We start from the raw sequence: 72089 nt of genomic DNA, 5'->3' as shown, positions 1-72089 counted from the left end.
TCCAGAAACGAAGGAGTTGCGCGTAAATTATGTGTGATGGTGGTGTATAGTCAGACAGGTGTATTTTACAGTTTCTGACGTGCGTATAATGTGTGATGTTTGTGTATAAAATCATAAAATACGTATAGGTTTACTATGTACAAAATTTAAGTAATTAAAGATAAAAAAGTTGCGACAGACTGTCATTTTATACATTAATGTAAACTTTATTTTATTCATTCATTGGTAACACATGAAAAGTAGACACAATCAGAAAAAAAAATACAGCATGAAATGGATTCAGAAACAAGTTTTTTAAAAACTTATATTAATCCGTCTCCGTTATTGACTCATCAAATTAGCATGGTAACAAAGTGGGAGAATGAATATGAATATTGAAATAACTCTATATTGGAAGGAGACAGGTAGTGGGAAATGATAAGATGAGAAGGGAAAGAGAAAGAGGGAGACTGCCGATACCATTGTTCATTTAAAAAGAACTGCATGCTGATACAACTGTGAAAACGATAAATACAGAGTTGAAACGTGGAATTAATCGAATCTCTTGGAGCTGATAATGAATTGTTGCACACATTTAAAAATCAAGGAATTTTCGTCAAAAGTTAAGTTGTTGCTGCCAAAAAGTAATATTTCTGTCGAAATAGGATGATTTAGGGCAAAGAGGGAACGATTTCGAAGGTCGGAAAAAAGTCTACAATGTAATAAAAAATGTTCGTTAGTTTCATCAACTTGACAGTAGGAGCAAAGTGGACTATTTACCAGATTCCTACGAAACAAATAATATTTTAGTGAACTGCACTCCATCCTCAATCTTGCATGGTGAATCTGACCCAATCTACTGCCGATAAGGAAAATGTACGATCACAATATAATCATTTATTGCATTTTTGCAAGTGAAATATAGAAAATTATCAAACTGATAAAACTGCAGCGATGAGCAGTGAAAATATAAGATTTTGCAGTGAAAATATAAGTTTTGCAGTGAAAATATAAGTTTTCCGTTTTTGACAAATCAGAGCGGATCTTTGTATTCACCTCGTTGAAACTTGCCGATTTTTCCAATCGAAGCGGAGATAGATAAATTGGTTATTTTGATGTATTTATGAAATTTTCAGACTAGTTTTTGACAAAAAAACTCACTAGACGTTAGCTTTTCGAACACAGATTATCCTATAACAGCAGAAAACGCTTACATTGCGTTTATCAGTCCTTTCAAAATGGCGTCGTCAAGTTGACGTGGGTAACGTCACATAGAGATGATGTCATTACTGATTCCCGCACTTTTTGACTATTAATTTTTCGATATTTTTTATTTTGTTTTTAAGTTTATGAAATGCAATAAGAAGAAAATTGAATGGTTTCCCGTTAAATATAACATATATTTCACTCGTATGACACAATATTTCGATATTTTTCACTCGTGCTTCGCTCTCGTGAAAATATCGATATTGTGTCATACTCGTGAAATATATGTTATATTAAACGGGAAACCATTCAATATCCTCTATTTACTTCATTTAAATCTCGTGCGTACATTCAGATCTTGGAACATAAAAACCTGACGTTGCAGCATTACGCGTCCTTTCTTATTAAGATAGTCATTAAACAGTATATATCAAATGTTGGTAGTTTTATTAAAGATGCGAGGACGTTCACAACGAAAAGTTACATCTTCATTTTTGTAAAAGTTACATCTTCTTTTGTGTAAAAGAATAGCTTATTGAAAAGTCACATAAATAGGACCTTTCTGTCTTTTCTACCGCCATTACTGTATGATAATTCAATGTTGGTTTTAATTACTTGTAATGATAAAGTACATTTAGAGTTATATATAATACATGTTTACAGGTTTTGCTTAGCAAACATTTAATTGATTTTAACAAAGCTAGTTTTGTTCAGACGGGACATTTTCCATCCCTGTACTGTTTTCAGCGAGTCTTACATCTCTCTCAAATGACTTAAGTTGACAACAATCCAATACCGCGTCTCACATCTTCTTGTGTGTAGAACATTTCACTGATTTGTTAGATGTCGTAACATCATCATATCATAACCAACTGATAATAATGATAAAAACTATGTTTCTGTGTGTACCCGTACGGTAGATCCGTGATACTCCCGATAACGATTTTACCATATTAATAAAAACTATGTTTTAACATATTAATAAAAACTATGTTTCTGTGTGTACCCGTACGGTAGATCCGTGATACTCCCGATGACGATTTTACCATAGTAATAAAAACTATGTTTCTGTGTGTACCCGTACCGATAGATCCGTGATACTCCCGATGACGATTTTACCATATTAATAAAAACTATGTTTTCTGTGTGTATCAAGGTGGGATAATGATGCCCTGGTTTAAGAACTATATTCTTGAATAAATCAATTAAGTTAGGAACCAGTCTATGATGCAGTAGTGTAAGAATATATAAAATTTCGTTATTTTTGTCTATATCGGTTGTCTGGTAAGGCATAACAAAAAACGTGTTAACACTAAGGATGAAAGAGTGTAGATAATTAGAATTAAACTGATTTTTTACATTTAACACCAGTAGAGGGAGCTTTTTAAATGTTACATATCTTATTTCAAAAGCATAAAGGATTAGGTACAAGTTATTACATTATTACTAGGGCTCTCTCCACAATACATACTATAGAAATTGAGAAATAACATAATATGATCAAAATGAATACCATTTGTATACAAATAATTCAACAAACAAACAAAAAAACCAAAAAAAAACCCGATGTATATCATACTGTATTGCCAAAACCTTTGCCTGGATTTGATACAATTTTGCACACTTCTTAAAATGTCACAGGGACGTGACACAAAATTCGTGGTCCGTAATTTATATAATATATACTACATATATGTGGGTCCTACATTCCAGTCCTGATTGACAAGGCAAGGTTAGACATTACATACTGGTAAAACATACACATTTAAACGAACAAATAGCACGTGCTTGTCATTTAATACGGCAAAATAAACACATCTACAGTATCAAAAATCGACAATTTAATAAGTTTAAGATATAAAAGTTACAGTACATCTAGACCTAAACGCCACCTGTGTATAACTTACACCTTTCTATAAAGACCACTTGTAGGGCAATTTATCTCAATAGGCCACCTGAATGTTTATTGAACAAATAAACATATTGATAACCATGGAAATACGCCCAATTAACGACACATCACACAGGCGCATGAAAATATACGATACTTACATATTTAAAATGTGTGACACTTAAATAAAATATATCTTATCTTATATTATCTTATCTTATTTCAATTATATTAATCAGTTAGGGAAATTAAAATAGCTATTCTGACTTCAGTTGTTACTTTCTCAATAAAAGGGAAACAAATGCGCTAATTAAGCTATACACAAATGCCATGTTACGAATACTTTATATCAATGTATTGAAATCCTGGTTAATTATGCTGTAATTTCACGGATAAACAAGCGTTGTCACAATTTGTAATGAATATTTATTTTGAGAGTTGAATTTCCTCCTCAATTTAAATATTAGATTACTTTAAAAGACATTCGACTTGATGTAGATTTGTTAAAATTTTCAAAGAGCATGATATATACTTTCATTTCAATTTGAGACCAAATATATGCAAAGACATGTATACCAATCGATCTGGTTAAGACCTTACTTTGTATTATAAATCTGACTCCGTCTCATACTCACTGGACATCGCGGTTATTTAATGTACAATTAGGTGTATGTATGTTGATTTGTTAAGTCAAAAAGAAATAAAAAAAATGTATAGTTATAATCGAACTTTTATAGTATTGTCGTACATATAGGTATGTCATTATCTATTTTTGAAACATTTTGTTAAGTAGACAGGAATATTGAATTGTGGTGATATATTTGAATTAATACGATATTTAATATAAATTTTCCATGATTTCTTCGTATTGAAAGTAGTTTTATTCCTTAAAAGTATACCGTCCCAGTTTTGTGTTTTGTTTGTTTTTGTGATCTACCTGAATGTTGATCATGGTGTCATTGTCTGTGTGGATCAGAGAACACCATGTATCTGTGTAAACACGAGAAAGCTGGAGATGATCTGACGGGCAATGATTACCAATCGATATCACTCACAATGACATCACGTGAAACCATGCCAATGTGACAGGGTCTGCACACAAAATTGTTTGTTTGTTTACCCGATTAAAATCCAGAAAAGTTGCATTGTAACAACATTGTAGATGGTCACAGTGTGACTGACACCTACTACCCGACTCCCGTATACGACTCCCTAATCAACACTCGTTTCTGATTGGCCGAACTCGCTCTGTACTGACTAGTGTTCACAAGCATGTTTTCTTTATCACGACTGAACACTTTTCTCAATTAAGACGATAAAATCACCGGTAGTCTTGGAAATTTCATCAGTGGTCGGAAAATAATCGAAAGCGTCGGGTTACTGTATTATTGTGTAATAGGTGTAACGGCTACACTTGGAACTGTACCACTCTACGACAACGCCTGATTTGCATATTAAGTTAAAGATGAGACTGACGGACTCGAGTTTTGAGTACGAGGACGAGGAGTATAAGTATATTACTGTGTTCGATGATGATGAAGATGAATCCAGCGAGTTCAAAACAAAGTACCTCAGGATGATCAAGGTAAGTTGACAAAACCCTATTTACCGTTAGACAGAACTTATATTATCTATCTATTTTCAAAACATTTTGATTTGTTATATAGGTTGTTATATGTTTTTTTTTTTATTTATGTCTATGAAGCAAAAAACTTTTACTAATTAATAGATTTATTTAGTAGAATTTCATTTTACATATTTCGATAGTTTTAATGGTTAAATATATAAAACAACGTTTACTGGTATCAATAAAAAAAAATATATAAAAAACCCCAACAAAATAGACAAATATAAATACTTCGTGATAATATCGCGATCTTTTGGAAAGAAAACTTCTGAAGTTTTCAATATAATTTATTAATATCCCATTTTTTATTCTCGGCGAGTTGATAATGTTACATTACCAGGGAACCTGCAAGCCGAAATCTCCCTTTAGAATTTATTTATTAACATATCAACATCAAAGTACGATATCAGAAACTATGTACATACTTCATAATTAAATACTACATAGATATCATTTCACATGTTTTTATTTTCAAATGTATGTCAACTTACGACATGTCCATTTCAATCACAAAAAAACATATATCTAAAACGCGCGTGAAATATAAAAAACCGATTTAAGAATTTCAGGTAAATATTTTTGACGTATTGTAGAATATACAGTACTTAAATCTGCATATTTATATTTAACTAAACAATGCTTCATTTTTAAGAGAATATACAGTTTATTTCAGTACATTCGTATTTTTTTTAATTTTAACAAAACATACTGTCAGTGTGTGTGACTATATTAAAAAAATTGATACTAATTGCATGTTAAACCATACTAAAAATATTAAAATTGATCCTACAAGATTCCTTACTCCAGATATGCCTAGACCGCAATCTGGAAACACGAGCAGAAACCGCATCTGAGCTCTATAAATGACGCGCCTGTAGTTAAACATTACTAATTCAATATAAGGAGATTCTGGATGAGGGATAAAAACGGTGACAAATTACATTACGGGTCTGTCCATCATCTTTTGTTGGAGGATTCAGAAATGGGAAATTCATTTTTTATCGAAAGTCAGAAATGCGTTCCAGTCTTTTGTGCCACGTGAGAGAATATTACGATTCCTGAAAAGGAGATAATTCTTAAAGACATCAGCATACGACGTGTATGCATACCATATTGGTGTTTCATAGGAGATATGATTCAACCTTTTAAGAAAATCGCATCCCCAACCCTTTTAGTAACAACGACTTATAACAGTGTTTTATATTTTACGGATCGGTTAAAGTAAGGAAAATGCGTGTAGGTTCATCATTGTAGTGGTGTTGATATTGAGACTAGAAAGAAATGTATTATCTAGTGAAAGACATGTCCGTTTTTACGTTGAAATTCCATTTCTGCCTCGTGCAAAGTCTTCTTGGTGCTCCATTAAAACGCCAACTTTGGGTCGGCGACTGAAGCTTGGCGGAAGTGCGTTACCCCGAACTCTTTTGATCCGCACTCGCTTTCCACTTAGATATTCCATCTGGCTGGCTTCCTAACTCCTGGGCGAGCCGTCACCAGCGTCCGTCCATTAATAGGACGACTACTAAACCATTTAAAGGTATTTTACCAGTGTTTCTGTCACGACAACTACAAAATGAAAATCCATTTGTTTTTGTAAAAACACTGCATTATTATTTGAGATATGAAACCATTATAGCTAATGTCTCGTTGTCATAATGGATATTTTCTCATTTTTTTCCTTAAGCATTTTACTCCGAAAAATAATCAGCCTACCTGTACTACATGTAAATGATAGTAAGATAACAGGCTTATGTAGGAAGGTAAGGTTTTCTTGTTAAACAACAACAGGTAAAACTAGTGTATTTTTGTTACTAAAGTTACACACTAAATTTTACATCCATAGCTGCGATGTTAGGTATTCAACATGTTTATATAAATCCTGCAAAATTATAATTTAATGTTAGAAATATAAGGTACTACGTCATTATATTTAAATAATTAATAATAAAATCAAACACGTAATAATGGAAAATAATACAGAGGCGCGGAAAAGATTGTTATTATGTTGTTTTAAAAGATAACGTCAATTTCTCCACGGTATAAAACATTCTCTGTTATATATGGTATTTACGCCTTTCCATGACTGGGGTCAACATTCCTAATCCCCTTGTATACCGACTCGTGTCGTACTATAAGAATGCACCCCATCATTGTACATGGATACGTATTACTATATAGTTACACAACAATAGGCGGCGTCTGTGGACGAGCAGTGATCACTTATCACCGCCGTCCCACCACCAGGGGATCACCTCCCGGGGCGTGTCCATACAATGTCCTGCTTGTCCCGACCCGTATGGGGCGAGGTCACTGAGGCAATATAGATGTCAGGGATTAGAGGATTTTAAGTGAAAACAGTCTTGTTTTTTTAGTCCAACACATTAAGTCATAAGTATGTTTATATATACTTAAAATGAAATGTTTTGTCGGTGGAATTAGTCAATAAAGCCGATCATATATGCTGTATTTATAAACAGAAACGAAACCGCATATATTACGTGTCAAAATCAGATAGGATCATTTAAAGTACAACAAAAATTTCCGCTTATTTGAAAGTATTTATAACTTTGATATCTTATACATTTTGTATTGTATAGAATGATTATAATTTTAGATGAAAATAAAGATTACATACACCTAAACCATTAAAATATAGAACACCATAGCTATACACACATTCTATGCGTTATAATTGTTCACAACTGGAAACAAAATTCAACATCCTTGTATAATTTCCGTCGTTTTCTTGAAATTTTTATTGAACTAGGAACTTAGCTACAGATTACGGCAATTTCTGATCGATGAAATTTTTATAGATGCCCTTTAATTACATAATCTGAAAATAATGTCCCAGAAATGTTAGGGAATTAATGACTTGTTGAGTATTCAATACATCCACTGTCCAGGCCATCAACTCCTCCGGACAAGTCCTGGTCAGTTGTATGTCATTTTAATGTTCGATTTATGAAAGCGATAAAGGACACAGACTTCGATTCAGCCGCAGAAGCATTTCTCCAGATGTTCAAAAAAAAATCTACAGTTTTGTCAACTTAACGCGATTCTGGACGTTCTTATTTGACATTAATTTCTATAAATTAATTTAACCGATGATAACACCGAACACTGAAATTATTTCGTACCTATATATATATATTTTTTTTGCCTGTGATAAATAAATAAAATAGATACTAGATAATTAAAAATCGGACTAATACCAAAGTAAGCTGATCCGTGTAGACCTCTCCAGATGTGTTACGACGCTCGGCTTCTGACACGAGTTTTGACACACTGTTAAAACATTAGGACTGGGGTTTACTTAAATGCAATAAATACTAAGTGTGTTCTCAACAAGCCACTTAAGTGTAGGAGCCGTGGGGGATTTTACTACTCGGCCGGGAACAACTTGACTGTTTTGTTTTACTGGATTAATTAACGTTGCATTGATTAGCACTTATCACTTAATAGAAAATCTGGGATGTCGTGAAGATGACGCTGGGGGAGCTCGAACTAAGGGGAGGGCGGTATTAAATAGATTATACTTCTGATGCAGCTAGGGAATATTTAGTAGTCAATGTCATGTTCATTTCAATTTACGATTATGTATTTCGGAGAAGAAATTAAAATATATATATATATTTGTGATACGAATTTCTATTTGAAGAAATATCTACTAATGTTTATTTCAATGCAGCCATCTGTTCACAATATTTCATTAAAGCATACTTTGGAATAAAATAAAAATCACAACAATGCAATACAGTTTTATATACTTGTATTAGCAATTTGTTAGAGATTTTGATATATGATCCGTTAGTTTCTGCGATAGACGATCTACATTGTATTATTACTATTTCAGCCTGACAGTGAGAATGGTGACCTCTGTTTCGGGTGTGGGGATGTGATCGCCGATCGGTTCCTGCTGAGGGTGGATGGTCAGTCTTGGCATATGTCATGTCTACGTTGCTGTGTGTGTCAGACCAATCTGGAGCGCCAGACCTCGTGCTACATAAAGGAGGGACACATCTACTGCCGGACAGACTACACAAGGTCAGGGTCAGTCATATTTTGGGGTTTTACAATATTTCTTCCCCCCCCCCCTCCCCAGCCGGCCCCTCACCCCCATCCCTCCTCCATTCCTTTTCACTATATTATTACCATTCGTCACCGATCTCCCGGCCCATACTCATTCCCAATGTTCTCTTTCCATATGTTCTTCCCGTTTACTAATTCCAGAGACGTATCACATATATACGTCTCTGCTTATTCCTATTTCTCGACCTCCCTTTCCATCCCCGCCCCGCGCACGCTTGTTCATTTCCAGCTCCCATCCCCAATCCCGCTTACTCTTCCCCAATGTCGCCCTTCTTCCTCCCTCCATAAATGTCTGTCATTCTACAAAACAGTAAGCAATATAATAACATGGACCGGTGTTGATCCATTACCATAATTCGGAACTATTATTTGTCTGTTTAATTTTGGTTCGTTTTGGAAAAGCTAATATCTTAGAGAGTGATGTACCAAATTAATTCGTCATCAAAACGAAAACATGTGAAAATGTCAGCGGATATTATGTTAAACGAATGACAGTTCAACATTATGACAATTTACCGGATAAATTGAGCGAATAAAGAGAATCTCTGTAAAGATGCCCAAACTTCATTGTTATGTCCTGTCGACTTTGGATCAAATCAAACAGAATACATGATCCCGGCTCGTCTGGAAGATCGTGAATGCCAGAAATGAGCCATCCTCTGTCGCACGAGACAAATCGCGTCAAGACGTAGCTGTACGGACCGGGCTTTCGTTTATAGGCCAAATTAGCATCAATTGAAAAGGTTGAACATCGCAACATCGTACGTTCGTTTGATGAATACAAATTTATTGTATTGATTGAGTGTAATTAGGCAGAAAATGATGGCAGATCGGGAAATATCGACATTCAGGGTGTTCCCGGAAACACAAAATTAGTGTGATTTCCGAGGCACTAGTGTGTTTGGTTAGCTTGATGCTGTAGCAGTAACTTGATGCTGTAGCAGTAACTTGCAGTAACTTGATGCTGTAGCAGTAACTTGATGCTGATAACTAAAGTCTGATTGGGAGTGTAAACCACATTATCAAATGTCCGATTAAATAGGGAATGTAAAATGCATTATTAAATGAAATAAAACGGAACTTGATATCAACTGTATTGTGTCAACTTAGTTGATAAACAATTTCGATTTGTATACTCACTTTTACATCACATCCTCTAAAAGTATTGATAGCATGATGGATTTCTATTGTCAACATTTATTTGCCTTCTTGCTTATTGGTGTAGGTTTTATTCCTAAATTGAACATAATAATAAATTCATTTATTTTCTTTTTTTACAGAGAGTTCGGAGTGAAATGTGCCAAGTGTTTCCGGTCAATTCAAGCCAACGACTGGGTGAGACGAGCACGTGACCATGTATTTCATCTCGCATGTTTTGCGTGCGACAATTGCAAACGCCAGCTGTCGACGGGTGAAGAATTTGCTCTACAGGAGGGGAAAGTACTCTGCAAGACACATTATATAGAAACTCTCGAAGGGGGTCCGAGAAAAGGTGAGATGTTTGGCACTACGCATAGCGAACATTGTTAGGTTGTCGGGACTGCATTGTTCACGTATTCACAGTTTTTACACGAAGGCGGTGGCCGTCAAGGTAGACCTTGAACAGGACAATTATCACGAGAAAGAACGTGTAAATGATAGACATAGAATTTATTGTTTGTTTATTATTCACCACAAGTATTTTTTGCCAAAGAAATCAGGCCAAGACTTTGAAGATCAAAAACATATAGACAAAGAAAATACAATCGAGAGTGTGAAGTGTGATATCCCCACCCCATGTCCGAGTACGCCGCCCGGCGGATCACCAGTTCTATTGCTAATTAGCTGTTGCTTCATCTTGTACGTGTTGTTAGTGGTGAACGTTTGATTACATTGATCTTTATAGACATCTATTCTAAGTCATCATTTCAATTTTTAGATTCTGAAGGAAGCCAGAAGTCAAAGACGAAACGAGTCCGTACGACATTTACAGAAGATCAGGTGCAGGTTTTGCAGGCAAATTTCCATCTCGACAGCAACCCAGATGGACAAGATCTCGAGAGAATTGCCCAGATCACGGGGCTCTCTAAGCGCGTGACGCAAGTGTGGTTCCAGAATTCAAGAGCGAGACAAAAGAAACAACAGCAACAACAGACACAGAGCGGAAATACAAGTCCGTCCTCACTCTCCTCGCCATCTAAACTGTCTAGTGAGTATCTAATCATAACTCTTCCATGGAGATTTAAAATAATATTTCGAGACAAGCTTTATGTGTATCACATATATGTGTAATTCCATGTATGGAAATAGTCCACGACCTATCTCTGAACCAATGTCACGTATCCATTCATGGACAAGTATATATTTAATTATCAAATTGTACTTAAATGTTTATGTTTATTTATTTCCAGGTCCCTCGAATTGGTATATTGGATCCGAGAGCCCCATGAGCGAAGACAGTCCGTCGTTTTCAGACTAACATAAACTTTTGTGATTCGCGCAGATATGGAACAAACAATTTCATTGGATAGTTCTGGTAATCACGTGATGTGTTATATCAGTGTCGTAACCAATGTTGTGTGACCATTTGTGACATTTAAATGTGCTATTTAAAGACTAACTTGGACATAATTGCTCTATGCTCATGCTCACGTTGAACAAATATATATATGTGTTAGTGTTCATCACCTGTGTGTGTTACCAACTCCCTGATACACACCGCGTCCTTCGTGTTCGTACGGTGCAGTCTCGGACTTGGACAGTTGAACACTATCGAAGATTTGAACATTAATTAAACTAAAAACACCAGCAATTTGGTGCATGTGTGGAGTTGGTTATCAAAGATTTTACAGAATATGATTATGTACAGTATATTTTATTGTATAACTACCGGTTTTTGTTGTTTGTTTTTAATGTAAAGTTATACACGATGAAATATAAGTATGATTATAACCACGTGTTCGTTTTCTTTACCTTTGCATGTCAAAATGATGAGTTTTGTGTTACTTTTATGCTTGAAAGGCATTTCGTCTTAGTGCTGTTAATGTCAAAGTTATATTAGTTATAATAGCAATGATTTAAAAAAGATCACGTGCGTGTTTCAAAGTCTTTCTAAAATCATCAATGAATATTTGATGTAAAATCATAAACACACATTTCATGTAAAAAAACTTTACATATTTGATAAAAAATTATAAAGAAACATTTGGTTACAACAATTATAATAAATACTCATTTGATGTAAAAAAAAAAAAAAAATACTCATTTGATGTACAAGAATAAATACACATTTGATATCAAACAATAAATACACATTTAATGTAAAAAGATAAATACACATTTGATGTAAAAAATTAATATACATTTTATGTAAAATATTGAATACATATTTGTTGTCAACTTGTAATGCATATTTGATGTATAACAATAAACATAAATATCATGTAAAACAAAAAAATAATATTTGATATAAAATCATTGCACACATTTGATGTAAATTAATGAATACACATTTGATGTACAATGATAAAATATACATTTGATGTAAAACTTATGTATTTGATATAAAATCATAATACATATTTGGTTACACCAAAAATAAATACTCATTTGATGTACAAGAATAAATACACATTTGATGTCAAACAATGAATACACTTTTAATGTAAAAAGATAAATACACCTTTGATGTAAAAAATAGCATACATTTGATGTAAAATAATAAATACCATTCGATGTTAAATATTAAATACACATTTCAGGTAAAATTATAAACACATTTTTGATGTAAAATTAAATCATTAAACATACTGTATTTGATGTAAACATAAATAACATTTGATGACTAACATTCAATACCATTTGATGAAAAGTATGATTACACACACTCGATGTAAAATGATAAGCACACATTTGATATGAAGTCATAATACATATCTAATGTTAAATCATAAAAACACATTTTATGTAAAATATTAAATACATATTTGTTGTCAACTAGTAATGCATATTTGATGTATAACAATAAACATAAATATCATGTAAAACAAAAAAATAATATTTGATATAAAATCATTACACACATTTGATGTAAAATACTGAATACACATTTGATGTACAATGATAAAATATACATTTGATGTAAAACTTATGTATTTGATATAAAATCATAATACATATTTGGTTACACCAAAAATAAATACTCATTTGATGTACAAGAATAAATACACATTTGATATCAAACAATAAATACACATTTAATATAAAATGATAATACACATTTGATGTAAAAAGATAAATACTCATTTAATGTAAAAAGATAAATACAAATTTAATGTAAAAAGATAAATACACATTTGATGTAAAAAGATAAATACACATTTGATGTAAAAAGATAAATACACATTTGATGTAAAAAGATAAATACACATTTAATGTAAAACGATAAATACACATTTAATGTAAAAAGATAAATACACATTTGATGTAAAAAGATAAATACACATTTAATGTAAAAAGATAAATACACATTTGATGTAAAATAATAAATATATATTTGATGGTTGATATCAAATACACATATCAGGTAAAATCATAAAAACATATTTAATGTAAAATGAAATCATTACACATGTTCGATGTGCAAAATAAATAACATTTGATAACTAACATTCAATACCATTTGATGAAAAGTATGATTACACACACTTGATGTAAAATGATAAGCACACATTTGATGTGAAATCAACACATACTTAATGTGAAATCTTACATGCACATTTTATGTAAAATATTGAATACACATTGGAAGTAAAAACAAAAAATACACATTTGATGTACATTGATAAAATACACATTTGCTGTAAAACTCATAAGACATATTTGATATAAAATCATTACACATACTTTATGTAAAATCATCAATAAACATTTTATGTAAATATTTGATACACATTTCATGTAAAATTACAAACATAGATTTGATTAAATAATAATCACATATATTTTATGTAAAATAAATTCACATTTGATATAAATCATAACACACATTTGATATACAATCATAACACACATTTGATATACAATCATAACACACATTTGATATACAATCATAACACACATTTTATATACAATCATAACACACATTTGATATACAATCATAACACACATTTGATATACAATCATAACACACATTTGATATACAATCATAACACACATTTTATATACAATCATAACACACATTTTATATACAATCATAACACACATTTGATATACAATCATAACACACATTTTATATACAATCATAACACACATTTGATATACAATCATAACACACATTTGATATACAATCATAACACACATTTGATATAAAATCATAACACACATTTTATATACAATCATTACACACATTTGATGTAAAATAATAGATAGAGGTTACACAACTAGAGGTTTTTGCCTATAGTATTTCTTTCATTCGAGTTATTATTTTTCATTTAGTTATTTTTCAAAAGTTACAAAAACACTTTAGATTTAGCGAGTGTTTTTAGTAACTTTGGAAATACAATGTATAACTAACGAGAGTGGAAGAAATACCATATACAACAACCATGGATTTTTGTGACCTGTTTCTACCACAATAGAAAAGCTATTTAGAGGATGAATTTGTGGTGGAAATACACATTTGATATAATATCATAGCACACAATTGGTTACACCAATAATAAATACAAATTTGATATAAGATAATAACACGTATTTGGTTCCACCAATACTAAATACACATTTGATATAAGATAATAACACGTATTTGGTTCCACCAATAATAAATACACATTTGATATAAATAATAAATACACATTTGATATAAGATAATAACACGTATTTGGTTCCACCAATAATAAATACACATTTGATATAAAATAATAAATACACATTTGATATAAGATAATAACACGTATTTGGTTTCACCAATAATAAATACACATTTGATATAAAATAATAAATACACATTTGATATAGAATGATAACACGTATTTGGTTCCACCAATAATAAATACACATTTGATATAGAATCATAAATACACATTTGATATAAGATAATAACACGTATTTGGTTCCACCAATTATAAACATAAAACATTAATAAGTCATTATTAACCAAGTAATACACAATCGTTCGTAAAGTCCTTGTTAAATGATAAATACACAGCCATTGTTATATCATTAGATATATTCCGTACAAAGTAAGATTTCTTTTGGCGATTATTATAGGATTTGCAGCAGAGCATCTTCTTATGTTCTCATGGAAGTCGCCTCTATTTACTATATATGCAAATATGATAAGTATTTAAGGTTTAAGATCGGTTTACAAACATTTAAGCTGTTTAAATCCAAGGATGGGGTGGTTTCTCTGATTTGTTTTGGAATGTCGAGAATAAATCTGTTATATGCTACTCCTTATATAGGAGGCGACTATACAAGCGAGCCCGCTGCAGAATGGGTGCCGTTTTTTGTCAATTTGATCAATTGGTTTTCTTTCTTTCTTGCATGTTTTATGTGCTTTATTTTCTTCTTCTCTGGGATCCTCACAGCGTACTAATCTAGATACATAGACAAAGGTAAACTGACAGTGGTATGTGAGTGTGTGGAGACCGGTGGTACACTGTTATACCAGGATAAGTGGCTTTTCTTATAGACGACATATTTCTGGTGTTCATGATAATCCATTCCGCATTTGGAATTATAATAACAAATGAAACACATTTTCTTGAATCATATTACTGAAATGAAGAAGACAACAATGGTCTTTGTAAAGGTGAACAATGTCGTCAAATTAGCAGTAACTAATGTGGAACACATCATCCTACCGTCTGTGTAGCTTACAAATCAGTTATTACTCCTTCGAGAAATATGTAAATCCTCACAGAAGTGCAGTTCAATTAGAGCCGTGCTTTAATTGCACAATTCAATTAACAATAGAATGCATGGCACGTTGTCTGAACTACTTGTAATGTATGGGGAGTATAGTTTACCAACATTTCAACACCAAACCGCGTCCATGTATAGAGCAATATAATAGACACTCAGTATAGACGATTCAATTAGTAATGATTCGGTTTTCTTAAAGGCATTTCTCTAATAGGGGAAGTTTAATTAAAATTGATACGCCTAGTTTACATCTAGACATATAGTATATGACGGGTTTCACCGATATCAAGATAAATCGTAGGTATTTTGCCAATGTATATGACAATGGTTTATATGAGGGTAATCAGAAAAGCCACTCCTCAAATCAGTTAGTTCAATAACCAGCGCTTGCCTTTAATTTTAGTCATCTACGGTAGTCATATGGTTTTTGTTAACCCTAGTCAACGTGTATGGACTCTGTCTTTAAAAGTCAGGGAGTATGTCGAGGTAGTATTGTGCACAATCTACACCTAATGATGACAACTAACACAGAAGTGTGGCATATGTAAGTATGTTTCAACTCGGTAAATAAACCTAAGACTCGAAAAAGAGATTTTCCAACTCGGCAAATAAATATAAGACTCGATAAAGTGATGTTTCAACTCGGCAAATAAATCTAAGACTCGAAAAGTGATGTTCAAACTCGGCAAATAAATCTAAGACTCGAATTAGTAATAACAAATAGTGAACATGTGATGCATATTCATTTAAGCTGTCGATGTTTATAAACAATGCACACTGTTTCAATAAGAAATAAAGGAATCAGAGAGCAGTGTGATTAGGAAGGTGGTCATTTAAACCGGAAGTAGGTTGGCTACACCAATCAGGAGACTGACCACGGAGCGGACTACACAATGTCACTCGACAAACAAGCCTTAGCTTTACATTACAAACATCTCGACGTCCAGGGAATCTCTGGTTATTACCATTGTATCGATTTCAAATGTTCAAATTGGACGTTATTCGAAACAAGTCTTTTATTGTTGGAGCACGTGGATTTGCCTTTGTGTTATAAACTTTGGTCGTTAAACTCCGTGTTTAGGACGCACAGAACAAACTGGAATTTGTTCCTTGGGATAATCAGCTTTTTATTAAATCTTATCTTTGATGATGAACTTTAATTCCCGGATTTGTTTGTTAGATTTGCTGGTAACACGGCTGAGCTGATGACTACTTGTTTTCTCATCACAGATCGATATCAGTATCGGAGCTTCTCATCGTCAGAAGGCACAACAGATATATGTACAGACTACCCTCAATCGTATCTGGTCACATATCAATAACAATTTTAACTAATGATGTGCGAGTTCACGTCTGTTTCAGGGCAAACTACCCTTACTCATGTTTAAAGGTATAACATATGAATGCTCATTACCGTAACAAGCGTCAAGTAAAATATTTACTTACTAAATTCTAATTGACACAAATATATTTGCATAAAAAATCTGTAATGCATGTATATATCTATCACTTAAACTCTGTAAGACTAACCATGCGGAAAGTCACGTGATCCAGCTGAATATTGCATTGGAAAGATAAAAGAACTAAGCGGTGAACTCTCAGTGAAGAAGATAGCATCAAATCTAAATCCTGAAAGAGAAAACGGAAATTATATTTCTCAGTCAATCCCTAAATACACGTACATTTATTCGACTAATTATTGCAGAATACCTGTCCTACTCTCATGTCAACATTATCAAACATTTCCGTGACGGAGATCAAGCCGACTTCTCGTCTCTTTGTGACCTCGTCGATAAGACGCTTACTCGTCTATTGTATGTGCTAGTACCGGAAGAACACCCGATCCTGGCTTGCGATAACGGGACAGAAACACGTCTTTTACTTTTTTATGGCACTCTTTAAAACCATAGAAGTCAAATTTTCCAGCATCGAGCTGATGCCATGCGCTAATGAAGGATCATGGCAAACAAAACGAACAAAATACATTTATTTATAAAAATAAATTTTGCTGATAAAAATCGGAACCGTTTGATGTATAACTTTCATGTTTAATTGAAAATGATAAATTGAAATTGAAAAGACAACAAATAAGTGTGTGACCTTGTAATTGGAGAGGTTATCAGGTAATTCGCCATAAAAGGTATTTTCGACAGGATGATGCTCAATATTATCAAAATCTGAGGCACGGACAGAAAATTTATATTGCTAGACAGGAAATACACGTGGACGTACGAAGCCAAAAGGAAATAAAATCTCAAAGATTAACAAAGGACTCATGTTGTTGAATGGATACAGGTCATGACGTGCAATTCAAGGGAAGTAACTCTCGATATTGGGGAATTTATGCGACATATTTGGAGACGAGTTGTGTGTAGTATCACGTGGTGTGACGTTCACATGTAACGTCATTATGAATGTACTTGATATAGTACTACATAATGTATTAACGATGGTTGTGACGTCGTCATGAATGTACTTGATATAGTACCATTTACGATGGTTGTGATTTAAGCATGAATGCCAACTGGAAAAAGGCAAATTTAATGAAGCGCGCTAGCGCTTCATGTTGAATTTGCCTTGTCCAGTTGGCATTCATCAGCCCATAACTTCCTAATGAAAGCAGTTCAATGCTTTTATTTACATTTGACAACGAATTTGAAAGACTATATCCAGAATAATGAATGAACAAATAATATCGTCAAAGACGGAACAGTCTTTTCAACAGCCATCTTTCGTTATCGCCGACGTGACAATTATGACGTCACTATAATAATGACGTCATAATTAAGATTTAACTTCCAAGTGAGCTTGGTAAAGTTATATAGTGGGGCTGCAGTGTAATTAAGCAATAAACTGCCTAGATGCGGCAGACCTACTGGTATAACTGCCACATGTGTCACAGACAAACTGAATGGTGCGCGCTAACGTAAATATAAGCGATAAACTGCCTAGATGCGGCAGACCTACTGGTATAACTGCCACATGTGTCACAGACAAACTGAATGGTCGCTTATATTTACGTTCTATTAATGAATCGCAAAAAAAATGATTTTTGCAAGTGAGATATTCATACGCCCTCAGGGCAACTTCAGTTATACTCTCATAGATGAAGCTGCTTTTGGTAGGGATTTACTAGTAATATATAAGGGCATTGCCACACCAAATGTAAATATATGTTAATATGTCATTATATTTACCATTGTATGGCACTGCCACTATATAACCCTACCAATTCAGTTGCGAGTTCACCAGCTTATGAACTGCCCAAAAAAAAATTGCAAGACAAATAAAAAAATCGCAGATGGTAAATATAAGCATTGAACGGCTTTCAGTTGGCATTCATAGTCAATATGAATGCCAACTGGACAGAGGCAAATTCAACATGAAGCGCTAATGAATGCCAACTGAAAGCCGTTCAATGCTTAAATGAATGTACTTGATATAGTACTATTTACGATGCTTGTGACGTCATTATGAATGTACTTGATATAGTACTATTTACGATGGTTGTGACGTCATTATACTTATGCACGTTTTGCATTGTCTCTGGATGAACCTTACAAAACTCGATGTTTATACAATGTGATTAGACGGCAAGAATACCAGAGACAAACATTAACAAAACAACTTGTCCAATCACCAGCGCTTGAAAAATGAATTATAAGATACATCATTCAAAAATGTAATAGAGTACCCATATTTAAGAAAGCAGTAATTAACAATTCTGCCAATTATTAAAATAAAAATAAAATAAAGATAAAAACGACCTTGTTTCAAGCAGATGCTAAATAGGAATTTTGTCGTCTGCAATCAATGTTGACATCATGACTCGACCGATTCCTTCAGCAGAGCAGATCCGGAATGTATAATGCTGGAGATATTGAGGTTTTCACTGAAATGTGGTCGGAAGAGTAGAAGAATATTGAAAGGACACTGTTAGAGTCTGACGACCTGAACATGTGATCTCCCGAGACTCTAACTTCCGGTCCCCAACCCCTTGTTACCGTAACTACAGAGTGTAGCTGCGCGATGCTCATGCAGCATTACATTAGAATATATGCAGTTATGATAAAAAAAATTGCATGTACTAGAAAAATTGAATTATCTTAATTTTGAACTATTTTGTTTACTGTTGTCATCCTTGACACCTTCATTTAGTGCTTCCGGTAAAACGTGACTGTTATTACTGGGCTAACTACATGTTTTGTTTAGTGCCCGAAACCAGGTGAAATATGTAGTGACCCCAATGTACAAAACTTCGATGCATGTACAGACATTATTACAATATTTGATATGCTACTATATACGATGGCGATTTTATGGTATAACCATTGACAGAAAAGACTATATACGATGGCGATTTTATGGTATAACCATTGACAGAAAACACTATATACGATGGCGATTTTATGGTATAACCATTGACAGAAAAGACTATATATGATGGCGACTTTATGGTATAACCATTGACAGAAAAGACTATATATGATGGCGACTTTATGGTATAACCATTGACAGAAAACACTAATTTGTCCGTCTTCGATTACTTACTAACAGTTTTGGCCGATTTTTTTTCTATTGTTCCCCGTTGAATGTGGTCAAGTGGGCAATAGTATTGAGTTATGACAGAGGTCGTCTAATGGCAGGAAAACGCCCTGTCAACGTTAAACATTAAAGGACATTTCGTGTAATCACTGTGAGAGCGCGGTAACACAAACAATACTCCTATACACTGTGAGAGAGCAATAAATTAAACAAAACTCCGCGTAATCACTGTGAGAGCGCGGTAACACAAACAATACTCCTATACACTGTGAGAGAGCAATAAATTAAACAAAACTCCGCGTAATCACTGTGAGAGCGCAGTAAATTAAACAAAAACTCCGTGTAGTCACTGTGAGAGCGTAGTAAATTAAATAAAACTCCGCGTAATCACTGTGAGAGCGCAGTAAATTAAACAACACTCCGTGTAGTCACTGTGAGGGCGCAGTAAATTAAACAACACTCCGTGTAGTCACTGTGAGAGCGCGGTAAATTAAAAAGCACTGTAGTCACTGTGAGAGCGCGGTAAATTAAAAAACACACCCCTTTTTCACACCTTAGAGGCGTTGTTAAAGCGCAGTTGAGAGAAGTGATAACCCCAAAGGTTTAGTGAGGGCTCCTTGTAAGCGTCGCTGAGTGGAAGTATTTCCGTTCTGCTTTCATGTACGCCCTTTGTGTGTAAAATATGCTCGCCGTCGAATGACGTTCTAGACGACCCAATCGCGACGAATGGAGATTATAACACCGCGTTGTTTCGGAGCTGTGCGAACCCTACTGCGCGCAACTCGGCGGTCTGCATTTTTCATGGACATCGCGGGATCACCGTAAGTACCACATGGGCCGGAAGCCTACCATAACATAGTAGGTAAACAACCTTGTCCCACTAAAAATATCGTCATTTCTTTCAGTTTCACCAGAAAATTATTCCTAGCCCCTTTTTCTTGTCTATCTCCAAAAGACAACCCTTTCAAAGTATAAAATAAAAGGAATGGAACTGGAGGAATGAATAATCATTGTGTAGTATAGAAAGATCGTCGGTCTATATATATACTACTCCGACTATTGTCCCACTAAAAAATATTGTCATTTCTGTAGCCGATGTTCTACCCAATTTTCTTTAATCATCACGGACCTCGATACATATCTACGATATTAGTTAACATTAATATTTTTTTTTTGAATTCAATAATAAGGTAGGAATGAAAAACGGCGACTGTTTATTCACGTACACGTTAGTTTCATTTCGTCAATACTCGTACTGTTGGGATTTAAATTCTTAAGAACGGATGAGTTGGTTCCCTTCAAACATCTAGATCTATAGCATCATATGGAATACACCCGAGGCGTTCCGAAAGGATATACAATGTGGATAATTTTTTTACGTGGGGTTGCAATGATCCTATTTGGGACGACGTAAGACATACACATGTATTCAATTAATAATTAACTTATTATTTCCAAAGACAAAGTGTATAGTTAGACGTTTTCGGTTGTACATGCAAAACCACCGTCCTCGTCGTTGCCATGACAGCCGATCCAATCTGCGATCACGAATGCACTGACAAAGTGAAAGTTGAAGTCTTATTGCGCAACATGCCGTTTTTTCTTAAAACTACATTACACCTCATATTGATTGAGGTTGTTTTACCTGATCAATTGAAATATAAGAAAACTAACAAAAACATGAAAAAAACAAAAACAAACACATAATGAAGCCTTCGTAAGTTCGTGTCAAGCAGTGCAGACACAACGCGGGATCTGTAAACAATGTGACGTCATCAGCATGTACAAGATACCACAATGTACAACAATGTATAATTTACATGAATACACTAATGAGCAAGAAAATGGGCACATGCCAACCATAACATATTAGGTAAACAAAGGGCACAACCATAAAATAGTCGGTAAATAAGGGACCCAACCATAACATAGTAGGTAAACAAGGGACACAACCATAACATAGTCGATAAACAAGGGACACAACCATAACATAGTCGGTAAATAAGGGACACAACATAACATAGTCGGTAAACAAGGGACACAACCATAACATAGAAGGTAAACAAGGGACACAACCATAACATAGAAGGTAAACAAGGGACACAACCATAACATAGTCGGTAAATAAGGGACACAACCATAACATAGAAGGTAAACAAGGGACACAACCATAACATAGAAGGTAAACAAGGGACACAACCATAACATAGAAGGTAAACAAGGGACACAACCATTACATAGAAGGTAAACAAGGGACACAACCATTACATAGAATTAAACAAGGGACACAACCATTGCATATTAGGTAAACAAGGGACACAACCATAACATATCAGGTAAACAAGGGACACAACCATAACATAGTAGGTAAACAAGGGACACAACCATAACATATTAGGTAAATCAGGGACACAACCATAACATAGTAGGTAAACAAGGGACACAACCATAACATATCAGGTAAACAAGGGACACAACCATAACATATCAGGTAAACAAGGGACACAACCATAACATAGTCAGTAAACAAGGGACACAACCATAACAAAGTAGGTAAACAAGGGACACAACATAACATAGTCGGTAAACAAGGGACACAACCATAACATAGTCGGTAAACAAGGGACACAACCATAACATATCAGGTAAACAAGGGACACAACCATAACATAGTAGGTAAACAAGGGACACAACATAACATATCAGGTAAACAAGGGACACAACCATAACATAGTCGGTAAACAAGGGACACAACCATAACATAGAAGGTAAACAAGGGACACAACCATAACAGAGTAGGTAAACAAGGGACACAACCATAACATAGTCGGTAAACAAGGGACACAACCATAACATAGTAGGTAAACAAGGAACACAACCATAACATAGTAGGTAAACAAGGGACACAACATAACATATCAGGTAAACAAGGGACACAACCATAACATAGTCGGTAAACAAGGGACACAACCATAACATAGAAGGTAAACAAGGGACACAACCATAACATAGAAGGTAAACAAGGGACACAACCATAACATAGCAGGTAAACAAGGGACACAACCATAACATAGTAGGTAAACAAGGGACACAACCATAACAGAGTAGGTAAACAAGGGATACAACCATAACATATCAGGTAAACAAGGGACACAGCCATAACATATCAGGTAAACAAGGGACACAACCATAACAGAGTAGGTAAACAAGGGACACAACCATAACATAGTCGGTAAACAAGGGACACAACCATAACATAGTAGGTAAACAAGGGACACAACCATAACATAGTAGGTAAACAAGGGACACAACATAACATATCAGGTAAACAAGGGACACAACCATAACATAGTCGGTAAACAAGGGACACAACCATAACATAGAAGGTAAACAAGGGACACAACCATAACATAGAAGGTAAACAAGGGACACAACCATAACATAGCAGGTAAACAAGGGACACAACCATAACATAGTAGGTAAACAAGGGACACAACCATAACAGAGTAGGTAAACAAGGGATACAACCATAACATATCAGGTAAACAAGGGACACAGCCATAACATATCAGGTAAACAAGGGACACAACCATAACATAGTAGGTAAAGAAGGGACACAACCATAACATAGTAGGTAAACAAGGGACACAACCATAACAGAGTAGGTAAACAAGGGATACAACCATAACATATCAGGTAAACAAGGGACACAGCCATAACATATCAGGTAAACAAGGGACACAACCATAACATAGTAGGTAAACAAGGGACACAACCATAACATAGTAGGTAAACAAGGGACACAACCATAACATAGTAGGTAAACAAGGGACACAACCATAACATAGTAGGTAAACAAGGGACACAACCATAACATAGTAGGTAAACAAGGGACACAACCATAACATAGTAGGTAAACAAGGGACACAACCATAACATATCAGGTAAACAAGGGACACAACCATAACATATTAGGTAAACAAGGGACACAACCATAACATAGTCGGTAAACAAGGGACACAACCATAACATAGTAGGTAAACAAGGGACACAACCATAACATATCAGGTAAACAAGGGACACAACCATATCATAGTCGGTAAACAAGGGACACAACCATATCATAGTCGGTATACAAGGGACACATCCATAACATAGTAGGTAAACAAGGGACACAACCATAACATAGAAGGTAAACAAGGGACACAACCATAACATAGTAGGTAAAAAAGGGACACAACAATAACATAGTCGGTAAACAAGGGACACAGCCATAACATAGTAGGTAAACAAGGGACACAACCATAACATAGTCGGTAAACAAGGGACACAACCATAACATATCAGGTAAACAAGGGACACAACCATAACATAGTCGGTAAACAAGGGACACATCCATAACATTGTAGGTAAACAAGGGACACAACCATAACATAGTAGGTAAACAAGGGACACAACCATAACATATCAGGTAAACAAGGGACACAACCATAACAGAGTAGGTAAACAAGGGACACAACCATAACATAGTCGGTAAACAAGGGACACAACCATAACATAGTAGGTAAACAAGGGACACAACCATAACATAGTAGGTAAACAAGGAACACAACCATAACATATTAGGTAAACAAGGGACACAACCATAACATAGTCGGTAAATAAGGGACACAACCATAACATATTAGGTAAACAAGGGAGACAACCATAACATTGTCGGTAAACAAGGGACACAACCATAACATATTAGGTAAACAAGGGACACAACCATAACATAGCAGGTAAACAAGGGACACAACCATAACATAGTAGGTAAACAAGGGACACAACCATAACATAGTCAGTAAACAAGGGACACAACTATAACATAGTCAGTAAACAAGGGACACAACTATAACATAGTCGGTAAACAAGGGACACAACCATAACATAGTAGGTAAACAAGGGACACAACCATAACATATTAGGTAAACAAGGGACACAACCATAACATAGCAGGTAAACAAGGGACACAACCATAACATAGTAGGTAAACAAGGGACACAACCATAACATAGTCAGTAAACAAGGGACACAACTATAACATAGTCAGTAAACAAGGGACACAACTATAACATAGTCGGTAAACAAGGGACACAACCATAACATAGTCGGTAAACAAGGGACACAACCATAACATATTAGGTAAACAAGGGACACAACCATAACATAGTAGGTAAACAAGGAACACAACCATAACATAGTCGGTAAACAAGGGACACAACCATAACATATTAGGTAAACAAGGGACACAACCATAACATAGTCGGTAAATAAGGGACACAACCATAACATAGTCGGTAAACAAGGAACACAACCATAACATAGTCGGTAAACAAGGGACACAACCATAACATATTAGGTAAACAAGGGACACAACCATAACATATTAGGTAAACAAGGGACACAACCATAACATAGTCGGTAAATAAGGGACACAACCATAACATAGTCAGTAAACAAGGGACACAACTATAACATAGTCGTTAAACAAGGGACACAACCATAACATAGTCGGTAAATAAGGGACACAACCATAACATAGTCAGTAAACAAGGGACACAACCATAACATAGTCGGTAAACAAGGGACACAACCATAACATATTAGGTAAACAAAGGACACAACCATAACATAGTTGGTAAACAAGGGACACAACTATAACATAGTCGGTAAACAAGGGACACAACCATAACATAGTCAGTAAACAAGGGACACAACCATAACAAAGTAGGTAAACAAGGGACACAACATAACATAGTCGGTAATCAAGGGACACAACCATAACATAGTCGGTAAACAAGGGACACAACCATAACATATCAGGTAAACAAGGGACACAACCATAACATAGTAGGTAAACAAGGGACACAACATAACATATCAGGTAAACAAGGGACACAACCATAACATATCAGGTAAACAAGGGACACAACCATAACATATCAGGTAAACAAGGGACACAACCATAACATAGTAGGTAAACAAGGGACACAACCATAACATAGTAGGTAAACAAGGGACACAACCATAACATAGAAGGTAAACAAGGGACACAACCATAACATAGAAGGTAAACAAGGGACACAACTATAACATAGAAGGTAAACAAGGGACACAACCATAACATAGTAGGTAAACAAGGGACACAACATAACATAGTCGGTAAACAAGGGACACAACCATAACATATTAGGTAAACAAGGGACACAACCATAACATAGTCGGTAAACAAGGGACACAACCATTACATAGTCGGTAAAGAAGGGACACAACCATAACAAAGTAGGTAAACAAGGGACGCAACCAAATTTTGCAATTCATAACTCAAGAAAAATCGTTCACATCAATGTAGTCCAGGTCATTCACAGAAAGCCTTACTCTTCAAATTGATATATACCTTGTGAACGTGGATACTGTTGGCATGCTAAATCCACCCCCTCCCCCTCCACGAACCCTAAGTCTTTCATCTTACTTCCCTAATACCTCTTATTACGTTTCTCTACAAACATATAATCTTCAAACATATATGTAACTTCATTAAGTATCTTACAAAATGCATGTGCCTCTATACTCTGTACAAACAAAGCCTGAAGCAGTAGTGAAGTTTTTAACTCCTGTTTTGTGCCAAGTTTGCGTATCCATAGTCTAGCCTCCATGCCATATCACATCCGATCAGTCGTGTGTCCCCTGTCAAATAGCTGTCCTTGGTGGTTCTGTAGAAATCTGGTAGTTTTTATCAAAGAGTTTGATATATTTACACCATATCCCTGCTACTTTTCAATTCCATACACAATGTATTAACTTTTACAACAGGAAGTCGTCCGTGTATTGAGTGGTAACCTCACAGGGACTTGTTACGAATTTCTAGCACTCGGTCACCGTATTGTAAATCATTGGTTGGTGTCATATCCCTATGGATACAATGTATAGGTACAAAGTAAGGTATCCAAGGCGACAAATCCAACAATGTAATATGTTGTAGGGTTTAACACAGGAAGATAGATAACTCCCACTTACAAACACAATTTTTATCGTCTCTCGTGCTACTTTCCACGCCAGAAACACACCACGCTGAAATAACATAAACTATTCAATAACAAACATCTATGGAATCTACTCAGAACACGATATTACAAACATCAACGTTACTTTTAGTAGAATATATAACCGAAAGGATATTTCACTATAATCTATTTATGTATGATAGTACTGACGTAGTGGTATGGTGCCTGTCAAGGGGTAGCGACCTAACTAATTGTTGGCTTTGGTAAATAATGGATTTTATGAAGGAATGGAAAAGAAAGAGTTTATCAAAGCACAAACGAAATCGTAATACTTTATCAAAATCGATAAAACGAGGACGAAATGTAAACTTAAGATATATCAGAAGAGTTAAACCATGCAGAGTTCAGGCAGTGTGTCTTCTGCAATACTCACTGTGTCTGGGTCAAATTCACGTTTGTCGATTCTCAAAGTGACAATCCTGCCGATGTAACATTAAAGATTAAAAATTGACCCTGAACGCCGTTGAAAAATGAACGATCAGCGCATTCTTCACTCCGACCCGTGTGATCCGGTGAATACATGTATATTAATTTGATGAAAATTGGAACTTGACACACAAATACACACTGATTTAAGTTACACACATTTATACACAACATTTACATGCAGCATACAGTAGATCTATATTCTAGTAATAACTCAATACTCACGCATTCATTCTAATAAAACTCACTCCGACATTCACACACACACAGAAAAAAGATAATAATGAAAAAAAATAAGAGACAATGATGAGGGTACTCGAAATTTGAGTTATATCAGGTTTTACTTAAATCTATTAGTAGATAAAATGTAATTATGAACTTCGGTTAAAATATATTCATAATCATCAAATGATATGCCAGAGTCACCAAATGTAAGTAGTTTTTACATTTGAATACCAATATAATCAGAAATATAATGTCTATGTGCAGGATAAAAGGGGACATCAAAAGGCGTCCCACAGTAACAAAATCTAGGATTAGATTATCATGTATCACTATTCAAACCACTAGTATTGTCACGTAATGATAATAATAATGGTACATTTGATTTTCTTGGATTGCAGTTAATGAAAAAATCAGAGAAGGTTTTAGTATATTTTTATTTGAAGATACCGAGAGTAGGTAAAGAAATGATGGAGGGAAGTTGTTTCAAAGACGCATGACATCAGGAAAAAAACCTACGATCATAAATATTCTAGATGGAGGAATATAAAAAAAATCTTTAAGTACATAGGTGAGGGTTCAATAATGGCACGTGATAAAATTCGTAGCAGTGTGTTATTGTTTTTGTTTACACACGGCAGTGTGTAACCACTTTCTAAGACTTCGATTGGTCATTTGTGACCCTCAACAAATCTGATGGGCTAACCTCTGACCTTTGACCAAGAACTATTTTTTACTACTCTCACTTATTCTTTTTTTTTGTCGTCTGTTTTCAAAAGATCAACATAGACACGTTTTGTGGAGTTGTCGGTGGTCAACATTAGTATAACTGGCCGAGAGGAATGTCCTCGTGGAAATGTCGATTAATCTGGGGTTTGAGACGTACATGTACGAAATATAATTTGATGATGGCAAAATAGACGATGCACGGAAGCGAGATATTGATTATACGCCTAAAGAAACCTCCCCCTTGATTCTCGATATGCAGTGGACCCCGATAGCCATGAAAGAATTATCAAAACAATGAACAAATGTAATACAAAATGGTTAAATCGCTGTCTCTAATCGTTGAAACGGTCGCGGCATCTAACGTAGGTCTAAGCCTAGAGCTTCCCTATTCCAAACAAATGATGCGTATTCTAATATCAGTCTAATATAATAATGATATAACATTTCTAAAGATTTCCTATCAATTCCATGTTTTAACATTCGTAGAATGTTTAATCGTTTACATGATTTATCATAGGTGTATTTAATGTAAACACCCCAAGTACTTTTTGCATTAAATTTAAGCCTAATTGTTTATGAAAGTTATTTTCACTTAATACCTGATTATCAAAAATGAGCGGAGGATGTTTTTTTTCTAGTAACAGTTAAAGCAATAGCTCCCCCTCCCCCCCCCCCCCTTTTTTTTAATAAAAAATAATTTTCCATGTATTAGCCCAATCATTTATAGAAGTGAGATTATCATTTAAATCAACAATTGGAGTAACTACATCATCAACAATAACATATAGAGACGTGTCATCAGCAAAACGTTTTATATTAGTGTTAATTTCATGAGTAATATCATTAATGAATATCACGAATAAAAAAGGACGCATTAGAAGTTACATACTGTATACACATGTCCAGCAATAATTTATCATCCAAACACAGGTCCTATCTAGAACTACCCTCAGCTGAGTATATATGGATGCAACTGTATTTCAATTTTAACAAAATTGTATTAGCTCTCAATATGTCATGAGGATTGGACACCAGGCTACGCCTATTTTCAGTCCTTTCCAAAAATTTACAATTAATATTAATATTCTGCAGTGGAATCTGCTATCACAATTAAGGGGAGATAACTCCAAATTGCTTTGAGTATTACAGAAATTCATTAAATCGATCTGCCACGTATGGATTCTGTGGGAAACAGGTAATAAAGTCCCTGTGTATTAACACATTGACTATCTACCAAACAAAGATGCATGACAGTTAATCACCAACTCTGCATATTATGGTATTTCATATTGGGTTTAATTTTAATATGTAGCATAAATTTTACTCAATATTTGGAGTTCTCTCAAATAATATAAGAATAGTAAGATTATAAATCATTGTTGTAATGGAAGAACTCTATTGCTGTCATATAACAATATCCATCCAGTCCAGTCCATCAAAAAATAATATTAATGTTGTTGATTATAATTAACATCATGATATAAATTAACTTTATGGTTTCACTCAAGCGGTATTACTTTGAAGTTTAAGTTTAATTGTAACTTAGTATATATGGAAAATCAATTTTAAAAGGAACATTTTATAGACCTCCAAACGCACCTGTCTCTTGCTTGGATCACGATGCCCACTCCATTGAACTTGCTTTCAACACTGGAATACCTAATGTAATAACTGCTGGTGACTTCAACGCTAACCTTTCAAACAATGATAATCACTCCTTACATCTTCACAATTTACTAACAACTTACAATCTTTCTTCACTGAATCCTCTTCCTCCCTCCTTGATATAGTCTGTGCAAATGACCTATTGTTAATGAAGAGATAACTTCCGGTATCTTACCTTTGATATATCACTGTCCTGTTTTTGGTAGTATCAATGGCTCATTCCCCGAACACCAACTCTGGTAATGACAAAGGAAAGTGTTTATGTAGGAAGTTCTTTGAAGTTTAGTTATAGTCTGTTTCAATATGAAATACCAACTCAAGTAAAAAAAAATAGGATCAGCTCAGGTATATGAATCATATATAGATGTCTAAATTCAAAGCACTATCATATGGAATATTTTACTAGTAATATGGAAATGACAATATTAGATCAATAAATATAGACTCTATATAAAATCAATAAATAATCAAATTTTAAAAGCACTATGCCTAATTATATATTTTGCTATTGATAGTGACAATATCAGATTAAATATACAAATAAAAAAATAAATAAAATTAGAAATTGTTTTCTAAATTCAAAGCACTAATTTTAGATGTTAACTATTAATAATGACAATATCTGTTGATGATGAAGTTATAACGTTGACCTGTGCATTCGCCATTCCGCGTATGATAAACAAAAAATATTTTTATTTACTAAACCTGAAACAGATACACACAAGAATATTTATCTGCAAGAACTGATCTATAAAGTAATTATATGATAATCTAAACAAATCTGGAAAAAAGCAATATATGTATAGCTATTTGAAGAAAACCAGTACTAATTAAACCTGAAACAGATATCACCAGAATATTACAATAGTTCTGCAGTTACTGATCTATATTGTGTTATATAATAACAAAATATAAAAAAAAACCAATACAATACAAATGTACATGTATGTATAGCTCTTCTAAGTAAGATAAAATATAAACAAAAATGTTACTGCTAACTAAATATAAACATGGAACAGATATAACTTTTAAAGGAATATTACCATAATTCTACAATAACTTAATTATTTATAAAAATCTGAAAAACATAAAGTTAATCAATAGAAAAAAAATACAAAGTCTAACTACTATTGCTTTACAGTGAAAAAGTATGAATTTAAGATTCCGTAATTATGCCAATTTAAATGTTGATAATCAGATATATATTTACATCATCAATGAAAAATGATACCAGGCTGAATTTGCTGAAATAATAAAAAAGAACAATCGCATTAAAGTATTTTTTTTTAATATTTACACTAAATTTGATAACAAACACAAATTAAATCAATACGACACGCACAATTTAACAAAATGTTAAAGTTTGATCAAATATCCAACGATACAATTGTTTTACAATTCAAGATTCAGTAAGTACATATGTATGCCGAGATGTTGATAATTCAAATATCAAAGCAAAATATGATGATTTTCCAAATTGTGCTTCAGTTTTATACACTATTTCTGAAACAGTTTGACAATCATCAATACAATACAATGAAATACAATAATATTTTATTAGCAGCTAATGATTTTCTGATCACCCAACAAGTGAGTTGATTTACCTGTGTTCTTACACTGAGGATATTTCTGTAACAGACTATAACTCCCTATCAACACACCTTAACCCCTATGTAAACACCCCACCCTAACCAGAGTTGGTGTTCGGGGAAGACCCCGTATCAATATATCTAAGTTTGGTTTAAACATATTTCATTTGAAAAACTCAAATGAAATTGGACACAAGTTATACAACTTAGTAACGTCCTCTTTCATAAACTATTATACAATGGTAAATACATGGCAGCATTTTATGTGGAAATTTGATAAAACTTAACATTATCATAGTCTGGTGTAGATACACAATCCAAATTCCTATATCAGCACTATTTATTCATTTGATATTTAACATATATATATATACTTAAATAACACCAACTTAGCATGGCATATAATTAAATTAGTTTGTATCTAGTACTTGTAAAAATTAATAAAGTGAATACAACAAATAATTAATGTACCGTAATCATTAAGTACAAAACATTGAATGAATAAGTTATTGTATGCAAATTGTAAATTAATCACTTCTACTTTTACTTTACATAGTATTTTACAGTTATTTTTAGCTTTGACAGTTTATAGAAAACGACTGGTATTCTTAATATATTCTTGTACAAACAATCGTATATTATCATTATCATCCCGGTCCAGATTAATAGAACCATTCAACAAAACATTTAATCATATATAGACAATTTTCTAAAAAGTATATCACGGCAGTGGTTGTATACGTTACAATGAAAAAAATAATGAAATTGATTTTCTACTGGATAAGAACACTTACATTCTGGTGATAATCCTAAGTTACATTTGAAGAGATCTGCATTTAACGTGCTACAGCCGTGCCTGAGTCTAGTGTGTATAATATCAAGTTTTCTATTGCCAACAGACAGTTTAGTATCAGGTTTGCCTTTCCGAGAAACACAGCTTTTGAATTTTTGTACCGATTCTTTAGTTCTTGTAGATATATCAAGCGAATTCCACATTTTCAGAGTACTGGGTATAAAGGATTTTTCATACAAAACATATCGACAATTGGGTAGTACATAATCTTGGTCATTTCTTAGATTATATCTATTATTGTCATTTACTCTATTTGGGTAAAATATCATTTAAATAAGAAGGAGCTAGCTTATTATGCATTTTGTACAAGAATAACTTTTTCTGTTTCCGTCTGTCTTCGAGTTTTTCCCAACCAGTTTCATCATACAAGGACTGTCTACTAGCAAATAAAGGCAAACCTGTTACTATTCTGGCCGCTTCCAGTTGTATTTTTTCTATCTTATCAATATCTACAATGGTACAACCATCCCACACTTCACTAGCATATTCTAAAATAGTTCTAATGAATACAATATATAATTTAGATGAAATTTCTTTTTTAACAGTAAATTTCAACTTTCGTAAAACAGACCCATACTTAGAGGCTGATCTAACAATATTAGATATACATATGTGTTTCCCACTTTCCATTTTCGTTTAAAGCTACACCTAAATGTTTATGTGTAGCACTCTTTGTCAGTGTAGTATTATTAAAAGTCAACCGAATATCAAGCTGTTCTAGAGAACCATTAAACATAACTACGTCTGTTTTATTCGGATTAAAATTTACATTCCATTTCTTCGACCAATACTCAATAACGGCTAAATCATGGTTCATATAATTTTCAATATCTGCGCTGTTATTTGAAGAATATGCCAGCGAAGTGTCATCAGCAAACATTCTTGACATTGAAAATAAATTTTCACAAATATCATTGATATATAACAGAAACAAAAACGGACCTAATGCAGAACCTTGTGGTACACCAGACTTTATGTATCCTGTATAAGAAACTGTATTGCGTAAATAAACAATTTGATTTCTACCACTTAGGTAATCTTTCAACCAATTAAAAATATTCCCTTTAAAACTATATGCTTTAACTTTCATCATTAAACCGTCATGCCAAACTCTATCAAAAGCCTTTGAAATGTCAAAAAATACCATACAGGCGTGCTTTTTGTTTTCTAAAGATAAACAAATGTTATGATATATTTCTAGCAATATTGTGTAACAGTTGAATGACCTGAAATAAAACCGGACTGAAATTTGTATAAAAGATTGTTATCGATGACAAAATTATATAAATGTTTGTAGATTACTCGCTCAAACACCTTACTAACAGTACTAAGAATAGAAATAGGTCTGTAATTAGAGGATAAGAAACGTTCACCTTTTTTTAAATAAAGGTGTTACTATAGCAGTTTTCCACCGACTTGGAAACTTGCATTGACTCAGAGATAAATTAAAAAGTAGCTGAAGAGGTATGCATACACTTTCTGCGGTATTTTTTAGCATTTCATGGCTAATCTTATCTTTTCTGGTAGCTTTATTTAACTTCAATGTAAAAAGAATATCCTTTATTTCATTTGTAGTAAAATCAATATTAGTAATTGAATTTGGGCATCTTGAAGGAAATTCTGGGATGTTAGTAGGCTCATCAACATTATTAGCTATAGAACAAAAAAAACTTGGTGAGTAAATCTGCTTTTTCTTCATCAGCATAGACTACTAAGTAACTCACCTATGTCACTATCATATAATGAGGGAATTGATCCAGATTTAGCTGTTTTACCAATGAGTCGATGCCTGAGCTTCCAATAGGTTTTAGAGTCATTCACTGAAGAATTATCGATAATACCATTAATATTTTCAAAAAATGATGATTTTGCATACTTTTTCATATTATTTACTTTATTTCTTTCTTGCTTGAATTTCAGGATGTCTTTTGGGCGATTGAGTCTACGAACTTGTTTGTATAACCTATCCCTTTTTCTAATTTTCCTTCGCAAATCTGAATTGAACCAAGGTTTATCATTTTTTCTAATAGTTATTGTTTTGATTGGTATGCAACAATTAGCAAACTCGAGAAAGGATGAAGTAAATATATCACAAGCTTCATCTATATCACAATTTTCAAAATGTTCTCTCCACGAAAAATTTCTAATCAAATCAGTAAACTGGTCAAAATTAGCATCTTTATATACCCACACATCGCGTTTGTATGTATTTACATATAAGACAAGAGTAATCAGTACAATTTAATTCAACCCAAATTAGTTCACCCCCGTTAAATTCTAGATCTTGTCGACGTCGAAACTGAACATCTTCGGTTATATAGACCATCACACCACAGCCAAAACAGTTTCTGTCTTGCCGGAGTGGCTCAGAAAAACCCTCAATTAGAAGGTCAGAGTTTGGTACATTATCGTCGAGATGCGTTTCAGTAAATAATAAAACGGTATATTCATGAGCTAGAGATTCGATGTCGGAAATTTTGTTGCGGATACTCCTTATATTTAAGTGGAAAAAAGAGAACTCGTTTTTGCTCTAATTCAGGTCCAGGATTGGTTTCAATGTCATTGCATAAAAGTAATATCAGTATAATAATATAACCGGGGTTCTTTAAAATGCATCTCTGGGTACAGAATATAATCAACATTGGTGCGCTGTTTAATGTGAGTAGTTTCCTAATACCAAACAACAGAAAGGCAAAAGGTAGCATATAAAAAAGTGGCCATTCACATAAACAAGATGTAACTTTGCCATACATTTTGAAGTAATATGTCCCTATTGCCACTCTATACAAAACTTAATCAATGCACATTTTACTATTTTGAATTTGAAACTTGTGATATATGTAAGGAGTGAGACAAAGGGTCTGAAATACAACCTTTTGAAACTGATATAAGGAACAATGGCTATGTTATGTATATCAAATATGTAAAAATATATACAAGAACAGAACAATAACAGAATAAGACTCGTCATACGTTTCAAACGAAACAAGGCGTCTTTTGCCATTACGGATTTTGGTATATCCTTCAATAAACGAAGGATGGACAGCTTAACAAATTGTTAAATTTATACACAGTAAATAAATTAAGAGCACATCGTTCCGATATAATTCAAAGTATAGGATATATTTATGGTCTGATCAATCGTGCCAAGGGCCCAGCTTCTGTCTTGGTCATATCAACTCTTGCCACGTCAACTGAGTCATCGGCACGATTAACCAGGCTCCACACTTTTGCACCAATTATTAACATCATTGCTATAATGTAACACATTTTATACAAATAGTTTGATATTTATATTCACCGACACTATTATATAACTTAAGAAAACATTTGTTACACAGGCAGGCAGGCAGGCAGGGGCAGGCAGGCAGGCAGGCAGGCAGGCAGGCAGGCAATACTGCATCGGTGAATTCCATATATGAATTCGTTATTATATATCTAAAGGATTATGGTAATTTTGTCGACTATAGAGATAGAGTTTTCTAATATCGACACTATCTTAGACTGTAGTGACATAGACGAAAGCACGGACCTACTTACCGACATCATTCTCAATACTATCAAAGCATGTATACCATTTAAGACTATAGCTGTTAAAAATAATTTCCCTGCATAGTTAACTTAAATGGTAAGGTCAATGATACATTAAAGAAAATACTTGCATTTTAAAACAAAAAAAGAAAGCGATTGGCCTAGAAAACTCAGAAATTTTGTGTTCATGCTTTTCGTCAATCTAAACGTACAGTAATTTCTTTAATAAACTCTACAATAAGTTCAATAATATTATCAATACTAGTGCGGGGGACTGGACAATTGTAAATGGATTTATGTTTAACGCTTTAAAAAAAAATTTAAAAAAAAAACCATTCCTCCTATTTTGGTAAATACCATCATCTTAGAAGACGATCTTGGTAAAGCTAATGCTTTTAACACAATCTTCTCTTAAACTATTAATGGCACTAATATTCACTCTCCCGTAATACCTCAGTCTCCTCACAATCTTGCTGACATTGTTATAACCCGACAAGACGTTCTCCACGCGATGCATTCTCTCGACACCAGAAAGGCGGCTGGTCCTGACAGGATAAGTCCTCGATTGATCAAGGGAGTCGCCGACATCCTTACTTAGCCCCTAACACTGTTATCTAATCGTTCAATCATTTCATCTATATTTTCGTCTCACTGGAAAAAGACACATGTTACTGTTTTAAAGAAGAAGATCCTTCCCTTATCAGTAAACATCGTCCAATATTCTTTATTGTTGGCAAATTAATGGTAAGAAAAGTGTATAAATATGTCTACAATTTTCTTATAGATACATCTCTTCTAACTCCCTATCAGTCTGGCTTTATTTCTATCTAGTTCCCACGGTATTTGTCCATTCTTGATAAAGGTAGCGAAATTAGATTGGTATTCTGTGACATAAGTAAAGCGTTTGACCGGATTTAGCGCCAAGGTCTAATATTCAAATCAAAATCTTTCGGTATAACCGGAAATCTGTAATTGGTTCTCAAATTACCTGTATAATCGTTGTCGACGTTTATCAATTAGCGATAGACAATCCCATTTAGCCTATGTTACAGTAGGTATTCCTCAAGGATCAATCCTAGGTCCATTACTTAATTTCTTAATATTCATCAACGACATTGTTAGAAATATCAATGCAGCTTTAAATTATTCGGCGATGACACATCTCCGTATGTTGTAGTGGAATCCCAGGATCTCAGCGCTAATCTGTAAAATGATAACGTTACAAAAAATAAATAATGGTCTAACACGTGGCTTGTCAACTTCAACCCTGCTAAATTCGTAATAATAACTGTAAGCAAAATAACCTAACAAACCGATCCATCCCTGTTTGGATATTATCGTACTAACGGAAGTGACGTGTCTCAAACACCTACTGTAGGTGTCGCTCTATCAGCCAAGGGAAATTGGACAGACCATTTACAGCATCTTACTAGTAAGGCCTCAGAAATGCCACATCTGGAAAATCCCCTCAAACCTTATATTTTCTTATTTGAGACCTTTACTAGAATGTGTAGATATTGTCTGGGATAGTATAGTCAAAGTAAATGATTAGAAATCATACAGTTTGAAGCAGCTAGGATCATGGGATATTTTAGAAACCTACCTCCAGACAACAATGGTAATATTTTAATATATGATAAATTTATATAACCTTGATATGCCAGATCAGTATAATGAAAATATTTTTGATAGTGTTTAAAACTGTATCAGTCGCTCTAAACGCTTTAAGTAGGCACTGGTACATGTTCAGCATCACTTTCTTATAGCTTTACTTGATCAAACAGGGTGTTTATAAATACCGCATATTTAACCACAATTTACGTACAGACCTGGCTACCGTACCTTCGTAAGATTAAACTGCAGCTAATCTCGGCGGCTAAACAAACATATCTAAAGTATTGTACCGCTAATAAAAAAACACAACTTCTTCTCAACTCAGTCAGTACTGTCCTTATGCTTAACACAGAGACGGATTAATATAAATACATTGTACTTGTTTCTGAATCCAACTATTTACATTCATGTTGTTGTGCTGCTTGTTACTTGTGTTGATTATCAATAAAATACAGTTTAAACTAACAAACTTGTTTTCTTCCATAGTAAGACCTCTCTCTCGCTTACATCCAGGCCAACAAGCGTGTTTAATATCATTTGATATAGATTATCTAACTTGTTTTGAAATAGTTTTAAAATGAATAAAGTTTACATTTAATTAATCAACTGATACTCAGTAGTTTCCCTAATTAAGCTTCGTCTTTCACTGAAGCAATGAAAGGAATACTTGTTTTTTAGTTTCATGCTGGTATGAAAGTAAACTCCAATTGTAAAATGATTTCTTAATAACAATGGGAAATCAGAAACTGATGCATAAATCCATCAACTCAACGATCTTATCATGGATTATTTTTCCAAACCACTTCGTTCAAATATCCCTTTAGTCTCGTTCATCCAGACGCTTACTTACTACGCATTCAAGAGTCTGGTCAAACTTAGTGTATCTAAATTATCACCACTGGGCGTCCGTGTTCTACTTTCAGTTAGATGTAAACAAGACGATCGCGCGGTGTCAAAACCGCTGAAATGATATGTAAGCGTCATTGTTCTGTCACCTATTTTGTGTGCAGACCAATATATACACAGAATTACTTCTATAGGGCGTTGTCAATGGTGATCTTAACCCCATGTATAATTGCAGAAGAAAAGGATATGAATAAATTATCAAGGTTTTTATATGACCGGTTGGCAGTACTTCAAATCCACCTGACCCATCTCAAAGTGGTGGCATGCATTCCTTTTGCAGTAGTTTCAACGGAAAACAAAAATCAAACGACGGCAACATTCCATCAATGGGAGCGGCCATTTTGAAATGGGTGTGTGAATCATTGACCAATCAAATGCGCATGCTTAACCGTCATTCTGGCAAGTCTCGGTTTGACTTAGCAAAACGACATGAAGACTTCGACCAGACTTTGTAGGTAGGGCGTAAAAAATATATCGTCTGTCCCCGTTCCATTATGGTAAGAGGCGACTTAATTTCGGAATATATCTTTTCTTTTCTTTCTATCAACTATCTTCTTTATAATATCGCTTGACAATGACTCACTTATGGCTTTTCTCTGGTGGGACAAACCAGAGTCTGCACTGATGGTACATGTACATTTTTGGGGTAGGGCGACTGGTATATCCGTTGTCAGTATAATGTGGGCTGTCTTGCTGATGGATGTCTTTGGTAGACTACAATGAGGTAGTTTTGTCAAGAGGGGGTCTACAAATGTTCTTGCGCAGTGTCCTCCTTGGAACTTTGATTTAATTTAGTTTATTTTCCATTAAAGGATCTAAATTTATATGTGTATCGGGTATAACATTACATAAATATGTGTAATTAAATGTGACATCATATCATATCATCCATTAAATCTGAACGCTGTTTCATACAAACGCTCGTGGTTGATTCAGTTCTTATCCAATTTATTAGAACGGAAGAATGTGTAACGAATCTCGATATCGTAACATATATCGTAACATATTAGATTTCAAGATTTCAATGATTTTATTTCACCCAGCCACCCTTTGTGTGGAACAAGAGGACATATTTATACAGTACAGAGATTCGTGTATTCTTAAACACTAACTTTGTACATCCTTAAACTTTATCTTTGTATATATGGTAAATAAATGTACAGTTTCACACATTCCTAAACATCGTCTTTGCACATGCAGTAATTTCAGTGATTCACATTTTCTTGTACTTTATCTTAGACAATTCATCACACATGTTTTTTAATTCAGCTTTGAGGCAATGTGTGGGATAGTTTCCACTAACCATTTTCATACTACCAGCAGATTTACCTGCATGGTGCCCGCTCCGGAAAATTGTGGCCTATTCCATAATATTTATTTTTTTATTGGTTATTAGTTATTAGAAAAAAAACTTCTTTTTTTTATCAAATCTTATGTTTTCTACATTGTAAATACTGTATGACTTCCCTAAATATAAATACCGAAACGACAATATATGAATAATATTTACACTGGGTAGTTTATAATAAACTGATTTCAACGAGATCATCGATCTACATGTAGGCATATAACGTGAATTATGTAATGATGAACACAATGTTATGAGACAGAAATAATCTTCGTCCGTTGAACTAGCCTAATTACCAAATACAACTCACAGGGAAACAAAATATAATCTGATTCAGAAAAAGAAACTCAAGATGTTAATCGGCTGTTTAATGTAAAATACAGGTGATCGTTTGGCCCAGAAAATAAAACCCGAAAACGCTGATGTACCATGTAGTAAAAATGACGTTCACTGGAACAACGTCGTGACCTTGTTCACGGCTTTGCAATAATGACGTCATTATTTACCTGTAGTGACGTCATTTATCATGATATGACGTCAACATTTATTTCAATGTGAAGTTAAGATATTCTCCCATCAATCTGTAATAATTAATTTTTCTTTGTTTTCATGGTAAATACTCAAATGTGATTGGTCGAAAAATTCTTTTCATTCTTCTATGAAAGAAATTCCGAGAATGGCGCGAAAAATGTGACGTCACAATACGACAATTGACGTTGCGTATTGATTTGAGAAAAAGAATCCCATTTAAAACCAGTAAAATTGTACATAAAACATGTTTTCAATTAGAAAATCATTTTCAAAAATTAATTATAAGCGTTGATGTCAATAATTTTTTAGTTTCATCGGGGTATGAAACAAATTTTGTTTGCAAACTTCTGTATGAATCCGCTACGCGGATTCATACAGTTTGCAAACAAAATTTGTTTGTTTGATGACATCAATGCTTAAATAAATAAATTAAGAAAATAATATGTTCATTTTTTACTGTCCTGCATGGGCCTAAAATCGGCCCACTGGCACTCAACGTAGTACTATAATCGGCCCAAAATCGGCCCCGTGGCACATAACTCGTTAAATATCTGTTTTTCATCTCCATATACATAAACATGTTGATAATTGAAAACAAGTTCGTCTGTCGTCATCATGACTAAAACCGATGAAATAAAAAGAGGATATCCAACAGTGTCTTCAGTAATACCAAATACATAGAGGATATCTAACAGTGTCTTCAGTAATACCGAATATATTTCACGAGTGGTGCAAATATTTTGATATTTCTCACGAGTACATTGGTACATTTGTATTACTGAAGACACGGTTAGATATTCTGTTTATTACATTTTATAGCAAAATATACCGAGGCAGCTCAATCCTCTCAGAATTCATTGCGTTCCCCTGTCAACGGCTCACAAATGTACGCCAAATGTACTAGTGAAAAATATCAGAAAAGTGGAATTTTTCACTTGTAAAAAATATCGCTTTTATAGAATGAATAATTTTCCCTATTTCACTGGTAAAAAAAGTAATAAATAAAAAAATTTAAACAGTATATATGACCCCGACGTGATTTGAACACGCAACCTTCTGATCTGGAGTCAGACGCGCTACCGTTGCGCCACGGAGTCCTGTTATATGAAATGGACGAGAAAATATGCACACATCATGAGAAGATATTGATTACCCTTGATGTTTCCATATAAACTGCTCGTCACTGTCGATTTAACCTGCCTGTAGTAGCCTAGTCACTGCTTAATACAGGTGTTTTCTAAAAATCTAAATTTACATGTATTTGTAATTATATATGGACCACGGGCTGGGAATTCGTGTCAAGTCCCCGCCGCAATCATTACTCTATACATTTGTATGTTAATAGTGCATCCTTTCAAAATGTCCCAGCTATAGTTACCGTTCTGACAGTAAAACAGCTTTCCGAAAGTCAAACTTCCCTCATAATAGATTTTTAAAATCAGAACATGTTTTATGTACTATTTAACTGATCTTATAAGGGATTCTTTTCCACAAATCAATACGCAACGTCAATGGCCGTATTGTGACGTCACATTTTCGCGTCTTATCGGATTTTATTTTATTTTGTTTTTCATTTAAGGAAAGAAAATTATTTTTTCAACATGTGTGAGGTCATAACAGCGTTGGCCCCTGTACATATTAATGTTGTTATGATCGTGAATATGTCCAGAAGTCAATGTTGTTATGACCTCATGGATGTTGAAAGAATACATTTCCTTCCGTATGTTTACATTATGATTATTTTTTATTTCGTCTGTTAAAGCAACCAATAATTTAAAAAAAATTGCATTTTTCATATTTTTACATGGGATTGATGTCGGAGAGAGAATAGCCGTTTCGCGGGAAAGTGTGAGACAGGTCTTGACACGGTCTTAGCAACCGTCATAACAACAACACAAACAAAATGTAGTTCCATCTACAATATTTATTCTGTGAGATTTTTGGAGTGATTTTTATGTTTTGAACATGTAGAAGAGCAAAACAACACCGAATGTATGTAAATATTACATTGATCGCGTTTATCTAACAGAATACGAGGAGGAGAAGAAATCCGACGGCTGAGAAGACTACCCGTGGTAACGCGGTCCCCGCAATTGCTACACACCGTGATGAGGCTAATGTTTTCCTCCAATGCTTTCTAGACTGGATTACCTGCCGTAGTTTTTCTACTCTCCGCTAGGCTTCGCTTCGAAAATACAACAATTAGTATTCATGAGTGGAGCCTAGCGGAGAGAAATGAATAGCGTTATTAAAAAAAATATCAACCAATCAGAAAGCCGCATTCTGCGTACAAACAATGGGAAAGTAATTATCATATATAACGACGGAGAGAACGACAAAAGGCAAAACTGGAAGTTCAAGAAGCAGCAGGATCTCAGATGGTATCCAAGTCGGAAGAGTCATTTATGGACGCTTTGATGGAGGAATAGTATAATTGTAAGATATGATCGAGAGAAGAGATAAAGGGTCATGATGTGTGATCGATGCCACAGCCATTTCTGCAACAGATGCCTAGATTTTGATTCGAACAGATATGAAATATTTCAGAATCAGATATGATGTGGTTTTGTCCTCCATGCAGAGTGACCGTCAAAAAGAATATTCTAACGGACAGAAAAATAGAAGAGAGATACACAATTATATATTTACATTTTGGTGGCAAAGCCACGATATAAACTAAGTGAAAAGATTCGCAGTCTATGTGAGCATAACTGACCCCCAAAACGTGACATCTATCCATGCCGCGCGATTCACCCACCGGAACTACCTGTAACTAACGTAAACAATCATATGGCTCTATGAAAAAAAAGCCTAGGACTACGTCGTTTTCTATGTTAATTAAAAAGTATCAAAAAGAAATTTTATACAAATATTGTTACACAAATAATAAAAACAATTGAATTTTTTTTTCGTATTATTTCAATGCACTTTTTTGTTTGTCGAACCCCATTGACGAAATCGCTGAATTTTGACATTTTTTATGCTAACTCAATTCTAATTTTCAAAAATCATAAAAAAAATATGTCGAGAATGTAAATATAAGCATTAAACTGTCTTTTTTGGTGTCTATGGTCGATAGAGATGCCACAGCTTTGTGCTATGACGTTTGTTTGCAAAGCTCTGGCATCTATATCGACCATGGACACACAAAAAATGACAGTTTAATCCTTAAGTAATGCGGGATGTTGAAGCTAGAATTGCAAAACTTGAATAGAGGTAACAGCCTAGATAATAAAAATGAAAATTAACTCGAAATTGGCACATCATCTACCAGAGAAGAAATAGTTTCTGAAATTAAAAAAAAAGGAAAGGAGAGGAAACAGCCTTTTCCGGAATAAATTCATCGTGATGGAATGAAGCGTATAGAAGAAGACGCCAAACTATTGATAAAGTCATTAGAGGTATACAGAGTATCAAATAAAGTCATTAGAGGTATACAGAGTATCAAATAAAGTCATTAGAGGTATACAGAGTATCAAATAAAGTCATTAGATGTATACAGAGTATCAAATAAAGTCATTAGAGGTATACAGAGTATCAAATAAAGTCATTAGAGGTATACAGAGTATAAAATAAAGTCATTAGAGGTATACAGAGTATCAAATAAAGTCATTAGAAGTATACAGAGTATCAAATAAAGTCATTAGAAGTATACAGAGTATCAAATAAAGTCATTATAGGTATACAGAGTATCAAATAAAGTCATTAGAGGTATACAGAGTATCAAATAAAGTCATTAGAGGTATACAGAGTATCAAATAAAGTCATAAGAGGTATACAGAGTATCAAATAAAGTCATTAGAGGTATACAGAGTATCAAATAAAGTCATTAGAAGTATACAGAGTATCAAATAAAGTCATTAGAAGTATACAGAGTATCAAATAAAGTCATTAGAGGTATACAGAGTATCAAATAAAGTCATTAGAAGTATACAGAGTATCAAATAAAGTCATTAGAGGTATACAGAGTATCAAATAAAGTCATTAGAGGTATACAGAGTATCAAATAAAGTCATTAGAGGTATACAGAGTATCAAATAAAGTCATTAGAGGTATACAGAGTATCAAATAAAGTCATTAGAAGTATACAGACTATCAAATAAAGTCATTAGAGGTATACAGAGTATCAAATAAAGTCATTAGAGGTATACAGAGTATCAAATAAAGAAGGGCCAGGAGATGTGATACGACGAGGAAGGAGTCCAGGGACACAGCCAATAGGAACAGGCCTATTCTAATTCGCTCTGAAACGCAGACACCAAAGAAAGGAATGTTTAAAAATATCAGAAGAATTAAAAATCATCGTGAATTTTCTACAATACAAATCAGAAGGGGGGTTTAAATGATGTATACCGACACTGAAGAGGGGTAGAATTCAAATACATGTATACCGACACTAAGGAGGGGTAGAATTCAAATACATGTATACCGACACTGAAGAGGGATAGAATTCAAATACATGTATACCGACACTGAAGAGGGGTAGAATTCAAATACATGTATACCGACACTAAGGAGGGGTAGAATTCAATTAAGGATTGAATCTTGATTTGGTCGATTTCATGGGGTCATGAATTGAGTTGCTCTTGAGACAAATTTAATGAACTGCGAAGCAGTTCATGTTGAATTTGTCTCAAGAGCAACCCAATTCATGACTCCATGAAATCGACCAAATCTAGATTCAATCCTTATATTTCAATTGTTTTTTTTATTGAGTTGCTCTTGAGACAAATTTAATGAACTGCGAAGCAGTTCATGTTGAATTTGTCTCAAGAGCAACTCAATTCATGACTCCATGAAATCGACCAAATCTAGATTCAATCCTTATATTTCAATTGTTTTTTTTATTGAGTTGCTCTTGAGACAAATTTAATGAACTGCGAAGCAGTTCATGTTGAATTTGTCTCAAGAGCAACTCAATTCATGACCCCATGAAATCGACCAAATCTAGATTCAATCCTTATATTTCAATTGTTTTTTTTATTGAGTTGCTCTTGAGACAAATTTAATGAACTGCGAAGCAGTTCATGTTGAATTTGTCTCAAGAGCAACTCAATTCATGACCCCATGAAATCGACCAAATCTAGATTCAATCCTTATATTTCGATTGTTTTTTTTTCTCGAATAAAAAAAAGTCGGTCTAGATATTAATATCTTGTAGCTTGTGCAAGTCTAAATGCGGAAAAGCCCGAGGAGTTCATGATTGTACATGTCTAGTCGGTCGAGTAAAATAGTCCGCTATTTTAGGATTGAAAAACAGTATTACTTTGTCAAAATAAAAGTATTTAGCATATCTGGTCTTTCATAAAATACAAGAATACATTATAAATTTGATAATTTTAATAATTATTCGATGCTTATAACAGCAATGTAGAAAAAGTGAAATCGTTCCGCGGAAGGATTTTAACCATGTATTCATACGCACTGATCAGTGTTAATCTGGTCAAATTCATGAGCAAATGAAACAGATTAAGTTTGGTAGTTTCATTGAGTCAAACTTGAGTAGAAATTGAAATATATACATGTATACCGACACTGAAGAGGGATAGAATTTAAATACATGTATACCGACACTGAAGAGGGGTAGAATTCAAATACATGTATACAGACACTAAGGAGGAGTAGAATTCAAATACATGTATACAGACACTGAGGAGGAGTGGATTCAAATACATGTATACCGACACTAAGGAGGGGTAGAATTCAAATACATGTATACCGACACTAAGGAGGAGTAGAATTCAAATACATGTATACAGACACTGAGGAGGAGTAGATTCAAATACATGTATAGAATTTTCCAAAATGGTCGGATCATTTTATAATAAATCGATGGAAAAAAGCACGCGAAGAAGCGAAGGGGCGAAAATACGATGGTGAAGGAGCGAAAACACGATGGCGAAGGAACGAAAAACACATAGTTCCATCGCTCTTTCGCCATCATGTTTTCGCTCCTTCGCGTTTTCGCTCCTGCGCTTCTTCGCTCCTTCGTCATCGTGTTTTCGCTCCTTTGCTATCGTTTTTTCGCTCCTTCGCCATCGTGTTTTCGCCATCGTGTTTTCGCTCCTTCGCCATCGTGTTTTCGCTCCTTCGCCATCGTGTTTTCGCTCCTTCGCCATCGTGTTTTCGCTCCTTCGCCATCGTGTTTTCGCTCCTTTGCCATCGTGTTTTCGCTCCTTCGCTATCGTGTTTTCGCTCCTTCGCCATCGTGTTTTCGCTCCTTCGCTATCGTGTTTTCGCTCCTTTGCTATCGTGTTTTCGCTCCTTCGCGTTTAGGTCGAAGGAGCCAAGAAGCGATATTGGAAATTGGATCCTGACGGAACACCATACGTCTCCTTTGGTACCGCCAGATGTTCAGATGTACATGATCTGGTCAAAAATGTTGTTAGAATATAGGGAAAAAGAAAAGGAAAGAAGATAGAAATGTTAAGCGTCGATCATTTATTTAGGTATTAGATACAGGTACACTCGACAGTAATAGTTCTTGAAAAAAACAACAGACGTCTTTGTCACCAAAAGTGAACTTGGCTGATCAGAGAGATAAGAATTTAAAAACAAGTAAGTATGGGGTCGTTATTTTTACAAGGTCAGTGTTTTCATACGTGTATTGGCTAGTTACTTTACCTAACTGTAGTGTCCTTGAGATAGACAGAACAAATGTGTAGCGCGTGAACGCGACGGAAATCGACAGCCGTCTGGTCACCAAGGTCATCTGTTCAGTTAAATGTGCATGCAATGTTCTTCTGCGCACCCATTCCAACGCTCCAGTCTAACAGGTAAGTTGTCAAGAGGCATATCAATATGGCTTACCCTCCTTTCTAATGTAGGTACGGAATTGTATTGTAAATTAACATCAACCTTAAGTCATAGAAACAAGGTATTTATCCATGAAAACTGTATATATTTTGAAAATGAACTATACAAATATATATGTAAACTGTGACATATGTTTATTTAAAACATAATAGGTCTGTCTATGTGTGTGTGTGTGTCTGTGTGTACGTCTGCCTGTGTGTGTGTCTGTCTGTCTGTGTGTCCGTGTGTGTCTGTGTGTCCGTCTGTCTGTCTGTGTATCTGTCCGTCTGTCTTTGTGTCTGTCCGTCTGTCTGTGTGTCTGTCTGTCTGTCTGTCTGTTTGTGTGTCTGTCTGTCTGTGTGTCTGTCTGTCTGTCTCTCTCTGTCTGTCTGTCTGTCTGTCTGTTTCTGTTGCAATGTAAAGTTCGTCAGTATTCCAGGTGACTTTATTTTATAAAATATCGGTTATTTGACCTCGTGTGTGTCGCACTATTTCATTAAGATTGAATTATGACACGAGCTTGCATTAATTTAATGTTAGCTGTTTAAATTGTACGAATATCAAAGTACATCTTTTGTAAATATTTTTTGTATGTTATGACACAAAGATCTCTTGTTTGTCTTTTTATTTTACATCCATTGTGTATAATAAAATAAACTGCTACGCTGCCCATCCTTCTCTTATTGAAGGATATTCAAAACCTTTACATGTAATGCTAAGAGACGCTCTGTCTTATTTTATACGTTCATGTACATGGGTGAGTTTATTTTCTCTTCTACTTTTCTATTCTTCTGTACATTTTCACATGTTTGTTGTATATAGCATATTTGATGTATCCCATATCACTTTTTCAAAAAGTTTAAATTGTGTCCTTTTGCCTTACTCCGTACATTTATCAAAACAAGTTTTAAAATCAACTTTGTATAATGTTTATTGATATAGTTTCGTACAGAGTGGCAATCGGGACATATTACTTTAAAATGTATGGCAAATCTATACGATGTGTATGTAAACGCGCACTTTCTTTTATGTTACTTTTTGTTTTTCTGTTGCTTGGTATTCGAAAACTACATGTACTTTACTATCAGACTCTGCATATTATCTTCAACAATCTAAAAACTGTTCTTCAAAACCCGTACTACATTATTATATTGATATTGCTTTTAAGCAATGACATCGAAACCAATCCCGGTCCTGAATTACACTCGCAAGAGTTTTCTTTTTTCCATCTGAATTCAAGAAGTATTCGTAATAAAATTTCTGATATTGAATCAATAGCTCATGAATATACAGTTCTTTTGTTTACTGAAACACATCTCGACGAAAATGTGCCAAACTCTGATCTTTTAATTGAAGGTTTCTCGGAGCCACTCCGACTAGATAGGAATTGTTTTGGTGGCGGTGTAATGGCCTACATAGCTGAAGATGTTCATTTTAAACGTCGACAGGATTTAGAATTTAATGGGGGTGAAATTTTATGGATAGAATTGAATTGTACTGGTTTCTCCTATCTGATCTGTACTGTGTACCGTCCTGAAGGATCAAATATACCTTTTTGGGACAATTTCCAAGCATCCATTGAAAGGGCTTTTAATTATTGTGCCAATGTCATCATACTTGGCGATATTAATATTGATTTGTTAAAGATTCGAAATCATAGACTTAATGATATTGTTTTACTTTTTAACTTAACGAATGTAATAAATGAACCTACCCGTATCACCTATAATACACAGACTCTTATTGACCCCATTTTTGTTAGCGATACTGTACATGTTTTAGAATCTTCTGTCATACCCGTTGAAAATGGAATAAGTGACCATTCTGCCACTCATGTAGTTATTGAGATACCAGGTAAAAATACGAATACATACAAACGGGATGTTTGGATTTATAAAGATGCTAATTATGACCTATTAAATAATTTGATCAGAAATTGTTCATGGGGGGAATATTTTGAAAATTGTAATATAGATGAAGCTTGTGATATTTTCACCTCAACATTTCTTGAGTTTGCTAATCAATGTATACCAAAGAAAACTATTACTGTTAGGAAGAATGATAAACCCTGGTTTAATTCAGAATTGCGAAGAGAAATCAGGAAACGGGATAGGCTACACAAACAAGCTCGTAGAACTAATCGCCCAAATGACATTCTAAAATTTAAGCAACAGAGAAACAAAGTAAATAACATGAAAAAGTATGCTAAAACATCGTTTTTTGAAAATATTAATGAAATTGTTGATAACTTATCGTTGTCTGATTCTAAAAACTATTGGAAACTTATGCATCGACTTATTGGTAAAACAAGTAAATCAGAATCTATTCCTTCATTATATGACAGTGATAAAGGTGAATTAATTTATGAGGACAAAGAAAAGGCAAATTTGCTCAATACATTTTTTTGTTCTATTGCTAATAACGTCGATGAATCCACTGTTGTCCCTGATTTTCCTTCTAGATGTCACAATTCCATTGAAAATATTGTTTTCTCTGTAAATGAAATTAAGGACATTCTTTTAACTTTGAAGCTAAATAAAGCTACCGGTAAAGACAAAATTAGTCATGAAATGTTGAAAAATACTGCAGAAAGTGTGAGTGTACCTCTTCAATTACTTTTTAATTTATCTCTGAGTCAATGTAAGTTTCCAAGTCAGTGGAAAACAGCTATAGTAGTACCTTTATTTAAAAAGGGTGAACGTTTTTTGTCGTCTAATTATAGACCTATTTCTCTTCTTAGTACAGTTAGTAAGGTGTTTGAACGAGTAATCTACAAACATTTATACAATTTTATCATTAATAATAATCTTTTGTACAAACACCAGTCAGGTTTTGTTCCAGGCCATTCAACTGTTACACAATTACTGGAAATGTATCACAACATCTGTGTATCACTAGAAAACAAGCGTCAAACATGTATGGTATTTTTTGATATTTCGAAGGCTTTCGATAGAGTTTGGCATGGTGGTTTAATGAAAAAAGTTCAAGCATACGGTTTTAAAGGTAAAATTTATAATTGGCTGAAAGATTATTTAAGTGGTAGAAATCAAATTGTATATTTACGTGACGCTGTCTCTTACACAGGTTACATAAAAGCTGGTGTACCACAAGGTTCTGTTTTAGGACCATTTTTATTTTTATTGTATATCAATGACATTTGTGAAAACCTATTTTCGATGTCTAGAATGTTTGCCGACGACACTTCACTAGCATATTCTTCAAATAGTGCTGCAGAAATTGAACATTATATGAACCGCGATTTAGCAGTTATTGATAACTGGTCTAAGAAATGGAATGTGAATTTCAACCCTAATAAAACTGATGTGGTTCTTTTTAATGGCTCTTTAGACAGATTAGATGTTCAGTTGACTTTTAATAATACCACGCTTACGAACAGTGCTACACATAAACACTTAGGAGTAACTTTTAATGAAAATGGTAAGTGGGAAACACATATCTCCAATATTGTAAGATCAGCCTCTAAGCATTTATCTGTTTTACGAAAATTGAAATTTACTGTAAATAAAGAAATTTTATCTAAACTGTATATTGTATTCATCAGACCTATTTTAGAATATGCGAGCGAAGTGTGGGATGGTTGTAATTATACAGACTGTGATAAATTAGAAAAAGTCCAACTAGAAGCCGCCAGAATAGTTACAGGTTTGCCTTTATTTGCAAGTAGGGTGTCTCTATATAATGAAACCGGTTGGGAAAAACTTGAAGACAGACGGAAACAGAGAAAGTTGTTATTGTTTTATAAAATACAACAAAATTTAGCTCCTTCATATCTACATGATATCGTAACCAATAGAGTAAACGAAATCAGTAGATACAATTTGAGAAATGGTCAAGATTACATTATACCCATGTGTCGATTAGTCTTGTATGAAAAATCATTTTTACCTAGTACTATTAGAATGTGGAACTCGTTAGACATCTCTACCAGAAATATAGAATCATTACCAAAATTTAAACAATCTATTACTGGAAAAGACAAACCTGTTACTAAACTGTCTATAGGCAACAGAAAATTTGACATAATACATACTAGACTTCGTCACGGTTGTAGCACTTTGAATGCAGACCTTTTCAGGTGTAATTTAGTTTTATCACCAGCATGTAGCTGTTCTTACCCATTAGAAAACCCATTTCATTACTTTTTTCAGTGTACTTCATACAACTTTTGCCGTGATATATTTCTCAGAAAACTATCCAGATATGATGTAGTCGTCGATTTAGATGTACTATTGAACGGTTCTGTTAATTTAAACCAGACTGATAATGATAGTATACGTTTATTTGTACAAGAATATATTAAAAACACTAACCGTTTTGCATAATCCAATCTATGAGTTGTATTCAGTCTGCTACAACTGAGTATTTTAAATAAATTTCTTATTATATACTTTATGTAACTGCTTTTTATATACAATTATCTGTTCAAACCCTTGATAGTTAATATATTTATATCCTATAGGTATACTGTCATACAAATGAAATTTTCTGCATTATTGTTGATATTGGGAATACTTTATAGTATACTATCTGTATAAAGTAATGTTTTGTTTTGTTTTATTTTATATAATATTAGATATGTACATTAATACCATCTGTTTACAATTAGCTGCCACATATTTATTTAATATTATTTACCATTGTATACTATTGTATGGAAGAGGACGTTTATAAGTTATATAACTTGTGTCCAATTCCATTTGAATTATTTCAAATAAAATATGTTTAAACTAATTGTATTGTATAGGGATATTAATAAACGTCAGCTTCACGGAAAAGTTAACATATGTCATGAACGTTATCTCATCTCGGTTTTCCTCATTATAGACACAATCGGACAGTCATTGTATTGATTACCGAATCCTTTAAGATATGTTTAAGCATTTAATTGTTTTCTTTGAATAGTTATTGACCTATAATTCTCACATGATTGCTGACACGTTCATCAACGAGTTAAACGCGTTTTCAATTTGTCTATAGTTAGAATAACGCTCTGTTAACATTCTATTTTGTTTGGTAAAGTTAAAAGAGTGACGATGGAGAGTAAATTAAATATATGTACACATGTATATAAATATACATATGTTTTAATGTCCAATTACAAGAGACCCAATGGGCCTATATCGCCCAAATGTTGTCTTACACGTGATTCGCAAACAAGGATAAGCCAAGTTATTATCCATTTATGAAACAATGTTGATTCAGTACTTAACAAAAAGATATCATAGTTTGGCTAGGTACCGGATCAACATTGCTCCATTAATCAATGCCAACTTGGCTTTCCCTAGGGGTCTCTTCTAGTTTCTTGACTACTCATCTCGAACTTTGCCATGTTTTCCTTTGGAACCGAACATAGTTGAATTTTAATGTTTTATCATACATTGTATGGCTGTATGATAAATGATTGTCACTTTTGTTTTAATACTTGGGTGACGTAATTGTGAAATAAGGTCTAGTTATTGTCTTAAAAACTTTTCAGCCCTGATCTCAGGAAGTTGCGCAAACATTTGTGGAACAGTCTGTATGGTTCTTCATATACAGGACCACACACAAGTCTTAGCTTTTTTTTTTCTACAATACAATAAGGTCATACAGGACCAAAGAACAGTCTTAACGTCCCTACACTACAATGAGGTCATACAGGATCACACGACAGTCTTAACGTCCCTACAATACAATAAGTCATACAGGATCACCGCCCCTTCTCTGTTGATGTCGCCTCGTTTTCGATACATGTACACGTCATGACAAACTAAAGCAAATGCTTTCCTGTAAAGCTGGACACAAGACTGTGCATTGAAGTCAGTGAAAGTAGGACTTGACACATTTAGGAGCAAACTGTTGTATGTGTGATATTTGATGATTTCCTTTACTTTGTTACATTTGCGAAAAAAACACCATTTATGTTCTATCCATATAAGGCTGGGTCACCCAATCTGTTGGTAACCGCTCTGAAATAGTCAAAAGTAATATCTGTTACAGTAGTTAAAATCAGGAATTGTATCGATAAACGGGAGGTAACTCGTACATCTTGATACACTAGAAACGTCGCTGTTTGAACCGGTTTCCCATAGAGTTATAAACGTCCGGTTTGTGTCTGTAGTCCCCGTTGTTCCTTTTGTAGTTGTTAAACCTGTGGTAGGAATTCCGGTGTGTAGAGCGACCTTGACCCTGTGACTGACTCTGTGACCGGGTCGGAGCAGGTCTTGCGACTGCAGCTAGCGATTCTGCGGATCGTAAAGGCTCAATTGAGTCACTGTTCAAACCCGACGTGTTACGTTGTAGGGTGCGAAATAACTTTGACGTGGTAGCGTCGTAATGACCATTCACCACAATGGCAGCGTACTCGCCCTGAAGGTATTTCTATTTGGTCCAACTTTGACTGACTGATTTCATCACCAGGAGAGATTGTAGTTAATAACTTAATAACAGTTTCGGCATAACGACCACACTTGGATATTACGTTAAATGCTGGTTGATCCGATCGTTGAACTCCTTGACGCGATTCGTGCAATTTCAATTCGGCTGGCAGTTGAATTTTAGACACACTGTCCTTAATTGCATTAAATTCGCCCTGGATATCAACTACTATATTATGTCTTCTGTCCCGGTGGAACGATGGGCATTATCCCATATGGGGCCGGGTGGCGGGCTGCGAAGATGGGGTGCCTCGTGGTCACCACGTGGGTTACTGTCGAGCGACAAATTGGCGAGTCTCGCCTCTATATTGTCCAGACGGTTGCTTACCGTATCCAATACATCTTCTAACTTCTTTTCCATAGGTAAACCCGGATTGATGGAAAGCAGTGAAGCACTTTTTAGTCTAATAATTCCGAATTCACAAAACGTGTCCTTGCTGGTGGAGTGTACAGCAGAGAACTGAAGCGGGTGCTATTACGTCACACAGTATGACGTAATAGCACAACATAAGCTGTTTGCGTTGTCCACGTGACTACTAATCTTGATACACTAGAAACATCGTTGTGTTACGCCGAAATTCGAACTGAGAGCGAGAAACACATTTTGACTGCGTTTTTAAATTCAGAGAGACTGCTATCATTATTTATTTTAAACCGAATCTGACATTTTCAACGGAGAAACGACTGGGCGTCTGTTTTAATTGTATCAGAACAATTAAAGCCTTGTAGGGAAGTAAAATTAGAAGCTACACCAATGGAAAAGAAATATTGATTTAAATCAAAATTAAAGTTTTATAAAGTAATGTCTTTTGGATTTCATTTCACGGGAGTTTTATTACACTCGTCTCGGAGTTTTAATTGTTGCTTGCCAAATTCACAAAAAATAAAAACGTCTAAGACTCGTTTCCTAAAATATCGCATTTTAAAATAATGATTCATATTAAGGGAATGTATTTCTATGTGATGAGGTAATATAATTATATGCGTCGTGTTAAGGTTATTTATGTATTTCTATGTGTCGTGTTTAGGTAATTTATTTCAATATTTCGTGTTAAGGTAATGCATTTCTATGTGTCGTGTTGAGTTAATGCATTTCTATGTGTCGTGTTGAGTTAATGTATTTCTATGTGTCGTGTTTAGGTAATGTATTGCTATGTGTCGTGTTAAGGTAATGCATTTCTATGAACCGTATTAAGGTAATGTATTTCTATGTGTCGTGTTGAGTTAATGTATTTCTATGTGTCGTGTTAAGGTAATGTATTTCTATGTGTCGTGTTAAGGTAATATATTTCTATGTGTCGTGTTAAGGTAATGTAATTCTATATGTCGTGTTGAGGTAATGTATTTCTATGTGTCGTGTTAAGGTAGTGTATTTCTATGTGTCGTGTTAATATATTTCTATGTGTCGTGTTAAGGTAATGTATTTCTATGTGTCGTGTTAAGGTAATATATTTCTATGTGTCGTGTTAAGGTAATGTATTTCTATGTGTCGTGTTAAGGTAATTTATTTCTATGTGTCGTGTTAATATATTTCTATGTGTCGTGTTAAGGTAATGTATTTCTATATGTCGTGTTAAGGTAATGTATTTCTATGTGTCGTGTTCAAGTAATTTATTTCTATGTGTCGTGTTAATATATTTCTATGTGTCGTGTTAAGGTAGTGTATTTCTATGTGTCGTGTTAAGGTAATATATTTCTATGTGTCGTGTTGAGGTAATGTATTTCTATGTGTCATGTTTAGGTAATGTATTTCTATGTGTCGTGTTAAGGTAATGTATTTCTATGTGTCGTGTTAAGGTAATGTATTTCTTTGTATCATATCAAGGTAATGTATTTCTATGTGTCGTGTTGAGGTAATGTATTTCTATGTGTCGTGTTGAGGTAATGTATTTCTATGTGTCATGTTTAGGTAATGTATTTCTATGTGTCGTGTTAAGGTAATGTATTTCTTTGTATCATGTTAAGGTAATATATTTCTATGTGTCGTGTTAAGGTAATGTATTTCTTTGTATCATGTTAAGGTAATGTATTTCTATGTGTCGTGTTGAGGTAATGTATTTCTATGTGTCGTGTTAAGGTAATGTATTTATATGTGTCGTGTTAAGGTAATGTGTTTCTATGTGTCGTGTTAAGGTAATGTATTTCTATGTGTCGTGTTAAGATAATGTATTTCTATGTGTCGTGTTAAGGTAATATATTTCTATGTGTCGTGTTGAGGTAATATATTTCTATGTGTCGTGTTGAGGTAATGTATTTCTATGTGTCGTGTTAAGGTAATGTATTTTTATGTATCGTATATAGGTTATGTATTTTAGATGTCGTTTGTAGTTGATTTGTTTTTTAGTTTTAGGTATCGTTCAGGTGAGGACAAACGTGACGGTCAACATGTTGTTTATTCTGATGGTTTTCCTGAGCGTCATCGGGTATGGACACTTAAATCATTTCATCACTTTATGCACTTAAAAATGCGAAATGTAAAAAAATTAAAAAAAAAAAAAAAAAAAAAAAATTAACACGACTCAGACGACTTTATCCTATATATTTTTATCTATTATTTGATCTCATTAATTTATTCGAAATCTTACATATTTTTCGTGAAAAAATAACGTTTGAAAAAATCGAGGTTTAATAAGATAGGCAATACCTAGATTTTGACGGTTTTTTTTTCAAATGTTATTTTTTCTACAAAATGTCTGAAATTGTTATCTGTTAATACGAGTTCTTTCCCTTAGAGCACTCAGTCTAAGTCGTGTACTCGTGAACGATAAACCGTATTTTAACTGAAACTTTCCATATCTGCAGAAGTTTTCTATCGTTTTCCGGTTCAGGCAGACTGAAAAAATAAATCATCGTTTCAGCGTAAATCTGACAGGGATAACTGTTATTAATCGTACACCACTAGTCTAACCTCTGGTGCCTATTTCTGGGTTATAGGATTTCACTTCGCACGAAAATGCGTTTAAATTCTACAGTAAGATTAAAATGTATGTCCTTAGTTTAACAATTCATAGCAACTACGTTTGGAAATTGAGCAGAAAATAAATTTTGAAAAATCGATCTCGTACGTTTTCCATTATACCTTTCTTCCGATAAATATCCATGATTCGTTCCAATTATATAATGAGCCTAACGGATCCTGAGCTAGTTTTGAAAACACCGACCCTCAATGATGAATCTCAACAACATATTCATTGATAAACAGTTTGATTCCTACAACAAACAATGTCATTTACAAAAATCAATTTGTTTACTAAAGTAAATAAACTAAATTAAATTTGCTATAACTTTACTTTTGGATAGATTTGCGCATACTTATGCAAAGTTCTTACATATTTATAGGGTTTGTAGGCTGGTAGATTTCTCTGTAGGCTGGTTGATTTCTCTGTAGGCCGGTTGATTTCTCTGTAGACTTGTTGATTTCTCTGTAGGCCGGTTGATTTCTCTGTAGGCTGGTTGATTTCTCTGTGGGCTGGTTGATGTCTCTGTTGGCTGGTTGATTTCTCTGTAGGCCGGTTGATTTCTCTGTAGGCTGGTTGATTTCTCTGTAGGCTGTTTGATTTCTCTGTAGGCTGTTTGATTTCTCTGTAGGCTGTTTGATGTCTCTGTAGGCCGGTTGATTTCTCTGTAGACTGTTTGATTTCTCTGTAGGCTGTTTGATTTCTCTGTAGGCCGGTTGATTTCTCTGTAGGCTGGTTGATTTCTCTGTAGGCTGGTTGATTTCTCTGTAGACTGTTTGATTTCTCTGTAGGCTGTTTGATTTCTCTGTAGGCCGGTTGATTTCTCTGTAGGCCGGTTGATTTCTCTGTAGACTTGTTGATTTCTCTGTAGGCCGGTTGATTTCTCTGTAGGCTGTTTGATTTCTCTGTAGACTGTTTGATTTCTCTGTATGCTGTTTGATTTCTCTGTAGACTGGTTGATTTCTCTGTAGGCCGGTTGATTTCTCTGTAGGCTGGTTGATTTCTCTGTAGGCTGGTTGATTTCTCTGTAGGCTGGTTGATTTCTCTGTAGACTGTTTGATTTCTCTGTAGGCTGTTTGATTTCTCTGTAGACTGGTTGATTTCTCTGTAGGCCGGTTGATTTCTCTGTAGGCTGGTTGATTTCTCTGTAGGCTGGTTGATTTCTCTGTAGGCCGGTTGATGTCTCTGTAGGCTGTTTGATTTCTCTGTAGGCTGGTTGATTTCTCTGTAGGCTGTTTGATTTCTCTGTAGGCCGTTTGATTTCTCTGTTGGCTGGTTGATTTCTCTGTAGGCCGGTTGATTTCTCTGTAGGCTGTTTGATTTCTCTGTAGGCTGGTTGATGTCTCTAGGCTGGTTGTTTTCTCTGTAGGCTGTTTGATTTCTCTGTTGGCCGGTTGATTTCTCTGTAGGCTGTTTGATTTCTCTGTTGGCTGGTTGATTTCTCTGTAGGCTGTTTGATTTCTCTGTAGGGTGGTTGATTTCTCTGTAGACTTGTTGATTTCTCTGTAGGCTGTTTGATTTCTCTGTAGGCTGGTTGATGTCTCTAGGCTGGTTGTTTTCTCTGTAGGCTGTTTGATTTCTCTGTTGGCCGGTTGATTTCTCTGTAGGCTGTTTGATTTCTCTGTTGGCTGGTTGATTTCTCTGTAGGCTGTTTGATTTCTCTGTTGGCCGGTTGATTTCTCTGTAGGCTGGTTGATTTCTCTGTTGGCTGGTTGATTTCTCTGTAGGCTGTTTGATTTCTCTGTAGGGTGGTTGATTTCTCTGTAGACTTGTTGATTTCTCTGTAGGCTGGTTGATTTCTCTGTAGGCTGTTTGATTTCTCTGTAGAATGGTCGATTTCTCTGTAGGCCGGTTGATTTCTCTGTAGGCTGGATGATGTCTCTGTAGGCTGTTTGATTTCTCTGTAGAATGGTCGATTTCTCTGTAGGCCGGTTGATTTCTCTGTAGACTTGTTGATTTCTCTGTAGGCTGGTTGATTTCTCTGTAGGCTGGTTAATTTCTCTGTAGACTTGTTGATTTCTCTGTAGGCCGGTTGATTTCTCTGTAGACTTGTTGATTTCTCTGTAGAATGGTCGATTTCTCTGTAGGCCGGTTGATTTCTCTGTTGGCTGGTTGATTTCTCTGTAGGCTGGTTGATTTCTCTGTAGGCTGTTTGATTTCTCTGTAGAATGGTCGATTTCTCTGTAGGCCGGTTGATTTCTCTGTAGGCCGGTTGATTTCTCTGTAGGCTGTTTGATTTCTCTGTAGGCTGGTTGATTTCTCTGTAGACTTGTTGATGTCTCTGTAGGCTGGTTGATTTCTCTGTAGACTTGTTGATTTCTCTGTAGGCCGGTTGATTTCTCTGTAGGCTGGTTGATTTCTCTGTAGGCTGTTTGATTTCTCTGTAGGCCGTTTGATTTCTCTGTTGGCTGGTTGATTTCTCTGTAGGCCGGTTGATTTCTCTGTAGGCTGTTTGATTTCTCTGTAGGCTGTTTGATTTCTCTGTAGGCTGGTTGATGTCTCTAGGCTGGTTGTTTTCTCTGTAGGCTGTTTGATTTCTCTGTTGGCCGGTTGATTTCTCTGTAGGCTGTTTGATTTCTCTGTTGGCTGGTTGATTTCTCTGTAGGCTGTTTGATTTCTCTGTTGGCCGGTTGATTTCTCGGTAGGCTGTTTGATTTCTCTGTTGGCTGGTTGATTTCTCTGTAGGCTGTTTGATTTCTCTGTAGGGTGGTTGATTTCTCTGTAGACTTGTTGATTTCTCTGTAGGCTGTTTGATTTCTCTGTAGGCTGGTTGATGTCTCTAGGCTGGTTGTTTTCTCTGTAGGCTGTTTGATTTCTCTGTTGGCCGGTTGATTTCTCTGTAGGCTGTTTGATTTCTATGTTGGCTGGTTGATTTCTCTGTAGGCTGTTGATTTCTCTGTTGGCCGGTTGATTTCTCTGTAGGCTGGTTGATTTCTCTGTTGGCTGGTTGATTTCTCTGTAGGCTGTTTGATTTCTCTGTAGGGTGGTTGATTTCTCTGTAGACTTGTTGATTTCTCTGTAGGCTGGTTGATTTCTCTGTAGGCTGTTTGATTTCTCTGTAGAATGGTCGATTTCTCTGTAGGCCGGTTGATTTCTCTGTAGGCTGGATGATGTCTCTGTAGGCTGTTTGATTTCTCTGTAGAATGGTCGATTTCTCTGTAGGCCGGCTGATTTCTCTGTAGACTTGTTGATTTCTCTGTAGGCTGGTTGATTTCTCTGTAGACTGGTTGATTTCTCTGTAGACTTGTTGATTTCTCTGTAGGCCGGTTGATTTCTCTGTAGACTTGTTGATTTCTCTGTAGAATGGTCGATTTCTCTGTAGGCCGGTTGATTTCTCTGTTGGCTGGTTGATTTCTCTGTAGGCTGGTTGATTTCTCTGTAGGCTGTTTGATTTCTCTGTAGAATGGTCGATTTCTCTGTAGGCCGGTTGATTTCTCTGTAGGCCGGTTGATTTCTCTGTAGGCTGTTTGATTTCTCTGTAGGCTGGTTGATTTCTCTGTAGACTTGTTGATGTCTCTGTAGGCTGGTTGATTTCTCTGTAGACTTGTTGATTTCTCTGTAGGCCGGTTGATTTCTCTGTAGACTTGTTGATTTCTCTGTAGAATGGTCGATTTCTCTGTAGGCCGGTTGATTTCTCTGTTGGCTGGTTGATTTCTCTGTAGGCTGGTTGATTTCTCTGTAGGCTGTTTGATTTCTCTGTAGAATGGTCGATTTCTCTGTAGGCCGGTTGATTTCTCTGTAGGCTGGATGATTTCTCTGTTGGCTGGTTGATTTCTCTGTAGGCTGGTTGATTTCTCTGTAGGCTGGTTGATGTCTCTGTAGGCTGGTTTATTGTCTGTAGGCCGGTTGATTTATCTGTAGGCTGGTTGATGTCTCTGTTGGCTGGTTGATTTCTCTGTAGGCTAGTTGATGTCTCTGTAGGCTGGTTTATTTCTCTGTAGGCCGGTTGATTTCTCTGTAGGCTGGTTGATGTCTCTGTTGGCTGGTTGATTTCTCTGTATGCGGGTTGATTTCTCTGTAGGCTGTTTGATTTCTCTGTAGACTTGTTGATTTCTCTGTAGGCTGGTTGATGTCTCTGTAGGCTGGTTGATGTCTCTGTAGACTGTTTGATTTCTCTGTAGACTTGTTGATTTCTCTGTAGGCTGTTTGATTTCTCTGTAGACTTGTTGATTTCTCTGTAGGCTGGTTGATGTCTCTGTTGGGTGTTTGATTTCTCTGTAGACCGGTTGATTTCTCTGTAGGGTGTTTGATTTCTCTGTAGTCTATTTGATGTCTCTGTAGGCCGGTTGATTTCTCTGTAGACTGTTTGATTTCTCTGTAGACTGTTTGATTTCTCTGTAGGGTGTTTGATTTCTCTGTAGACTGTTTGATTTCTCTGTAGACTTGTTTGATTTCTCTGTAGACTGTTTGATTTCTCTGTAGACTGGTTGATTTCTCTGTAGGCTGGTTGATTTCTCTGTAGGCTGGTTCATTTCTCTGTAGACTGTTTGATTTCTCTGTAGACTGTTTGATTTCTCTGTAGACTGTTTGATTTCTCTGTAGACTGTTTGATTTCTCTGTAGACTGGTTGATTTCTCTGTAGGCCGGTTGATTTCTCTGTAGGCTGGTTGATTTCTCTGTAGGCTGGTTCATTTCTCTGTAGACTGTTTGATTTCTCTGTAGACTGTTTGATTTCTCTGTAGACTGTTTGATTTCTCTGTAGGCTGTTTGATGTCTCTGTAGGCTGGTTGATTTCTTTGTAGGCTGGTTGATTTCTCTGTAGGCTGTTTGATGTCTCTGTAGGCAGGTTGATTTCTCTGTAGGGTGCTTTTTCTCTGTAGACTGGATGATTAGTGTAATTCCGGTTTATTTTCCTGTAGACTGATTTATTTCTTCTCTGTATTCGTATTTGTTTGTCTGGTTGCCGTTATTATTTTTTTCTCCAGGTATGGAGCGCCGACGACAACGACACCGGCCGGGACATCGTTAAGTCCAGTAGACCAATTTAAGGCTATCGTGAATACAGAAGTGGACTTACTCTGGAATAGCGTTGACCACGATAGTTCTGGTAATTTGGACGAGGCGGACCTATCAAATATTTTTAAGAAATATGATGACGACGGTACGTGGTAAATTATTTTTTTCTTATACGACTGTGTTTCCCGATTTATCCTGATTGGTCGATTCTGAACATTCTCACTTTGCTCAAACTTTTCATCAACCCAAAAATCAGCGCTCCGGGTTGATATAACAATTTAACAACACGAGCTCGCAGCCAAATGTAGTAACAAGGATATTCCCCAAATTCCGTGACGTCGAAATTAGGTCATCTGTCATGCGCATTTGAATAACTTCCGGGGATCAGCAAAGTTAAAACTACACAATGAACCAATCAGCACGCTTTTAGATTAGAGGTGCCGATGACATTTGTTGACAACAAGACAAACAACGGACGATCCACAATGATAAACGAAGAACGATCTCCAAGTTTTGTTTACGAAATGAGGGAGACAAGCGATGGTCACCTCAGCAAAGATATTCCGATCTTTTCTACAGTTAGAAAGGAGCGGACCGACACCATTTCAACCCTGATTTAGATTGATATCAGATTATTTTACAAATTTTGTGACGAAGTTAAGAACGGTAGTTATTGTTTTCGTTTCGACGTTCAATCGGTCCTTTAACATCCTTTCTGACATCGATATCATTCACGGTACGGAGTTCAATAGCTAAAAAATGAAGCTTTTGTCAAGCCGCGGCAAAGATACTTAAACAACAGTGGCATACTTCAAAATGTACTTTTTTTTCTGGAATCCTGTTATAATTTGCATATTCATTTTCAGCCAAGTTTAGAACAATATTAACATTAAAAATGAATTTTGAATTTTTGACTGAGCTTCAGTGTAATTTTCACTCCCTCCAATTGTACTTTTTGTCTATTCTATCTAATCTAATGAGTGGCGCTGATGAGTTTTAACCGTTAACAGGTCAATCACTGTATGATGTATAAGCTTAACAAGAAAAAGTAGAAATTCACATAGACGCATGCATAATAACTCTAATTATTATAAAGCGAAGATGGAAAATATTAGAATGATCTCTCTCCATTTTGCCATAATATGTTAATACTCTACATTACGTATAACATGCCAAAACCAGATGTCAACCCGGCCGAAGCATTTCCAACTTTATAATACCGTGTGGCTTATCGGCATGTTCTGACCTTTATCATACTCTGTTTATTGCTACTGTTCGACATTTTGACCGTTGGTCCTACAACTTTTTGCTTTTGTACGCCATTTTGGCGTTTGGTCCCACAGGTTTGTTGTTTTTGAATACGTTTTGGCACTAGGTCCTACAGTTTTGTTGCTTTTGTACGACATGTTGACATTATGTCTTCAGTTCAGTTGCTTATGCATGACGTTTTAACCATTCGTATACGACGTTTTCGCACTTGGTCTAAGAGTTTCGTAGCTTTTTACCACGTTTTAGTCCTTGGTCTAAGAGTTTCGTAGCCTTTTACGAAGTTTTCGCCCTTGGTCTAAGAGTTTCGTAGCTTTTTACCACGTTTTAGTCCTTGGTCTAAGAGTTTCGTAGCCTTTTACGAAGTTTTCGCCCTTGGTCTAAGAGTTTCGTAGCCTTTTACGACGTTTTCGCCCTTGGTCTAAGAGTTTCGTAGCCTTTTACGACGTTTTCGCCCTTGGTCTAAGAGTTTCGTAGCTTTTATACATTTTCTCTGCTGGTCATACAGTTTTTTGTTCGACATTTTTTATCCCTGGTTCTATAGTTTTGTTGCTTTGGTACGACTTTTTGACCGTACGTCCTACAGTTTTGCTTTTGTTCAACATTTTGACCATTCGTCCTACAGTTTTTTTGTTTTGTTTTGTTTTGCTTTTGCACGACGTTTTTACCCTTGGTCCTCAGTTTTGTTGCTTTTGTACGACATTAAAAGTTTTGGGCCTTGGTGTTGCAGATTTGCTGCTTTCGTGCGAAATTCGTACTCTTAACCATACGCTATGATTCCCTTTGTGCAACGTTTCTGCCCCTTGATCATATAGTATGGTTCCTAGGGTATTCGGGTACACTTCCTTAAAGTAATATTTACATTTTACAAACTGATATCATAATAATTTCCTTGTAGTGTCACATTCATCACACAACCTACGTCATTCATTCATCCCATCTGTGCCCAATTCCCATGAATATATTAAGATACAATAAAATATGTTTAAATAAAAATGTTTCAGGTAACGGACAAATATCCCAAAGAGAGTTCATGTCCCACTTCAGCAACAACAGTGCAAACCTTAACATCATATCCGAGGGACTTTTCTACGAACTAGACATGGATGATGACAATAGCATTACCGGAAGTGACATGCAGCGATATTACGATAAGATTGACGTCGACAGTAAGGTTATATAGGAATCAGAAATCCTAAGCTAGTCGTTAAAAAGGATTTTGAAGGGAAACTTTTGGTTTGAATGATTTGGGTTTTAAGGATTCTTGAAACAGTCGTCAAATGACGTCGGGAATTCCTGTAAAATCAGTACACAAATTAGGAAAAACAGTTCTATTAGATGAAACAGTTTATTTTCGCTTTCATAGAAAATGTACCGAAATATATTTTGTTCTTTTCTTTGTTATTTCTATATAGCGTTGATTCAATAAAATAAGAGCATCTGTACAATTTAATGGCGGCCGAAAGTTTTCTCTCACTTGTACGCGTTACCCGGAAAGACATTCAAAGTAGTTGTAGACATTATCTCACTAAAATACCGAAAACCGCGATGTGCATCCTTCGTTTCAGCCAGTGCAGAAACAAAAGGGAACATGTAAATATTGATACGTCACCCGAATGTACACAACAATGTAGGAATGGGAAGTAACATTAACCCTAATTGGTTGAAAACAGTATATACTATAAATTCACCATTAGTTGTAAATATATTACAATGTAAACCACACAAACTAATACAACTATACATTTATGTTCAACTTTCGTACACATTGTACATACAGCTATATACTTTCGATATGTATACCGTACCTCAATTAACGACAATAAGAATACCAATTTAACTGCTTGGATTGATATAAGTAAAATTACTACAATTTATACAAACAACAGCTACTACAAGTATAGCAAAAATACATTGTAAACAAAATTCATATTACTTCAACAAGTTGATTTTTGTTAAAAGAAGTCGTACATTTATTCGCGAATTTAGCTTTGGTGTCTAACATTGTAGTTAAACATTCACAACTTGTACGACTTGCAGAATGTGTTCTATTTCTATAAATTTCAACTTGTATAACTAGCAGAATGTGTTTTAAGTTCATAAGTCGAAAAGCATGTTTAATGTCTATCAAACATACATTTTTAACGGTAAGAAGTTGTTCAATTTCATCAATATCACTGAATCACTGAAGTTCCTGTCAGTTGAAAAACACTGGCTTGTTGGACAGATGCATGTTGTTTGTTTTCCGCGACTTACGTACTTCCGATGGCATTTTTTTTTATTGGTACATGTATTGAAATTAATTTAAACTTGTACAACCAGTAAAACCTGCTCGAGTTCCATATATAACTAGGCGATTGAACATGAGATAACACTGAACATTTAATTGTGGTATTTGTAAGAGCTGGTAGGATATATATATATATACAACTAAGTGTATTCATCCGCAGGTAATGGCGAGGTCAACAAGAACGAATTTGACGTTTTCTTCAGAAAAGTAAGTATATAATATTTCTTCTTTTAAATCATGAAAACAACGCAAAGATAAAATTTATTATTTTACATAATAGACAGGCAAACTGTCTTCAGGTCAAAATCAGGTCAATTTCAGGTCAAAATCAGGTCAATTTCAGGTCAAAATCAGGCCATTTCCAGGTTGAATTTAGGACAATTTTTAGCTGAAATTCAGGTTAATTTCAGGTCAAATTCTTGTCAATTCCAGGTTAAATTCAGGTCAAATTCATGTCAATTATCAGGCAACTGTTTTTTTTCAGATCACATTTACCTGAAGGCATGTTGCCTGTGTAGTACATAATAAAAGTTAATAATGATTTCATCAAGTGGTTGTTTACTTCGACATAACAGTAGAAACATGCATGACATTAGAACTGACACTAGACTGACAGTATTTTATGATTTCTATAGTAAATGATCAATTGGTTCTCTGGCATTGGAATATAATCCTTTATGAGAAATAGCATGTACTGGACGTAGATAAATACCTTGGAAACATCCTCCCCGGGAACCATTATGCATACTAACTGTATAGCTTGTATTAGATCATAAACCGTTTGTCATGATATTGGTAACGATCTCATTATCTGTTAATAATGTATGTTGTAACAACTAGGGCAGTATACGAAAGGTACCACAAGTGTTGTTAAGGGACATCTAAACAACAAATCCAGTCAAAACAGTGATAGTTTACAAGCCTATAAATTCCTACTATGGTGCAGTTGGACAGAAGTAACTTTATCAACTTTTAGTATGTACCATGGCAAACCGTGGGACTTGCTGCTGACATGTTATTTGTCATACTGTTTGTTGATTTCAATAAAACATGCAAAAATGCATGTTTCAGGGGGACACAATTAGCTTATTTGTATCTCATACATGTATATTGCACAAAATAGCCAAGTCGTTTTGCTCACAAGTGTCAAAAGCACATAACAGGAACATTGGCTTATTATAAATATAAACACTGATTTTATTTTGACCTTGAAATGCAAATGGCGGTTGTGAATAATGTCACTCAAATATGACATACAAGGAGGTATTTCAAACATCAAAATATTCTTATTAGACAATATCAATAACTTTAGGCATGGCATGAAGACTGCTTTTAGGAAAAAAATCCTCAACTGTTGAGTTTGGAGTAAAAAATGCATAAGTGTGAAAATGGTCCAAAACTCACCATTTTAACAATTTGTCTTTAAAATAAATATCCTTCTTCCTATGATCAGATGTCTTAAAAGTATGATAGAGGAGCATTTTTATTGACTGAAAAGTCTCCCTTTATGCCATATTAGTGTAATATGATTCACAACCGCCATTTGTATTTCAAAATCAAAACAAAATAATTGTTTATACGTACATAAGTAAAATATAAGTAAAAGATATATAATATAAGTAAATATAAGTAAAATCCTGTCAAACAAATGCTCCTACCCTGTGCTGTAGACACTAATGAGCATAACCGATTGGCTATTTTTCAGGTTTGGTTATTTGTCCGAGTTAGGAAAAGTCCATGCTACATCTTGCCACAACTAACTATAGAAATACTTACTGTTAGCATCTACAGCAAATTATTTGTAATTTTAAGAAACTGTCCAAAAACCATATTGATGTACTACATGACTATTTTTGTGCAAATATTTAGATATTTATTCGTGTTTGAAATTAAACATTATTCTCCATTATAAGTGACCCTTAAGGAGACAGGAGCTCAAGACTTATATCTTTAGTAATAGTGTAACCATCCCTTACAAATGGCGCCGGGTATCCGTAACAGGCAATTGGATGAAACAGACATACCTTGTATTACATTCATATCTTATCTTTGTTATGACTTTTGTACTGAGGTGAGAATCTGTATGTTATGACTTTTGTACTGAGTTGAAAATCAGTATGTTATTACTTTGGTACTGAGGTGAAAATTCTCAATGTTATTACTTTGGTACTGAGGTGAAAATTCTCAATGTTATGACTTTTGTACTAAAGTGAAAATCTGTATGTTATGGCTGTTGTACCGAGGTGAATATTTGTATATATTTCCTTTATGGTTGTACCTGTATCAATATCTATTTTTATTATTATTGTTGTACCGGTGTCAATATCTGTATTATATTATTGTTGTACTGGTGTTATTATCTCTCATGAATTATTCTATACAATTATATTTGTTGTAATGCGACTTTGTCTGTTGAGAGACATAGTATCAATATTTGTTGTAATGCGACTTTGTCTGTTGAGAGACATAGTATCAATATTTGTTGTAATGCGACTTTGTCTGTTGAGAGACATAGTATCAATATTTGTTGTAATGCGACTTTGTCTGTTGAGAGACATAGTATCAATATTTGTTGTAATGCGACTTTGTCTGTTGAGAGACATAGTATCAATATTTGTTGTAATGCGACTTTGTCTGTTGAGAGACATAGTATCAATATTTGTTGTAATGCGACCTTGTCTGTTGAGAGACATAGTATCAATATTTGTTGTAATGCGACTTTGTCTGTTGAGAGACATAGTATCAATATTTGTTGTAATGCGACTTTGTCTGTTGAGAGACATAGTATCAATATTTGTTGTAATGCGACTTTGTCTGTTGAGAGACATAGTATCAATATTTGTTGTAATGCGACTTTGTCTGTTGAGAAAAAAAATTACCAACACTTGTTTTACTTTGATTGTAGTCGTTGACCCTCCTGTTTGTCCTCCAGTATGAAAGTAGCCGCAGCACTACACCGGTTTCTACGTGATTTCGGGTCACGAGATCCGACCTGACCATCACTATGTACATAACGTGAACATTAAACTTGAACAAGTTAGACTTGTTTGTTATTTGAGTTTTGGTGGTGTCCATTTCAACATAAGCAACAGAAATTGTCCTGATAATGACTTAAAAACTTAACACAAAATGAGAACATTTGTGTTGCGGTACGCTTACACCATTGAACAGATATCACTGTTAATTAAGTAAACGTATATGAACGGTCAGCCATTAAAACAAGTCTTTCCTGTTGTAGGAACGTCGCATAAAACAATAGCAGAATATTATTAAAACTGTGAGTCATGTAGGAACTAAATATAGTTCAATGTGGAAACTCTTGAATGTACAAGTAGATAGGACCAAGTAGTCCGACATGGTAAGCATTTTTTTCTTGGTCGACATCTCTCAGACTAATAGTGCTATCTATTCCCATAGAGATCAAAATAACGTCCTTAAAATTCCCAACTGTATATACCTACATATACCTATACAGCGCTAAAAACCATATGCTTTTTTCCGTTAGAAGTTGAAAGCTGACGTAGAAATCGCGATGTCTAAATGAAGATTTTGACTTCTCTATGAATGACTAAGCGTAAACATCACGTGCTGTTAATGTTGATTAATATAAAGAAAGGTCGGGGTTTATATTGTCTTTTACAGCAATACAATGTACACGGTATTCATACATCAGCAAACAATCATTTATTGTATATGTATATATATAAATACAGAGAATAGCTGTAAGCATTGTATACCGTGTGTGTCGTCATGTTAATATTTTGGAAAACACTAGAAATGGATAAATTTTAAAATATATAACACAAACTTGGTGAATGATTGATAGTAGTTCCACGATTATATAAATAGTATATCATATAGCGTAATCCATAACAATATTTTTTTTACATATACTTTTTAGCCATCACTAGGGCTAATAATGCACGTGGAGGTATATAGACGCTAACCTAAATCACTCCCACTAAAACATCCAATGTCCAATTTATACTTTAAAAGGTTCATGGAAATCATCGAAAGGCCGAAAAGAATGCTTAAAATCCAATACTTAGGTGCATAATGTTATATCTCCTACTGTTATGTCCCAGACACCATTACCTGTTTGATTGCTCTCACATGAGGAAATAAAACCTAGATTATCACAACACATACCTGATCGCTAGCGCGACATACGTAGTCATGCGCACTGGTATCCGTGACCACTAATAGGTTTATATCGAGTTTGTACTCCCCTCGATCACAATACATCAATGTTAATTGCGGTGAATGGCATACAATGTTACACTACAATTGGTCCGAAGCATGTATGGAGACCCAAAGCTGCAATTCTAGGATTCTTACTGACGAGTTCTTGCTTTAAAACGCATTGAAGTTTTTTTTTTTCTCACTTTTTAGACAATTTATATTATATTACTATATCAATGTCATAAACATTTAGAAGGAAATTAGTAAATACAGGATATCTAACAGTGTATTCAGTAATACCAAATACATTCAACGAGTGGGGCTAATATTTTGATATTTTTCACGTCAAAATATTAGCCTCATGAGTAAAACATATTTGGTATTACTGAAGATACTGTTAGTTTTTCTGTTTATTACATTTATATGGCAAAATATATTGGGTAGTTTATTAATTTTTCCCATTGTCGTTTGTAAGCAGTGTTTTGACTGGTCAAATAAAAAACAAGTGATATTTTTTCATTGTGAAAATTATCAGAAAAGTGACATTTTTTTCTATCGAAAAATACCACTTTTATAGAATAAATAATATTCGATATTTCACTGGTAGAAATGTAATAAATATATATGTCGAATATACTTCGTTCTTTCAGGTTCGTAATAACCATTTAAACAGATGTTTCACAATTGTTTGCAAAATTATACTGTAATGTGATAGACATAATATATCAGTTTCCAAGCTATATAGAATATTTAAACTGACCTCGATTTTCTCTATTAGCTTGTTATTGCTACATGTACCTTAAATAAGAGTAAATATAATACTGGTTTCATAAAATCTTAAAGGAAATGGAACCGTAGCAGTAAATTGATTATCTAGCTATAAGGGGAGATAATCCACCTACAGTCAGTCACATTGTTATGACACGGTGATGTCAATATTCGGTATCCCTGAAGACTGTCCCTTCTTTAGCCCTGTCAAAGTTTGGAAAATTCTGTCCTTTAGTACATGCATTTGGCTTGAGATCGTAAATACATGGTACTGTAGTTTTTTCATGGTAAGTGTTAATTGGTGTTTTGTTGATTTGTTATTATCAATACTTATTACTTGACTGTCTATGGTTACATATAGATGCTAGATGCTCTGATTGTCTGAACTTGAATGTAAAAAACGTGACACGAAAAACAAAATACAAAACTATGCTTCCCGAAATCAATTATCAGTAAAACCTAGCATATCAACTCAGTTAGGGATATGTGACGTAATAACACAAAAACTGACCACGATGGCGTCATACAATCCCATGTGAATTCAGTATTAATGCAAAGACTAATGAGATGCCCCAAACAACCTGATGTGTGGTGTTAGCAATATATGAATTCCTGTAGATTTGTATAGTTAAATATATTACAGTACATTATAGTCAGAGCCAATATTCACCGGAGTGTTTTCCTTATTTTAATGTTCATCCTACACGTTTCGAGTTTTTACGTAAAGCAATCTGTCAGGCGACTTCCTGATAGAGAACTTTAAAAGATGAATTAACGCGGGGACATCACATTTACACTGTGACGTAAGTTATAGCCGAGGAAACCGATGTGGTTATGAGTTAGACACATATTAAAACAATACAAAAAACACAAATACCAGCCAACAGACTTGTAAAAGGAATGGCAGCTGATGACGTCTGGGAAATCACGTGGTTCTAAGAGACGTAACATCCAATACGTGGACTCGTCTCATTAGTGCATTCGCTGCTGTAAATCCAACATTTCAAGTGTCTTTACCCAGATATTTCTAAGGGCATACATCACTGTATTATGTCATTATATGGAGGGAAAACAAAACGTTAGCTCGATCTCTTGCGTGACATATTAGTATAGAATTTTATACATGACCGTCGTGTGGGAAAGCTTGTTGGACCAAATACATGCAATTAAAAAAAAAAAAAGACAGAGAATGGTTAGAATTGAAATTGACCGTTTATTAAATATAAATGACGGACTTGAAAATATGGATTTTCAAGCCTGACACACAACTTGATATGCAAGAAAACATTTGGTCCTAGGTGGTGATAAAAAACGCCACCTACGACTTAGATAAAAATGAATACTAGTAATGATACAGCCATTAGCCTGAACCAAATCTCATACACAAACAATGTAAGACAATTTTAAAATTTCTAAGGAAGGAGGAGGGGGTGGAGACGGATTTAAAACAAACTTCTAAAATGCGTGTAAATAATAAAACTGACTGACAGGTTTCCTTTGTTTTGTTCCTACTGCTACTGATTTGTTGTGCATGCGCATAATGAATAATCCTGACCTAATGACCCTTCCCCCTTCAGCATCTAACAAAGTCGCGAAATTTAAAATGGCACAAAACATCACAAACATTATCGATAAGTAATATTCTTTACAACAACTCCTAGCATGTATACAA

At 34.7% G+C, this 72089-nt stretch overlaps 2 protein-coding genes and 1 non-coding gene across 4 annotated transcripts; 2 read left to right on the top strand and 1 right to left on the bottom strand.

Annotated features, from left to right (window-relative positions):
* The first annotated feature begins 4368 nt into the window (after positions 1-4368).
* On the top strand, positions 4369-11723 carry LOC117317989 (LIM/homeobox protein Awh-like). 2 transcript variants are annotated; one of them, XM_033872961.1, is made up of 5 exons: positions 4369-4661; positions 8560-8756; positions 10076-10287; positions 10714-10983; positions 11186-11723. In XM_033872961.1, exons 1-5 carry the CDS (start codon positions 4542-4544, stop codon positions 11251-11253), a joined length of 867 nt encoding a protein of 288 aa, XP_033728852.1. In that variant the 5' UTR covers positions 4369-4541; the 3' UTR covers positions 11254-11723. The 2 variants fall into 2 exon arrangements, with proteins under 2 accessions (XP_033728852.1, XP_033728859.1); XM_033872968.1 differs by having other exon boundaries at positions 4372-4661; positions 8560-8750; positions 11186-11722.
* A 30068-nt stretch (positions 11724-41791) lies between these two features.
* Positions 41792-41863, bottom strand: Trnaw-cca. Its single transcript has one exon. It is a non-coding gene; the product is annotated as a tRNA-Trp (tRNA).
* A 5618-nt stretch (positions 41864-47481) lies between these two features.
* On the top strand, positions 47482-68509 carry LOC117317977. Its single transcript, XM_033872951.1, has 6 exons — positions 47482-47542; positions 56343-56421; positions 61881-62056; positions 64182-64346; positions 65628-65674; positions 68373-68509. The coding sequence occupies exons 1-6, from the start codon at positions 47491-47493 to the stop codon at positions 68436-68438; spliced, it is 585 nt and encodes a 194-aa protein (XP_033728842.1). The 5' UTR covers positions 47482-47490; the 3' UTR covers positions 68439-68509.
* Positions 68510-72089: the final 3580 nt, after the last annotated feature.

Source organism: Pecten maximus, chromosome 2, assembly GCF_902652985.1.
Source record: "Pecten maximus chromosome 2, xPecMax1.1, whole genome shotgun sequence".
Taxonomy (NCBI): domain Eukaryota; kingdom Metazoa; phylum Mollusca; class Bivalvia; order Pectinida; family Pectinidae; genus Pecten; species Pecten maximus.
Note: the sequence above shows the minus strand (reverse complement) of the source record. Positions and strands in the feature narration are given on the sequence as shown.

What these genes read in the sequence shown, in the direction of transcription:
- LOC117317977 (XM_033872951.1), top strand. Translation starts at nt 47,491, where the DNA reads ATGTGCATGCAATGTTCTTCTGCGCACCCATTCCAACGCTCCAGTCTA. An exon ending in GTTTTCCTGAGCGTCATCGG is followed by an intron (nt 56,422 to 61,880) that starts GTATGGACACTT and finishes TTTTTTCTCCAG; the next exon opens with GTATGGAGCGCCGACGACAA. An exon ending in CGATAAGATTGACGTCGACA is followed by an intron (nt 64,347 to 65,627) that starts GTAAGGTTATAT and finishes ATTCATCCGCAG; the next exon opens with GTAATGGCGAGGTCAACAAG.
- LOC117317989 (XM_033872961.1), top strand. Translation starts at nt 4,542, where the DNA reads ATGAGACTGACGGACTCGAGTTTTGAGTACGAGGACGAGGAGTATAAG. An exon ending in CGAAGGGGGTCCGAGAAAAG is followed by an intron (nt 10,288 to 10,713) that starts GTGAGATGTTTG and finishes TTCAATTTTTAG; the next exon opens with ATTCTGAAGGAAGCCAGAAG. An exon ending in CTCGCCATCTAAACTGTCTA is followed by an intron (nt 10,984 to 11,185) that starts GTGAGTATCTAA and finishes ATTTATTTCCAG; the next exon opens with GTCCCTCGAATTGGTATATT.